The sequence below is a fragment of the Bidens hawaiensis genome, unplaced genomic scaffold (genome assembly GCF_021521415.1).
Source record: "Bidens hawaiensis isolate Kalapana, Puna unplaced genomic scaffold, B.hawaiensis_p1.1 tig00009951_1, whole genome shotgun sequence".
Lineage (NCBI taxonomy): Eukaryota > Viridiplantae > Streptophyta > Magnoliopsida > Asterales > Asteraceae > Bidens > Bidens hawaiensis.
Genome location: NW_027491753.1, coordinates 23,519 through 87,536, shown reverse-complemented (window position 1 = coordinate 87,536; position 64,018 = coordinate 23,519). Strand labels below are relative to the sequence as shown.

Here is a 64,018-nt window from a genome sequence, read left to right as displayed (position 1 = left end):
TACAAGAAAAAACTGGAAAAATATTACAATCAGCGCGTGAAAGAATGCCAATTCAAGAAGAATGATTTTGTCCTTCGAAACAATGAAGCTAGCCGCGCGATACCCCCGGGAAAGATGTCCCCCAATTGGGAAGGACCTTATCAAGTCTCGGAAGAATTGGGAAAAGGCGCATACGCTTTAAAAGATTTGAATGGAAAGAAGATCCCGCGCGCATGGAACGCAGCACAGCTTAGAAAATGTTTCATGTAAAAATTGTCAAGTTTGTAATCAAGGCTTTTTAAGCCATTATGAATAATGATACGCGCTATCTTCTCTTAATGTGTGTTCTATTACCTTTTGCATACATGTTTCACACTTCCCTTTATTAATTTTGAGCAATATGATAACATTGTATTGACATCAAAACAAAAAATAAAAAATAGTCAAACATACATGCGCGAGCTTCAAGCTCAAACGCGTTAACGAGTTTTAACTCTAAAACATCAGGGCCTTAGCCCAATAATATGAGCCTTCGCTCAGGGCCTTAGCCCAATAATGTGAGCCTTAGCTCAAATCACTCACAACATCCATCCTACATGCTGCGCAGCCTGACCATAAAAATACCTAAGCACAACTAAGGCAAAGCACATGCCAAAACATAGTTGTTAAGGTCTCAGGTCGAGGTCGCGCATGGAATTGTAATGGATATCAGAGTAACACATACTGACACGTAAAGGCTAAAAAACTCATAATTCCCTATAATAAATGCGCGATAACGTCGCGCAAAAGAGGAATAATGAAACGCCAAAGCACGTGTCAACATAGTCAGGATATTGCAAAATCACTTACAATATGACAATGATTAAGTAAAATAATTTCCTTACAACCTTGTTCTTATTTCAACGTGCAAGCATATCTTATATTCAACAAGCAAACATGCAATATAAAGAGATGAATGGGGAATGCGCAAGATGCAAATAAGGGAAAAACAAAATTTCATTCCAAAGCATTGAAGTTTACAAGTTTACAAGATGATGAGATACAAACTACAAATTAAAAAAAAAAAAAAAAAAACATGAAGGGCTTCTCAAGTCTCCACGTCGACGTCAGCCTCTTCATCGCCCTCCTCATCACCGCCCTCAGCATCTGGCGCAGCCCGCTCCTCGTCATCTCCAAACTGACCATAGTCAAGTTGTTCGACCTGAATGGAGTCGTCTTTTATCACAATAGTGTCAGGAGCGGGTCCTTTGGCCACGCCAGAGCCGCTAGCAGAGGCAGCATTCCCCGCGCCATCATCGCCGCCACCAGCCCCTTCGCACTCGTCAAGTAATTTCTTTAGCGCGCCGAGATCGGGCTGGTCAGCAAGCGCGGCTATCTGCAAATCATAAGGAAAAATATGAGTACAAAAAGACTAGGAAAATAAGTCAAGGTAAACTCATTAAGGTTAAAATACCTGCTCAAGGATGAGAATGGGAGTATTCAAATACTTCTCCCCCATCTCGGCCATGTCCGCGCAGACAACGTCGAGCTGATAAGGGTAGTCGGATGGGTTCTTCTTCAGCATGCTATATTCACAGCCATCCTTAAACCCTTCAGCTCGACCCACTAAGCGCGAGGCAGCGTTACAATCCATCACAAGGGTCTGAAACTCGTCTGAGTATTTCATCGCATAAGCGCAACGAGTCATACCCTGTGAGATTAGCCATTGGCGATCCTGCGCGAGGGAAGAAACAGACGTCTCAAGAGCAGGAATCTGAGAGTTTAACAACTCAACAGTTTCCTTGGTCTGTTTCAGCTCCTCTCTGTCGGACGCTGCTACCGCCAAGGCCTCTTCCCTTTCCGCTCGCGCAGCATCGAGCGCTTCTTGGCTAGACGCTGCCGTCGCCAGGGCTTCATCCTTCTCTGCCCGCGCGGCCTCTAGCTCCTTCTTCAGGCGCGCAACCTCACTCTCTAATGAAGATTTATCAGTGATAGACTGCACAAGAGCTTGGTCGCGCGCCTCTGCGTCCAGCTCCAAGTCGCGCACTCGCCGCGCGTACTTGGCCGCGTCCGCCTCGGCCGCCTGCAGCTTCTCCCGCGCAGCCTGTAGCTCATGCCCGCGCTTCACGAAGGCAGCGTTGGCACTTGCTCGGTTCTCGCTGAGCTCTGCTTGGAGTTTCTCAGCTCTCTCTCGAGCATCAGAAAGATTCCAAGCAGATACTTTAGCCTCTTGCTTGGCTTCCGCAAGAGCATCACGTACCTTTACGTAATCATAGCGAAGCTCTTGGGAGGCAGCAAAGAAAGCCGACCCAGCGAAAAGATGGTCATTGAGCAAGTCCACGCGAGCGCGGTCCTCCTGAAACCTCCTTTCAGCTGGAGGCACAGAATGAGCCCAGAAGTCTTCACACACACCCATGGACTGAAATGAGCTATCCTCAGTAATATTCCATCTTGGGCGATAAATGTGATCGGCTTCCTACAAACACAAAGTAATGTTCTAAGTCATCTAAACACTAATATGGAAGTCCGCGCAGCGGAGCAAAACGAACTTATACCTGCGGGGAGCAAGCAGAAAAGTCAGCGCCAGCCCCACGAGAAGACTGCGCCGCGAAATCTCGTGGCGCTACAGGGCTTGCGCGGCCGCCGTCGGTGTCTTCAAGTTGAACCTCCTCATCTTCCTCTGAAACAGGCCTTTTCTCCTGCGACCTGGAAGAATCAAAACCAGTCTCGCGAGGAGGGCTGCGCGCAGGAGGAGATGAGGGAGGTCTCGACGCCGCCAGATCAGCGCGTAAAACGGCCTCCTGCTCCTTAGTAATCCCGACGAGGGGAGATTCAGAGCTCGCAGGAGCAGGAACAGAACCAACGGCGCTGGCACCGGCGCCAGCAGTGCCGCCAGCAGCTTGTACGCCAGCTATGACTCCTATGAAAAAATCAACAAAGAGAAATGGTTCATGACTTGATCTAAAAGAAAAAAGTCAGAAAATAAAAGCGCAATACATACCTTGGCGCACCGCCGTTCGCGAGTTAAACATCGCCATGAAGTCCATTCTCCCCTTTTTTGAGGGTAAAACGGGGGACTTAGAAGCAACCTCCGGCGCAGCCTCGGTACCTGGTTGTGCCTGAGGTTGATCCACCAAGGTCGCCGGCTCTACAAACATTTGAGTGAGCAAAGATTCATTAATAATTCTATCCGAATCGCGCTCATAAAACCATAAAGTATAAACAAAGTATACCTGTTGAAGAGGAGACAGCAGGCGCAGCGCCGCTTCCCTTTTCCGCCGCGCGAAGAGAGGAGGTGGCGGCACCATACCTCGTGTGGACAGGAGGACTGCCCACATCTTGAGGCAAAGAAGACAAGGAAACCTTGGAGGTAAACCCCTTGGTTTTCTTAAGTCCCTTCGCCTGAGTAGGAGGATCCTGAGCAACAGGGGCATCATTTTTCTTCTGTTTTTTACTGGCCCCTGCGCCAGTTTGCCCTTTAGCTTTACGCTTGAGTTGTGGCAACTCAGCTTCCTCCTCCTCCTCTTCTTCCGCGAGCTCCAGCTCGTAGTTCTCGAGCGCATCTACAATACGTGCAACAGAAATGTTAACCAAATTTGGTATTCTAAAGGCATAAGCATAAGTACAAGGGCTTACCAGGCGCGTCGCTGTCAAAGCAAAATCCCAGATCAACAGGGATGAACATGTCATCGAAGCGATCGGGGAAGCCAACTTCCCCAGCGCCCAGCGCGACAGAGCCACCCTCCATATGCTCATCATAGGCGGCGTGGACATACTCCTTGCTTACTGCACAAAACAAGACAAATGATATCAGCAAAACGAATTATGTTCGCGCAGAAATAATGCAATGAGCTAATAACTCACATAATCCATCAACTTGGATAACGGGCTCAGTCGCGCTGTCGGCCCACCTCCTGCTCATGCCAACCCCCACCAGCGCCTCCTCGCAAATATTCTTGGCGGGGGATGGTTCAGCAGTCAACTTTTTAACCCATGCGCCAGTTGGGTTCTTAAAAACATTCACATCCGCGGGCGCAGAAGTGATCGCGCGCATGGTCATGCGGATGGGAATCACACCAGCCTTAATATAGAAAAATTTATCAGACCAGTCATGAAGGCTCTAGAAGGAAACAGTGCAGCACTTAACCTTCTGACTGCGAGAAACGAATGAGAACCAAGAATCTTGGATTTTCGGCTTATAAAAAAATTGAAAGTGCCGAGGGGTTGGCTCCTCGCGCTGAGCTTTGCACATGAACTCAAAATGAGTCATGCGCACAAGTCCAAACGGATGGACTTGGGATATGTGAATCCCATAAAATCGAAGCAGCGCACCCACAAACCTTGTCATCGGGAGACGAAGGTTGCAGTGGGTGAAAAAGTGGCAGTACAGGGAGATGTAGCCGGTGGGCGGATCCGCCGCCGTTTGCCCGGCCGCCGGGAGCATGCAGCCATACTCAGGGAGAAAACCCTGAGAGGCGATGAGACTGTCAAAATCGAACTGCCTCAATTTGCAGGGGATCTCATCCCACCTCTTCACTGCCTTGACCTTCCCCACCTCCTCCGATGAGGCCTCGGCAGCCCGTTTCCCCTTGCCGGTCTTCTTCAAAGTAGACATCACCAATGACTTTACACGGCGTTTGCTGGGGGAGATTGTGGTGTCTGGGCTATCAGACATACAACTGAGAATCAGACAGAGGTTACTTCAACAATGGAAATCTGGAAGCAGAAGACAGGCCCTAATCGGAATAAAAATGGAAGGAAAGAAAAGCTCTGAAATAACAAGGAATATGAAGAATAATAACTCAAATGGCTTGCTTTTATAGGCCCAGGAGAGAGAGAAACAGGTACTGATCAGAGTCCACGCGCCCCCACTCGCAGGTGTAGACCAACGCGAGCACGACACGTGTCCCTGACACTGTGTGAGGGGACATGAAAGGGAACGAAACAGGCACTGATCAGAGTTCACGCGCCCCCACTCGCAGGTGCAGGCCAACACGAGCGCGACACGTGTTCCTGACACTGTGTGAGGGGACATGAAAGGCAACTGTAGCACCTCGAGCACACGAAAAGTCTGACACATGCCTCCATCTCTGACGCATGTCAGCACCAACCAACCACGTACATGGACGATTCGTTTCAACCAAAAGGATAGAATTTCGCGCAACGATGAGAAATAAAAAGAAAAGACAAACCCTATTAAAAGAGCAAACTATTAAGTCTAATATATATCTTACCTCGCTCGCGCGAGACAAGACACACATTAGACTGGGGGGGCTTGAAGAGGTATGTACCCGCCTCAACATCGAGCGAGGCGGGTCAACCCACAAGATATAGACAAGAGGCTTGAAATCAAGATATTATGAAGGCACAAAGCCAAAACCTATGCGCATGGCGCATATCACATATGCTCACGCGTATCACATGCTCACGCACCATATATGCTCACGCATATCACATCTGCGCGTGGCGCATCCGCGCATGGCGCATATCACATGCTCACGCATCATACATGCTCACGCATATCACATCTGCGCGTGGCGCATCCGCGCGTGACGCATATTACATATGCTTGTGCATATCACATCTGCGCATGAAACATCTGCGCGTGAGAATAAAGAGAAGACCTCGCGCACCCTCAGGATAGGCGCATATCACACATGCACATAATCAACCTCGTCCTTATCCAAATCAGGATAAGGACAACCTTGATTGTGCACGTCAGACAACCTTCCAGAAGGTATCCTTTAAGGAATAAGAATATGCTGATGTTGACAGCTGCCAATGAAAGGTGGACAACTCAGCAAAACCCATGTGCTACCACGTGATTGCACATGGGTCAGGTAAAATGCCTGGGTCAGAGAATAATCAATGAAAAAGCACCAGGTGTCCTAAGGACACGTGGCGCAAAGCAACAGGAGGAGGCCAAAAAGGCCCTAATGGGATCTGAGCCCAATCATTGGAAACCCTAACACTATAAATACCACACCACCTCCACAAGGGGAACAGTAAGCAAGAAAATACATTCCAATTCATTACTCACTCTCAGATTATTATTATCTTCTCCTACAATCTCTTATTCTCACACCGGAGGGTTACCCCAAAGAGGACCCCTCTGTCCCTTTCTGAGGGGTAAGTTCACGGTGCTGCTCGTTTTGTAGGTGGAAGAACTCATACTCCGGAGAACCATCGGTGAAATAGCATACTCATACCCGAGGAAAGTTAATCGTCTACCAGTGAGCCGATCCACGTTTCTTCACATAACACATGCTGCATGTCTTCGTCCTCAACGACAGCCTTGCTTCTTCTGTTATTCATCACATACACTCCCTCCCAAACCATGACCCAACCCAACTCTCCAATAACCCCCACCTTTGCCGAATGTGGGCCCCGTATCATTCCCCTAGCAATGTGTGCACCATTTGTCCAAGGTGTAGCCACCGAGCCGTCTCAGTCGTGTTGTGATAGTTTGAGGCGTGTGAATGATCAGCAGCCCCGGTCCGGTGCTTGTGTCTTTTGCTTAATAACTCGGTTTTGAGCTCCGCTTTCCCTGCCAACACGACACTTTCTATGCGTCTACCATCTATATGCAGTGTCCATTTTGACATTGTCTCGTGTACAGGTTGGGTTCGTCTTCTTATCTTAATACTAGACTATTAGTGTCTAGGCAGGGTCGACGGACCCTGGCCCGACACCCGCTAGGTTCGAATTTTTTTTAAAATTTAAATATATTTTTATATAAAAAATATGCATTTTTTATGTTTAAATTCAATTACTCAACTCATTTGAGTCTACTTTAAAAAAATAAAATTTGCACAACCCAAATCATAACCAAGTAGGTCCATTAATTTAAAATTTTAATTGTTTAAACCCAACAAAAAACCTTTTTAATTAAGACCCAAAAAAGTTTTCGCCTTCGCCCCAGTTTTATTTTTTTTACAATTCTCAGAGACGACCTTGTGTCTAGGGGTGTGCGTTAATAGCTGTTGATTATAATCACCGACGTATTAACATTTTGGCTTCATGAAGGTGCGCCTTTACCATCGATATCGCCTACTCCGCAAATTTCTCTAGGCTCAACTACCAGTTCTACTGTTGCTTGTAAGTAACTTCAAGAAAATACAGTTTAGTGACTTCAATTCATAACTTAACGGTTGTTAATATGAGATAATATTACTCTTATGTGGCTTTGTACACAGCTTCTCCTATGACAAGGATCAGTCCGAAATCCGGGTTTATAGGATTTGGGATGAATCATAACCAGGCCATGAGGTTTAAGAGGTCATCAAGGTTGAGGATGTTGGGCATAGTGACTTGCATATTGACTGTTGTTGTGAACACTTTGTAGCTTTAAATCATAATATGTTACTTTCAATAAAATAACTATGGCAATTCTAGTTTAATCTTATAATTGTAGTTAATTGGATTATGATTTTTAGATTTATCTCATATTTTTGGCTTATTTGTTGAAGTTATTACATATTATTCAATTTATTTTATTATTCTATTATTTAGGAATAATTAGTATAAATATTGTGGAAGAAACATTCATCTTGTAATTAGATATATCGTTTTTATATGTTATAAGAGTACTAAATGGCTTTTGGTTCAATAATACAAGGTGCTGGAAAATATATTTATATAGTAGACGTTCATGTTTCTAGTAGACAAAAATATATACAAAGAGGCAGTCTTTATTTATCACCCACATTTTTGCATCAAAACGCTCAAACATCACTTCACTACGCGTGTGGCATTTTCACTTAAAAAGCCCTTACGCTTTTTTATGGCAATGGTGTTGGACGCTTGGAGGCGCATGTGTGGACTCCATCCGATTAACCAACAATAATAAATTCTTTTTTCACCCACTTTTTTTAACTAATTAAACTATTTATATAACTTAAAATTATTTTAATCATTACAAGAGGTCTTAAACAAGAAGGCATAAAACTGAAAAACGTCCCGCCGTCTACATGACGTTAACGCAGGGCTGACTATGAGGGGGCGGAGCGATCGACCAACCTGACCCAATCACCTCGACATGCACAAATTTTAAAAAAAGAAATTATATAATTTTTATTTAAAAAATATATGTATTTTTAATGTCTAAACATATTTTAACAAAAATATATATATACCAAAACAATAACCAATAAGCTAGCTCATTTAATTATTTCAGCCCAATAAAAAATTAAAGAAAAAAACTCTCTCGTAGGGTATGTTTGGCAAAACTAGCTGGTAGCTGTAGCTGGTGGCTGGAAGCTGTTAGCTGTAGCTTTTTAGATATATTTAGATGTTTGGCAGAGTAGCTGGAGCTTTTAATAAAACGTATAAAATTACTAAATTGGGCATAACTAAAAACAATAATAGTTAATTTATTTATTTTGGAAGGTTATTTAAGTAAATTATTATATTAAAAGCTTAGCTCTTTCTAAACGCTATTATCAGAAACTTTAAGCTTTTTTCCTAACCTAAAAGCTTCTAAAAGTTTTCAAAAAACGTCTAAAAGTTTCCTGTCAAACATACCTGTCCATTTTTTTTCTACCCTTCGGCCCAAGGCCTAAATCTTTTAATCTTTTAATGATGTTCAAAAACGGCCATGCAATATTAACGTGACATGACATGGGCTTTTTTACCCTACACGTTATCAAAATAGTTGTTTAAATATTATATCATCTTGTTTATTGTCCAAAAAAAAATGGAAACCCTAGTAGAATCGTCATCAGAGCAGAAATCATACCTTCCTGAAATCATTGAAGAGATCCTCTCCAGACTCCCCGTCCGATCCATTCTCCGGTTTCGATCCGTCTCCAAACAATTTCTCACGCTTATATCCAATCCTTCATTCACCAACTTCCACTCCACTTCTTCTCCGCTTACGATCCCTCCACTCGCAAACTCCACTTCCTCTCCGCCACGCGTGACACCGGATCCCTCACTCGTATCTCCACCCTCGACACCACCCGTCTTTTCAATGCCATTACCTGCATTGACTCTCAACATTTGAACGGCTTAGTATGTTTTACCTTAGGAGCTGCTAATAACAGATTTGGTGGTGAGAGTTACGCTGTCGTTCTAAACCCTAGCACACAGAGCGTCTTCAAAGTCCATGATTGTCCTCATGGACAGGAGTATGCGTTATATACGTATAATTGTTATCTATTTGGTTTTGATGAGTCTAGAAACGAACATAAGGTTTTGCATCTCTGTTGAGCAACCACCTATTACAGTTGATATTTGGATTTACTCGCTTTTGGATTATTCATGGAGAATGATTAGTTTGGATCTTCCTATCCCTCTTGGTAACGATAGTTATATCGTTAGTAGTGTTTGCGTGGATAGCGTAATATATATAATGCTATATCCGTTTGCTATTCTAGCGTTAGACTTGAGAACAGAGAGGTTTTCTAATATAACCACTCCTGCGGGTTTACTCTATCCGTGTCTTATGAAAATCAATGGTTGTGTAGGAGTTGTTGATCATGGTCGAACGGTTAAAGTTAACGAATTGTGTATATGGAGATTACAAGACTATGAAAGTTGTTTATGGGTTAAAGAAACCATTACATTCCCCATGTCTAGGGTCGGATTAAATGTTGGTTATCCGGTTGATTTCGTTAATACGAACAAGGTTATTTTTTACCCAAGGATGTTTTCTAGGAATGTGATACGTTTTCCTATCTACAACATGATGAGCGGATGTCATGAATCGCTGTACGTCGCTCTTGATCAGCCGTTTCTGTGCTCAGATAAGGTGTGTTTCCACCAAATCAAGGGTTATGTTGAAAGCATGGTTCCATTAGAGACGAACATAACAAGGATGTGATGATTCATAAGTGTTATCTTTAACTTGCAAGTTTATTTTTAGTATATTTTGGTTATTGGTTGCAACCTTATGATGTACTAGTTGTTAGTATGTGATCATAACTTTGATTATCATGCATGTAGGGTTATAAAAACATATATTTATCAATTGTTATGGAATATTGTAAGTTTTTGAACTTTTGTAAAATAGCACTTTGAAAGTTGAAAAATAATATTATACATGTATTATGCACTTATATATAGTTAAATGCACATAACCCATGTTGCATATCATACTCAACCCATTAGTAAATGCGACCACACCAAGTCCCCCCCCCCCCCCCCTCTTCCCCCTTGCGTTTTGGCAAAGCGTTTTGTACACAACGCTAGGAAGGCACGGATTTTGAGGGTCTTGTGAGAGAGGGAGGAGAGAGACGTTTTGGGGGCATTTTCTCACGACACCCACTTTTTGCAAAATGCCCAAAAGTTAACTAGACGCCACATGGCGTAAAATGCCCGGGTATGCCTAGTTTTGACTACACATGATCTTAATACAATTTCTTTTATTTTTTAATAATATTGGTTCTAATGTAATCTCATCCTATAAGTTTTCTTTTAATCGTACAAAATCACCTATTCCCTTATATATCCTTAATCAAGTAATCAACACAGGAAAATAATATGATACAATGTTACCTAGTTTTAAAAAGTCTCAAGTGAGTCTAACCCGAATAAAAAGAGATATTTTGAAAGCCTATACACAAGCCATGAAGCCAAACCACATTGACTTTCTGTACTGATCATCCTCGATTTTTCAACGGTTTAATTTTAACCTTTTGAGTCGTAAATTTTCTAACAACGCCAACACTAGTTGTGGGGTGTCACTTTGCCCCCTCACCATGATGCTTCCAACTAAACCCTTACACATACGTTAATATCCCCTTTTAGACACTATTGCATTAACAGAGCAAGGGGGTTAAAGGTATGGGATCACCAACTAACCAAATTCAATAGAGTAAGAGTTTAAAAGTATAGGACCACAAACAAATCCAACCAATCAAATTCAATTCACTCCCCATCATATATAATAATAATGATTAGATGCTAAATTGCACGTTTTCTATGAAAGAAATTAATGAGAGCTTGTGTCCACGTGACACTACGTGTTTCACTTTTCATTTAAACTAATGCACATAGCATAAGACCATACGTGGTCAAAACTCTGCATAACTAAGCATTTGCGTCATGTTGCATACAATCAACTTTTCAGAGTTTTTGAAAAAAAAGTGGCGTGGTCAAAACTTTACCCAAAACTTTACGGCAAGCATTTTTTTCTGTTTTTTAATTAGAACTAGACAAATAATATGTCGTTCAGTAAATAAAAAATAGATAAAAATGCATAGATTATAAATTTAAAAATATATAAATACTTGAATACATAAAAATATTATTCCCAATTTTGTTATGATTTCAAATGGGTCGTTATCGATAACGTTGATTTGTCTGACTAAATTTTGCTATTTCGAACACACTTGATCTTCTATACGATCACTTGCTCCTCCCTCTGAAACAAAACAGTTACAAACTCGTGACCAAAAATCTGACGTTCAGTTATCCATAGGGTCCAAGTCTTCAGAAACACATACCCAAACTTTTACCAACGCTACCTCTTCCTCAAGGGTCCATCTTCATGACTCAACCATAATTATCGATTGAGGATTTGATTGTTCTATATTAAGTGATGGGTATTTGTTTGGTAATTTGAAGAAAAAAAAAAGTGAAGTTAATGTTAAAGGATTAGAAGATTTTTTGTGTTGTGGTTTAAAAATGAAGACGGTGTTTATTAGTTTATAAAGATAAAATGTTTTTTTTGTTTTTTGTCTTTTGTTTTTTTAGTATAGCCCACAGCTATTTTTTAAAAAAAAAAATGTTATTCGAATGTTGTTGCCACAATGTTAACCACCAAAACTCTACCCAAAATGCCAGTGGCGGTATTCCCCCGCGTTTTGAACCCAAAACACTGCCCAAAATATTCCACTTCGCATGGTTTAAGATAATTTGACTTTTTAGAAAATCAAATCTCTTGGTAAAAATATTTACATCCTTTTAACTACAAGGGTAAACAATGTAAATTTAATATCATCTTATAATCTTATATAACTCCAATACTCCCCCTTTTGTTTATTATTCAAATTTCAAATTCAAAATCACAAACCATCAAATCAAATTAGGGTTTCAAGTTTCAACTTTCAAAATCAACCAAATTGTCATGGCTTCATCTGCAGATATGAAGGGGTTTTACAAACAGAAGAAGAAGAACGCAGGGATCAGTAAACCTTCGTCTTCTAAATCAATTTCTAACCAAAATATGTTTGTGTATGAATAAAACTGAAAATTACATATAAAAATGTGAGTGTATATATAAAACTGAAAAATATAAATTAAAATCTGATCCAATTAATCCCGATTAATCGCTAGTCCCCACCTCACCGCCCGACTACCGACTAGCGATTTTTACAACACTGTACGCCGGTGTCATGAGAAAGATGGAAACTCATTGAGATAAATATAATGCAAGGCAAAAACACAAAACTGTAGGAAATTGTATCAAGATCAATGGTACATTCATACATAAAATATCTCTATGAAATGTTACATGCACTAGGAACTAATGGGACATTATCTCATACTCTTTAGATAATATCTTTTGCAAGAAGTCTTTTGACTTCAGTTTTTTTTCTTTTCGGGTTCAGGTTTCATGCCCTCAGGGATACACGAAGACCAAAAAAGAGGCAAAACTGTGCACACCGCCTGGATTACAAGTCCTTTCTTAAAACGAAAAATCTGTTACCGTGACTCCAACATACGACGCGAGTGCAACACCAAAGTATCCACTTACAATAAACGCCAATGCGACGGTGGACATTAAAAATGCCATCAAAGATCCTTCACAACCCGGCGGGCATAGTTTTGCCATTAGAACATTAAACGGTAGAATCTTTAACATATATAAAACCTCAAGAAATCCAGAAACAAACACTACATATACCGAATCGTGTATACCCAACGATCGATAAAACCCCTTTACGAATAACGCATCCGACACCATCAACACCGCCATTGTTCCTTGAATCGTTGAAATTAGTTTCCGTGGTGGGATAGATTTCAAGTACCGGTTATACACAACACCCCATAACAACATTGTTACTTGACCAAACACCTTTGAAACACCGATAACCGACGATTCAATGCTTAAATATTGTGTTTGGTAGTAAAACATGCTTCCTGTTAACGCGGGAATCACAGCATAAGATGCTGCAAGCCATAAAATAGGCCGAAGAATCTCCGGTCTTCTTAATACCATAAACAAATTCGAAACTTGGGTTCTAATACCATGTATAGAATGCTTCTCTGGTAAGCCGAGTGAAATCTCGCTTATGGAAATTGTGATAAAGAACTAAGAGTCAGTATAAACCCGAAGACCAAAAACATGGTTTGTGAGTAAAGCCGATCAACGAAAAGACCACCAAGAAAGTTTCCAGAGATGCCACCGATTGATGCAGCCACCCACGCAAATGATTGGAGATCCGAATCATTCGTGGGTGGTTTTACACATTCGGTGACAACTGCATCGTTTGCAACTTCGACTATGGAAGCACCAAGGTTTCCAAGAAGGAGATATGTTGTGATTGTGAAGAATGAAATGGTTGAAGGTGGTGCAGATGCAATGGCAAACCATGATATAGCTTGTAACAAAGCTGCAAAACATGATCAAAAGAGTGTTCATCATATTACATATTATTGTCAAAACTTGTCAAATAAGATACGCGTCATTAAACTTAGTCAATTGTATGTAGGGGTGTGCCGTGTGCAAGAAACCGAAAAAACGATTCGAAACCAAAAAAACCGAAACAGTTTGTTTTATGTTTTGTAAAAACCGAACTAACGGTTTTGGTTTTGGTTTCGCATGTAATAAAACCGAATCGAATTCCTAAATTTTGTTTTTTTATATTTTATATTATATAATTTATAAAAATTTAATAAATATTTAACTCAAATATTTTTGTTCAAATGTATAATAGTCTATTATTTTACAATGAACAAAATTATTTATACCTAAAATCATTATTTTTTGCAAACTTTTTTTTCGGCATTAAATTTTCCAGCTAAAATGGCAAAAACTGAAAAAACTAAAACCGAACCAAAACCAAAACGAAAATCGAAAAACCGAAACCGAGAAAACCTAAACGGGACGGTTTCAAAAACTCCAAAAACCGAAGTTTTGATTTTCGTTTGGTTTTAGCCGAAAACCGCACTTAACCGCACCACGCACACCCCTAATTGTATGTATGGATGTCTTAACAACAATACGACACGACACGTGATATTTTTTGGGCTTTCTAGTTGGTTTGAAAAACGAATATGTGTTTCTAGACATTTTGAAAGTGTTTACAAGTAGTAACACTTATGCAAAAGCTGACATTCGAGTTTTGGAGTTTGGTGTTAGGAATCAAACCCAAAAATTATATCAGCTTTTGCTGAGTTATCTACTTGTAAATAATTAAAAAATAGCACTTAGTAATTCTTAAACCACATAGATATCCAAAACTTTGACGTGTGTTACCATATATATAAAAAGTGACATGATATTATAAATATTGAACAAAAATGTGTGCATGCTTAAGGGGATGTTTGGTAGCTCTTAATAGCTCATAACCTCTCAGTGGTTAAAAGATAGTTTCAACCATTTAGACTTAAGACTACCTTTTAACCATTAAGAGGCTGTCAAAGACAATATCACAAATAGTCAAACTTCATTACATAGAAATTATAATCTCATTCCGTTTCAAATAGTTGTCCTAATAGAAGTCAGGCAGTCATTTTGACCATAACTATCTAAAATCTAAGCGTCTATGGTCAAAACGGCCGTCCGTATATATTGACCAACATTTTTGACCAATAATTTTCAAAGTTTGACCCCTATGGTCAGAACGGTCATTCGAATATTGTTCAAACGGTTGTTCTAACCAATAATTTCAGACCTTGACTTTTTATGGTCAAAACAACCGTTCGAGTGTTTTTGGGCACGTTTCTGATGTGAAATCAAACGGCGGTGGTGTAGCTATAGCATGACCCAACAAACAAACAATCGATATATCATACCTCCACCAGCAATGTACGGAATCCGATGCTGCCCGAACAAATAAAACGAATCCGAAACAAGACCATAAAACGGCTTCGCAACCATCGGAAGACTCGCCGAATTCTGTAAAATCTGCAACGTGGCCGGATCCAACCGGAACCCATCTTTGAGGAAAAAATTCACGGTCATCCATGGAAAACACCGGAATCCTTGCACCCAAAACCCTAATCCTAACAACATATCACGACGTCGTTTGCCCGATTGTTTATTGTACTTGTTACATGAATCATTGCTTGTTTTGGAGATTGATTCGATTTTGATTCCGGTTTCCGTAGCCATTGTTGTTTAATTCTCCACCAGCGTCGACCACCGCTTCCGCCGGATAATAAAGGTTCAGAAGATGGTTAGATTAGTTGCTAAAATGGATCAAGAGAATTGGTTTTTGTTGAGATACAAGATGATGCGTGCATGGCGGAGACATGCATGAGTTTTATAAAAATGGTGATATTAATTTTATTTTAACATTTTGTAAAGCTATTAATTTATCTTTCTTTCTTTTTAACAAAAATTCGTGTGTAAACCTATCTTTTCAGGGTTATGTTTCGATCGCCGTGAGACCGTACCTCTTGATGCGCGGGAACCGGAAGGAATCAGTAAACCTTTCCCCATGTCAGGTTCGAACCTGGAATTAAAGCCCTGATTCGCCATTCACCCGGAAAATTTTCAAACCGGCCCAAGTGAGAATCGAACTTGCGTCTCCACTAAGGGAGGGCGGGCCTCTTACCACTATTAATAAATATATAACGATAAGTATGTAGGTGTGTGTATAGTTTTGTTTGGATAGGTTTTGAGCTAAATCTGAAATTTTGTTTTTTTATTTAGTATTAAATAACCGTTGGGTTTCGTTTTTGGGTTTCGATTATTTTAGTTTCATTTTTTTTCTATATTTGAGCTTGAAATTTTGGGCAGGAAAAAAAACATGAAATAATGATTTGAGCTAAAAAAAATTAGTGAGCAATTACTATATTTTTATAAGTTACTTAAAAATAAAAAAAAATTAAAATTATAATATATAAATTTGGTTCTCTTTTTTCGGTTTTTACTACATGTTAAACAAAAACTTAACCGAAAGTTTGTTTTTTATGGAAATATAAAACTAAACTGTTAGATTTTGTTTTGGTTTCGCCTTTTCAGTTTGAAAATGAAACTGCACCCATTAGTCACTTTTAAGACTAAATACCTCTATTGTGATTTCAGTGGTGTAGACGGTGACCGAAACTCTCGGATCACAATTGGTGGCCAAGTGGTTCTGCGTGCAACTAGTGTCAAGTATTATATAATTGTTTGTTTATCAGGATGGGAAGATGGATATTGACATGGCCCACCGCACTGTGGTTAGCCAGCGTAGGTGGAGAGCACCCTTTAGGATATGGTGCGCTAGAAGGTTCCCAATTAAATTAAAGAAGAAGTTTTATAGGGCAGATTGTCGGGTCATCAAGAAAACACATGGGCGCAAGATGGAGATAAAATATGTATGAATGCTAGAGTAGATGTGTGAGCACACAAGAATATACTAGAAGTACTCTTAAGAGCGGCTAGTATGTTAGATAATTAAGATAAAGGAGAGAAAAAAGGGTCAAAATAAGCTCAAGCAACCTATCTTACTAATATATCGATTATGGCCTGACTAAGCCCTGTGACTACAAAGATATAGCTCGAAAACCGTCTTCACATTCTATATCTTTAGTAAAGGCCTTTTCAATAAGGTCCATGCTAGCAGTTTACGTTTTTGGTTCGTTAACATAGCTTACATGTTTGTTGGTTAAGACAATCCCCGTGTTTAAGTTAGAATGAGTCCCAGAAGTCAGGACCACGAGACGTTGGCGAAACGAGACATTGGCTTCGCCAACGGTGAATTATTAAGGATCATATCTATACAGTTTAATGAGATGATTTAGAGCATGCTTTTTTTGAGTAAGCAACGACTCAACTCCGGGAACATTCTAAAAATATGTTACAACATAGAAAAAAGATGCAATCAGATTATAATGAAGTTGAAGGATTTTATTAGCAATTAGTTATTCTGTGCGAGTCGGCTATAATAATAATAGTCTAATACATGAAATAGTCATTGTCTGATTTATGTTGCAACAATATCTCACTAATCAATTTGACTAATCAAATAAAAATTACAAACATAAATTTGTGTAATACATTAGTGGAAAATACTGAAACCATTAGTGGAAAATACTGAACCGACTCGTATCAAAACCAAAACTTATTTAGTTAACCCGGTTTCATACTGGTCAACCGACCGTTAAAATGCTGATGATCTCAGCTTTAACCTTTACTAAAAGTCAAAGTGACAGTTTAACCATATTAATGGTGTATTATATTTAAATTTTATTAATTACTTTCTCAATCTTCAAAAGTAGAATAATAAATAGGTTGACCAAGGTATGAAACCAACAAAATGGTATTTGTAGATTCTCCGTGTAAGTGGGGGCGGTTGACTTGTAGTTTACAGATAAATAATCTTTTCTTTTTTCTGTAACTTTATTAAATAATTAATGTTCTTTACAATAATAATATTACAATCATCATAACTTTAGAAAAAAAAAACAATTAAAATACACGTTTTGACCCCTTTTGTTAATGAAATTATACAACAATGAAACATAATGATCTTACCCTTTTAAAAAGATAAAAAGATTTGATCATATTAAATTCACCATTAATCATATCAAATTAAATTCCATGTTTTCATGACTCCAAAATGCTTAAGATTGTAGTATTATGATTCTAACCATCTATATAAACCCATAAGCTATTCTTATCTTCAATCGCTTCTTCCTGATTTAAAACTCGTCTCTCTTTTCTTCTTCAATCGCAAATGGCTAACCTTTGGTTAATGCTTGCTTTATGCTTAACCGTCGGGGTTAGTGCCACACTCGACAAGATTGTCTTTGAACCCCGGGGGTATCATGGTGGCGACAAGGTTATCTTTAACCCCGGTGGGACTCATGTTCCACCTAAGGGAAGTCCTTCACCATCCACTGGAACTCCAGTTTCACCAACGAGGCCTCCTGCTAGCCCTACAAAAAAGCAACCTCCGGCATTTTTTGTGTTTGGAGACTCGTTAGTTGATAATGGTAACAATAATTTCTTGATCACGGGTGCTCGTGCAGACATGCCTCCTTACGGCATCGATTCTCCTGCTCATAAACCTACCGGTCGTTTCTCCAACGGCCTTAATATTCCAGATGTTATCAGTTCAGTATTTTTCTCCTCTCTTTTTTAGATTAAATAAATATATACTTAATTAACCATTAACTAACCAAATTTTTGTTAATATTTTTTTAGGTGAGTATATCGGATCTGAACCCCTTTTACCTTACCTGAGTCCTCAACTCATGGGTCAAAAACTTCTCGTTGGAGCAAATTTTGCTTCGGCTGGAGTTGGAATACTAAACGACACTGGATTCCAATTTGTAAGTCAAAGCTTTCATTTTGAACAACCAACAAATAAAGCCCATCTACCGGGCAACTCAATGGCAAAATGTGACTTATACACCGACGACCACAGACAACATTGAATAGCCAAGCCCATCATTTTAACACGGATTACATTTATTAACATATAATTTATATACTCTAGTTTTATATATTTCGTATATAAACATAAATTCCACTAAACATTTATTTGATTTAATTTATATTCAATTTTAGAAATATAATAATATATAGAGGTTAATTTCAATTTTTTTCATTTTTTATGAAAATTAATAATTACAAAGTTTAATTGCAAATATATTTTTTCTTTATATATATATATATATATATATATATATTAAATACTTAATTGATTGTTTGTTTTGTAGATGAATGTTATAAAAATGCCATTACAACTCGAGTACTTCAAAGAGTACCAGCAAAACTTAGTTTCTCTGATTGGTGAAGAGCAAGCTAATAAAGTTGTTAATAGCGCAGTGCTCCTCATTTCCTTAGGTGGCAACGATTTCGTGAACAACTATTTTTTGTTTCCCGGCTCGGCTAGATCTCTATCAAATCCTCTTTCTAGCTACATTCCCTATCTCATAGACGAGTATCGCAAGATCTTGGAGGTATGTTTATTTTGCTATTATACATATAACACCTTGTTAAGTATATTGATTGATGCCAAGATTTAATTGCATACAACGCTTTTATAGAAATAAAGATAGAGGAAAAAAATTGAACAATTTCTTTTGATGCGAGTCGTGTCCCCTAAAACGTCTCACTTTTGATAATGTCTTGAGTTACCAACAAGGGACACAGTGAGCCATGAAATATTGGTGGGACTTTAATTTGTAATTGTCGTCGTTCTTTTTTCCCTTTTTTTTTGACTCATTTGTAAATTTGTATTGAAAAATAGCATTTTAAAAAAATTCAACCCATGAAATGAGTTTTTTTTCCTTTTCGTGCTTCTTAGAGATTTTTTAATATTTGATTTAGTATTTAGTTATTTACCTGATACATAATCATTAATAAACCATACATTTGCATTAAATGTGATTAAAAAAAATAGTATTTAGTTATTTACCTAATACATAATCATTAATATGTGATTTAGTATATATCATTTTATTAACTACACTTAACTTTTAGTCTTTTTTAAGGTGTTTACTTTTTGGTCAAACTTTTTTTATTTTACTCGTTTTATCGTTGACTACATACTCATATTTGGTGTGGGTTGAAATTGTATCTCTAGACTTGTAGTTGTTTTGGGATAATGAAAGTTCGTTTTATTGATAACAAAAATAAATAAATTTGATTATGAGCATTTTGTGAATTGAAATATAGTAAAATTTCATCAAATTAATGTAGAAACTCTATGAATTGGGAGCAAGAAAGACAATTGTGATGGGCCCGGGACCGATTGGGTGCGCACCAGCAGAACGAATGCAACATAGTTTGACGGGTGAGTGTGCCGAGGATCTACAAGATGCGTCCGCTTCGTTCGAGCCTCTACTCAGCCAAATGGTTCTAGACCTTAATGCCAAGTATCAAGCCGAAAACTTTATCGCTTCGAATAACAAACTCGTGCATGAAGATTTAATCAACAATCCTACGGCGTTCGGTAAGAATTATTCTTTTTGACGGGTTGGATAACGGGTCAAATATCGAAATTAAATAAGAAATAAATCCAATCCATAGACCCTTATCAAATTTTATAAAGCAAATACAAAAAAAAAAGTTTCAAGATTTTAACCGTTTTGACATCATTTGTTTTAAATAGTGAGTAAAACATAAATATTATATTGTTACCTTTTTTTTTTGTAAATTATGGGTAAAAATTAAAACCTTTTACTTCTTTTCTCTTTTATAAAGGGTCATTAAAACCCCACATATAATAAAAAATGTCAAAAAAATAATCTAATTTATTTAAAATAAAGCTTTATGAAAATGTGGTGCATTTTAAAAACATGTTTCTAAGAAATTCCATTCTAGTTAATTTTACCATTTTTTTTCTTCATTTGGCATGCTAGAGAAACATATAACACACATCAACCAGTAAGATATCTATAATACTTTTTGTGTTACCTATAATATCTCATATAAACAAGAATTATATAGGTTTTAAAACATCAAAGGAAGCTTGTTGTGGACAAGGACCACTCAACGGGATGCCGGGTTTTTGCTCGGCGACTTCGAACTTGTGCAAGAACAGGGATGAGTATGTATTTTGGGACGCGTTTCATCCAACCGAACGGGCATGCAGATTAATTGTACAACAAATTATGAACGGTACACAGGAGTACATGAAACCAGTGAACCTTAATTTCATACTGTCAGCTGATCGAGTCTAACATGTGACCTTGTATCAAGTGCTCAGAAATGAGAAACATGTCTTGATCCCAATATGTTTTATGTATGAGACGTTATTATTGATTTGATACATGTGATTTATTATTATTTATTTATTATTATTCAAATAGATTTTCACATACTAAAAACTATTTTTTTTTAAATCAATGATTCATATCTTTATCGAAAGATGAATACAGATTTGTCAGTCGATAAAATTTCTATGGTTTGCAATTACTGTAATGTTATGATCGCAACCAGTTCGATTAACATAATATGGAATTTCATGATTATTATTGTGTTGGTAAGGATCTGATTTGCCAGTCGGTAAATGTCCCACAATTTACAATAAACTTATAGTTAGAATATTGCAATCCGTTTGGTTAACATAACATGGAGTTTCATTACTTTTTTAAGAACGTCAAACTAGCTAATTACTTCAAAATATTTCTATAAAATCTTGCAGGATTTTAACATTCCACCTCTAGTAGGAACTAGGATAGAGCGAATGCAACTTACCAGTTACCACCACACTCCATTGACCCTCACGGAACCACGAATTTGCATATCTATTTTTTAGTTTGTAACAATCTAATTAGTCATTCAATAAAAGTCTGTATTAATAAATTTAATATTAGAATAGAGCAATTGGTTCGGTTAACATAACATAGAGTTTCATACTTGTTTTTTTAGTGACAATTAACTTGTTTTAAAATATTCCTGTAAATTACTTATGTATGCACTCGTAGGATTTTAACCCTTCAACTCTTTACTAGAATAATCATTTTACGGTCACACCTTTGTCATGTGGGACCACGAAGCTTTGAATCTATTTTTGTGTGTTTTAAGGATTACTTTACATTTAAAGTGGGACCAAAAAGAAAGTTGGTGGGAGTGTGGGACTGAAGGAAGCACAGTTACTATGTCGGTGGAATTTATTACAAATGTTAAATGACAATATATGTCTTGTAGTTGAGAGTTCAAACTGCTAATGTAAAAATTAAATACCTTTGACTACTCGAAGTTATATGTACAAATAGAGTACATTGTATCTCTAATACACTTCTATGTTCCTAACTATAACATTTACTTTCATTGTTTTATTTCAAAAGTAAACGGGATGTGTTTGAACGAAAATATTTAACTCGTTAACATTATTATTTATTACATGTAAACTTTAAAATAGATTAAATTGTTATTTAAATTATATTTAGTTGCCATGATTATTCAGTTTTGTAATTACAAAATCGTATTTGATAATGTTTTCTTGTATTATCATTAATTGCTACCTTATACAACTATATCAACATTGATACAATTTACATTTGCGATGATTTTTTAAAAAACCTTAAATGATAGCACCTGCCTATACCATCATCGAAAGTCTAAACCATAGTTGTTCGTTGTCACCGTCTATCTGACCTTAATGCAGTGACATGTGTTGTTGCTACTATCAAAGGCGTTGTTGCCGCTAACACAAAGTCGGCCAATGCCTCTTAAACCTTCTTATTGTTATTAAGTTATAATGCAAAACCAAGTAAATACATTAAACCGCCTACACATGACGATTATTATTAAATACACGCCCTCCCCCAACTCACATATTGGCATGTCAACCCTATTAAATAGGTTGACATGTTTAATCTGTTTACTATAATAACTCACCAACCCGTTGACACATTTACAAATAGTCGGCCAATTTGACTTTTTAAATAAACGAGTTAAATGATGTGTGTTCCGATTACATAGTTTTAAGTGTATTCCAATTATTATATACGCCTTTAATTCGTATGAATTTACAAGTAATGTTCATTTCAACAATTCAAGCCACATTTGTGACCTCATGAGGATATGTCAATATTAAATGTGATCTTATCAAGGTATGAAATGTGGTAGTTCTCATATTGAAACAAGTGTTTTTCTATAAGTAGTAACTGACCTCACCCTTTGAATACTTTGTGTATATATAGACTCACTTGGTTCATTTTCTAAGTGTACATAATATTGCTACACAATAATGTCTACAATTACTCTTGTTATCATTTTCACATTTCTTATTACTTTAGGTGTAGGGGCCGAAAACAACCCGCCTCCTAAGCCGAAAGTCGATACCACCCGCCGCTTGTTTTTGGTGTTTGGCGACTCGTTAGTGGACAATGGAAATAATAATTTTCTTGCGACATCTGCACGAGCAGATTCACCTCCTTATGGAATTGACTCTCCCAGCCATCGTCCCACTGGTCGTTTCTCTAACGGCCTCAACCTGCCTGATGCCATTGGTTAACATCCCAACTTCATTTTATATATTTTTTTACTTTATTACCAACATACTAAAATTCTAGTCATTTAAAAGGAAAGAAAAAAAAAGAAGAAGATATGTTTATGACAACTCAAAAAATAACTATTTTCGGGCTATGACTTTTCTATTGAGATGACGTGTATATGGTGTTGTAAATGAACCGAACCGAACAAGATCTTGTTCATGTTCGTCCGTTGAGTTTTTTAACTGATAAACGAACGGTTCATGAACGATTAACCGAACAAAATTTCTTGTTCGTTCATTGAGGAAATGAACTTGTTCGTAAACGGTTCATGAGCACAACCGAACGAACGCTCATGAATGGTTCGGTCCGGTTACCAATTTTGTGTTGGTGTTTACTAACATGAATATTCATATGTTAATTATATATACTAATTAACCACGTAATACTCATGTATATTTTGCTTTATAATTCATAATTTTTATTTAAATCAATATGTTAAGATTAGAAATTTCATTAAAATGTATCAGAAGCCTTTAATAAACAAACATTAACGAAAATAAATGCGCGTAAACGAACACAATTGAACGAGCATGGCCTATATTCGTGTTCATTTCATTTAGTTAATCGAACGAAATTCCTTGTTCATGTTTGCTCATATATTGATCGAACAAACATAAAGGAACTTTCAACTAAACAGTTCGCTGAATGTTCAGTTTGTTTATATGTTTTTAGGAGAATTAATTGGTGCGGGTCCGGTATTGCCATTTTTGGATCCGGCTCTATCGGGTCAAAATTTGTTAAACGGGGCAAACTTTGCTTCTGCCGGGATTGGGATCCTCAACGACACTGGAGTTCAATTTGTAAGTCAATTATTAATCGTTACAAAATTAGTTTAATAGCTGTTTGGGATTGAGTTTGAAAAATGTTTATTAGCTTATTGGTTTGTTCAAAAAGCCATTTTAAAAAGTCGAGATTTGGGTTTTTGAAAAACTGTTTTTTAGCCCTTTATAAAAAACTAAAATAAAAAATAAAAATTTGTGATTGCCAAACACATTTTAACTTGTTGACTTTTTGAAAACACCAATAAACCAATAAACATTTTTCAAACACAATCCCATTAGTTTAGCTTTTTATATGAGTCTTTTTATCATTTATTTTTGTAGGTAAATATTATTCGGATGCCGTACCAGTTGGATGACTTTGAGACGTACAAACTTCGTTTGGCAGAGCTAGTCGGCACCGAGAAATCGAAAAAACTCATCAACGATGCTTTGGTTCTAATCACGTGTGGAGGCAACGATTTTGTGAACAACTATTTTTTGATCCCAAACTCGATCAGGTAATTTCAGTACAAAATTCCAGACCATGTCCCATATCTCATATCCGAGTATGAGAAGTTATCAACGGTAATGAATTATCTTATCATCTTTCTTAAAAATGCACAAGTTATTAATAATTAACTAAAAACAACACGCTAGTTATTTACTTGTTTATAAAATAAATAAATTGTGTAGAGACTTTATAACATTGGAGCTCGTAAAGTATTGGTGTCAGGAACGGGGCCACTAGGGTGTGTCCCCGCAAGCCTAGCACAACATAGTAGGCAAGGCGAATGTGCGGCCGATCTCCAAGAAGCCGCAAATTTGTTTAACCCGCAACTCGTCAAGATGGTTAGTTCACTTAACAAGAAGATTGGAGCCAATGTCTTCATAACCGTTGAAACAAATCTTGTGAACTTGAATTTCATCTCCAATCCAAAAGCTTTCGGTAATTCCTACCTCTATACATATACCCTTAACATTTACTTATTGCTAAGAATAGGATGTGAATATATGGTTAGACACGAACCACGAAATTCACGGGCTTAGGTTTAATTTGTGTATGCTTAGGGTGGAACCCGTGGATACATGTAACTCAACATGACGTGTCTAGGTCATCTTGGCAGGTTTATGGGTTCACATGTTTATTTTTTTAATACAATTATATAAAAAAATATGTTAATGTTATAACTATTGTCAAATTTAAAAGTTGAGAATCATGGCTTATAGTTTAAACATAATTGTTTTACATAAAATTGAATTTTGGTTGTATATTTAAAATTTTAGTGTATTAATATGAACAACGAATAATAAAAAAGTTGGTTGAAGGTCGTGTTTGCGTCAATCCACACACACATGCATATTCGCTTATTCGGGTTCATTTATTTATTATTTTTTGCTTTGTGTCGTGTTTGGGTTTATGTCAAATTTTTAGCTTTGTGTCAGGTTCGACCCGCCAACATGACTAATTTAACGCCCCTTATCAACTGTAATATTTGACTTGCTCGTTATGCAGGATTTAAGACATCACAAGAAGCATGTTGTGGACAAGGACCCTATAACGGGCTAGGACTTTGCACGCCATTTTCGAGCATATGCACAAATAGAGACGAGTACGTGTTTTGGGATGCGCATCACCCGTCAGAAAGGGCAACTCGACTTATCGCACGAGAGATATACAATGGTACGAAGTATATGCACCCGATGAATCTTAGCACCCTCATGGTTATGGATTCTAATGTTGTTTGATTACTATATTTTAAGCCGTATATGTGGGTACGATGCTAGTGTGTTTTTGTTTTCAACTTTTCATGTCAATAAGTTTGTTTTCTTACGTTGTTTGTGTAACTAGACCATATTGTCTTGAATCAAAGCAATAAGTTGTATGCCATCTTTCACGTTACAGTTAAAACAATACATGTAAAAAATCGTACATCTGCCGATAACTATGGGTCTGACACTCTGACCAAGCCGATCTTAGAACTTGTCTAAGCTCGAACTCGACTCCTAAATTTATGAGAGTTCAAGACATTGGCGGATCCGATCCAATGCATTAATTAGGGGGGGGGGGGGGTCTGGAAAGCCCATAAATATCTTAAATTAATATTTAAGCCCATAAATAAGAGCTTAATAGGTGGTTTCGGTTTTATGAGAGCCCACCATTTGGCATTGGGCCTATAGTTGTTCATAATAAACGAAAACCGAAGAACCGTGGCCGTAACCAAAAAACCAATCCAAATTGTGATTTCGGATATTAAATTCGGTTTTTGGATCTCGAAAATTTTGAATTCAGGTTATTCGGATAAACCGAATCTAGGCAATGTGTTGGTTTTTTTGTTTTTTGTTTTTATATAATTCTGTAAGTTTTATATTTACTAGTTCAAGTCTAATCCTCTGTTTTTTTGTTCTTGTTTGAACTTTGTATTTTGTATTTTAAGACTATTGTTGTCTTAAGACTTATGCATGTCGCATTATGTTTGATAATTATTTTCTGGTAATTAGTCATTGCACATGATATAATATACAAACCGATCCATACAACCCGAATAACCAATGTTCAATCTGACGAACGCCCCTAATTGGTCCAGTCCTTAAACTACAACACTTTTTATCATAACTACTTTATGTTCAAACTTATATATTTTTTTTGTGTATAAAGTTATTCGTTTCATTTATTGAAATAACTTGTATGCTTATTCTAAATTCTAATTGTTTAGCTATTATTCTTTTATGAATAGCTTCGAGCCCGTCTGGTTTCATGGTTGTGCTTATTGAATTTTTATAAAAAAACTTAAATTAAGAAACATTAATAACTATCAGAGAATGCATAACAAGGTGTATTATATTGTTACGAGATAGGAGAAAACATTAGGACGAACTATTCTACTATTCTTTGTGTTTGGACCAAAAAACACTAGCAGGTCTTCCCTATAAGAAAGCTTTCGGAATTTTTAAAGTTTTGTTAAATATTATAACTTGTCTTTGTTGTCTACATTAAGTTCTTTATAAAGTTGTTTTTCACTTGTTATATACCTTATGCAGTATACTTATTTTGAGATATTTATTTTCATATAACATAATCATATACAATCAGCTGTGGAGCTATTTTGCCGAGTTCAACCGGCCACGCATAATAATGTTATTAATCAAGGATCTATCAATGTACTTTTTAAAAGATTGAGTTTTGCAATTCAAAAAGGGTTTGCGGCTACTTGTTGTCCGTTTGCATTATGTGTAGATGTAAATATTATATTTTATTAAAAATTAAAAAAAGATAGGTTGTAAGGTTGTATCTATTAGCTTTAAAATAGTTTGGACCATTGTGTAAGTTTTATGAGCTTAAAGTGTACTAAACAAATCTTACACCTAACTTTGCGATTTCAAAGTTTCAATTCATCACTCGACGGTCAACACCTAAGGTTAATTTGAATATACTCTCTAGTCTTTAGTGCCCCGCACACACTCTATGACCTTTACATAATTATATTTACTACTGTAAATTGAGACATTTCAAAATAATTAGAATATATGTTCACATATATGATATAACTAGAAGTGTAAGTAAGCCGAGCCAAGTATGAGCTCGACTCATTCAGAATTACAAGAATTTGTTTTTATTTTTAAAGTTCGAGCTCGGCTCGTGAATTGTTTTAAGGCCTGGACTCAGCTCGTTTGTTATTTATTAATTAATTGCAATTTTTATGTACAATATAATATATATTATTCAGTTACTTTTGTTTTAACCTGGGCTCGACAGGTAAAGCTCAAACTCATTTATTATACAATTTTATTTAAGGTTTGAGTTCGTTTAAGCCTAACTCAATTCAAACTTTTATAACAAGCCAATCTCAAACATTCACAGACCAGCCCGACTAATTTGCACATGTAACTTTACCATTTTCTCCTTTTGCCCCCCAATACCAATCACATTACTAAAAAAGAGCGGGAAAACACACACACACACACTCCAATCTCCCCGCCTCCATTTCCATCTTTTCCTACTTCAACCTCTAACCAATCAATCCAGATCTCATTCAATTCAATTCAGTTCAACCACAATCAACAATGAAAGATGATAATAATAATAATCGAAGAAGAGGAGGAGGCGATCGCAGCAGAGACACGAAGATCTCTAAGAAGCAGAAGCTCATTCTCTCAGCGGATGAGAAGCTCGAGTCCAAGTTCGGCTTTGATGTGTTCTCCGAAGGCGGTAAGCGTCTCGGATGGCTACTCTCTTTCACCGCTGTAAGTGTTTACGGTTAATTTAATTATATTTGATGTTTCGTTAATACTCGTTGAATTCATTTCGATTCTATTGTCCGGATACCTAATTTCAGCTAGAACTCGTTCAATTGATTTCGGTTATGTGTAGTCGTATGTGTGTACAGTTGCTATATTGCTCTAGAACCTAATTTCAGTTGATGTTTAGTTAGAACTCGTTCAATTTATTTCGGTTATGTGTAGTCGTATGTGTGTACAGTTATATTGCTCTAAAACCTAATTTCAGTTGATGTTTAGTTAGAACTCGTTCAATTTATTTCGGTTATGTGTAGTCGTATGTGTGTACAGTTATATTGCTCTAAAACCTAATTTCAGTTGATGTTTAGTTAGAACTCGTTGAATTGCTTTTGATTTTGTGTAGTACAGTTCTACTGATGTTTCGTCAGAACTTGTTGACTTGAATTCGATCGTGTACAGTTCTATTGCTTTAAAACCTAATTTCATTTGATGTTTTGTTAGAACTTATTGAGTTGATTTTGATTTTATGTAGTGGTAAGTGTGTACAGTTTTATTGCTCTAGAACCTAATTTCATTTGACATAGTTGCAGTTGATGTTTAGTTAGAACTCGTTGAATCGATTTTGGTTATGTGTAGTAGTAAGTCTGTACAGTTCTATTGCGCTAAAACCTAATTTAAATTGTTGTCTGGTAGAACTTGTTGACTTGATTTCGATTATTTGTATAGTAGTAAGTGTTTACAGTTCTATTGCTCGAAAACCTATTAGAACTTAGTTTATTGAATTTGATTATGTGTAGTCGACTGGTCGTAAGTGTGTACAGTTTTATTGTTTTAGAATCTAATTTCATTTGACCTAATTTTAATTGATGTTTTGCTAGAACTCTTTTAATTGATTTTGGTTATTTGTAGTCGTAAGTGTGTACAGTTGTTATATTGCTCTAAAACCTAATTTCAGTTGATGTTTTGTTAGAACTTATTTACTTGATTTTGATTTTACGTAGGCGTAATTGTGTACTTAAAACTTAATTTCATTAAACATAATTACATTTGATGTTTCATTGGAACTCGTTATTGATTTTGATTTTGTGTAGTACAGTCCTATTGCTCTAAAACCTAATTTCAGTTGATGTTTCGTTAGAACTCGTTATTCATTTCGATTTTATGTACAGTTATATTGCTTTAAAACCTAATTCAGTTGATGTTTAGTTAGAACTCGTTAGAAATGATTTCGGTTATTTGTAGTACAGTTCTGTTGATCTAAAGCCTAATTTGAATTGAAGTTTTGTTTGAACTTATTGACTTGATTTTGGTTTTATGTAGTTGTAAGTGTGTAAACTTCTATTGCTTTAAAACCTAATTTCCTTTGAAGCTTCAATATAACTCTTTGATTTCTTTTTTATGTAGTCGTCGTTGGAGGATCAGGATACACAGAATGTGTATAGTTGTGTTGATTTGTATTTCGTCTGTCAGGTGATTTTTTTTTTGTATAATTTGGGCTAGAAATCCAGAATTGATATTGTACGACGTTTAAAGTCAAGCGTCTTATGACTGTATTTGATTTGATTATAGGATGGTTCGACGTTTAAAGTCAAGCATAAGTTCAGACCTTACTTTTATGCTGCTACAAAGGTATGCTCATGTGGAGATTGGATCTTTGTGTATTATTTTATGTGTTTATAGCAGTGTTGTAGAACTCTCTAGGCGCTAGTCGGTTGGTGGGGTACCGACTAGTGATTAATCGGATTGGAATTTTTTATGTAATTTTCAGTTACACACACACATTTTTGTGTGTAAAATTTTGTAGCAGATAGGTTTTCACACATCCTTGATCCATTCATGACTGAAATCGCCGGAAATGGTCGGAATTACGGTCGATTAGGACCGATTAGCGATAAATGTTGTCGACTAATCACTGACGTTTTTTTAAGAACATTTTTTAACACTTATGGGTTATAGGTTAATTTAGGTCTTTCTGTTGAATCTTTTAGGATAATATGGAAATGGATGTTGATGCATATTTAAGAAGACGATACCAAGGGCAAATTGTAGACATTCAAATAGTGGAAAAAGAAGACCTTGATCTAGTAAGTCAGCATGTTATGATTCATACTTTTTATAATATCAAATTGTCAAACTGGAACTTAACTTTTTTGATTACAATGACAGAAAAACCATCTTTCTGGACTACAAAAAACTTACTTAAAGGTATCGTTTGACACGGTACAACAACTTTTTCAAGTAAAGAATGAACTGATGCATGTGGTTGAAAGAAATAAAGAGAAGTCAAATGCTGCAGAGGCGTATGAGTCCATAAATGCAACAGGAAAAAGGTATGTTGTATTTGTTACAATATCTCTATTTTTCTGATTAAATAAGTAACCACTCCAGTTGTGACATAATTTTGATTATTGGGTTTACAGCAAAGTGCGATTTCAAGATTGTGTAGATTGCATTACCGATCTAAGGGAGTATGACGTGCCTTACCATGTCCGTTTTGCCATTGACAATGGTGAGATATATGCATAGATACATATATACATACACGCATACACACATGCTTGCATTCTATAATTAATTATGAATATTGTATATCTCACTTTCTTTCACTCTGAAATTCTACCTGTCAGATATAAGATCCGGGCTGTGGTATGATGTAAATGTGTCAAGTGATGGAGTTACTTTAGAAAGGAGAAATGATCTTCTCCAACGTGCTGAAGTTCATGTTTGTGCATTTGATATAGAGACCACAAAGCTTCCTTTGAAATTTCCAGACGCTGAGTATGATTTAGTTATGATGATCTCATACATGGTTGATGGTCGAGGATATCTGATTATTAATAGAGAGGTGAATGCATTATTTCTTTGATTTCGTGTGACACTTGTAAGTTCATTATTTGATTTTGTTATTTTGCAATTGCTTTTAGTGCGTTGGTGAAGATATAGAGGATCTGGAATATACTCCAAAACCTGAATTTGAAGGACACTTTAAAGTCACAAATGTGAAGAACGAGGTGTGATTTCTCAGCATTCTTTCACTTTTAAATTTCATGCTTTTGAGCTTAAAGGTTTATGCTTTTATGCAGGAAGAACTGATCAAATTGTGGTTTTCTCATATGAGAGAGGTGAAGCCTGGTATTTATGTAACATACAACGGAGACTTCTTTGATTGGCCATTCTTGGAAAGCAGGGCAGCTCATCATGGGTTGAGAATGAATGAAGTATGCTACACACTTTTGTTAATATAATTGAAGATGGTGTTTTATGTACATACTATTAACAGCAATTAATCTTTTCCGCCTACAGGAGCTTGGCTTTCTGTGTGACAAAGTTCAAGGTGAATGTCGTGCTAAATTTGCATGCCATTTGGATTGTTTTGCATGGGTCAAACGTGATAGTTATCTACCTCAAGGAAGCCATGGTTTGAAGGTTCTTATATTTACTGTTTTCTTTTACTATCATATGTCTTCTCTTCATTTACAGATATTTGAATTCAATGCCCAAACATGCTACCAATGCAATGCAAGTTTACAAATACCTAATTAAAAACATTGGAAAACTTTAAGTAAGATTGAAAAAAGTAACAGAACTCATCAAATTGATAAAACTTAGGGAAACTTTAATACAAAAGGATCAAGTCATACATGCTAATGGAAAGTTAGGTATTTTAATGTCCATAGTCAGTTATTGTTTATTAGGACAGCACAAGACTTGTATGGCTTACGTACATAGGATACTCTTTATATATGTGTGTATGCATGTTTTTTTTTTCTCACACACTAAATACACACCCACACATATCTATTTCGTTTGGAGATATGTTGTTAGGTGTTAATAAACCTTTTCTTATTATGATATCAGGCTGTCACGAAAGCCAAACTGGGTTATGACCCCTTGGAGGTAAATCCTGAAGATATGGTTCGTTACGCAATGGAAAAGCCTCAGGTACACGATTTGTAGAAATGATCTTGTTATCATCTGTATGATTACTGATTTTTGTGAAGAATTTTAAAGTTAATCAGAAGTTCAGAACGATTCTTACATGTTTATATTTGGAAAACTCTGTTATTACAGATGATGGCATCCTATTCAGTATCCGATGCTGTGTCAACATACTACTTGTATATGACTTATGTTCATCCCTTTATATTCTCCCTTGCAACTATAATACCAATGACTCCTGATGAAGTGTTGCGTAAAGGAAGTGGGACCCTCTGTGAAATGCTTCTCATAGTCCAGGTGTGGTTTGGTTTTTCATATTTTTTAATACACTTGTTTTATAACTTATAACCTAATGTTTTGCTCTTTAATATACTTGTAGGCATACACGGCAAATGTTATATGTCCTAATAAGCACCAAGCTGAATCTGAAAAGTTCCATAATAATCATCTTCTTGAGAGTGAGACATACATTGGTGGCCATGTGGAGTGTTTGGAAACTGGTGTTTTCAGATCTGACCTTCCAACTAGTTTTAAACTTGATCCATCTGCTTTCAAGGTATTTCTAATCATCAATACCATTTTTTTTGGGGGGGGGGGGGGCACATGCTTGTTTGGATTTCTATTTCCAATAATGATTCAGTTACAACAGTCTTCTTGCTTCATTGTTGCACTGTCTTTTCTTCATCTTATTGATGCTCTCAAATATTAGCATCATTTGGAACTTAGAATATATAAAGCTATGTGACTAGATTATGGCAGGAACTATTATTCTTATTATTCTATCCATCAAATATAAACAAGTTTTAGTAAGATATTTAAGGTTGTGCAAGAATTTTGATTTATGTCTCTCTTTCCAGCAACTTATTGAGAATCTTGATCGTGATCTTCATTATGCTATTGAAGTAGAGGGTAAGATGGACGTTAAAGAAGTTTCAAACTATGATGAGGTGAAAAACGCTATTTTGGACAAGGTATTATCAGAACCTGTTTTCTTTCCTCTTTATTGACAAGGCTGGGAAATAACATAAAGCTTCATGGAACATTGAGTGTTAATAGTTGCCAATCTTGTAGTATACTGGTCAATTGAAGTCTACGAAATGTTTACCCTTGTAATTATTTGGGAAAATTTCAACAATTTGCATCTTGTGCAGCTTATAGCATTACGAGATGAACCTACACGAGAAGAATGTCCCCTTATATACCATCTAGATGTTGCTGCAATGTATCCCAACATTATTTTGACAAACAGACTTCAGGTTTGCACATGAATAATTATTTAGAAGTTAAATTGCATATTAAGATAAAACTTTTTTTTACTGAAAACTGTACTTTTGTGCAATGTCAGCCACCATCAATAGTTACAGATGAGGTTTGCACGGCATGTGATTTCAATCGTCCTGGTAAAACTTGTCTTAGGAATCTTGAATGGGTTTGGCGTGGAGAAACATACACAGCCAAGAGAAGGTACCTTACCCTTGCATGCTACTTGACTCTAATGGAAATCTACTAATTTCAAAATTGCTTATCAGTGATTACTATCATATCAAGAGGCAAATTGAATCTGAGTTTGTGGATGGACCCCAATCAAAACCATTTCTTGATCTGTCTAAAGTGGACCAACAGTTGAAGCTGAAGGATCGTCTAAAGAAATACTGTCAAAAGGTATCTCGAAACTTATCTTTTTTAGTGTGATGTCTAATTTCAATTTGACTCATTTTCTTACAAATGTGTTGGTTCTGATTGTGTTTAATCTTTAATGGGGTCAAAACTTAAACGTGTAAAATATAAATAGAGTGGGCTAAAAAGGTAATAGATCAAAAGTCTCAAGATGATTTTTTATGTATAAAATATTCTATAAACTATTAGATTAAAATTTTATATCAAAAATATGTTTTTTTATAATCATATTTGACATACAAATTGTTATCAGACAACATCTTAAAGTTCTAGGCGAAAAAGTGTTGTAGGTCTACCCTACTTTTTCATGCATTAATATAATCCTTTTTCCCAAACCCGTTTAACCTGTTACCCAACTCCCTGACCTGCTTGGTTTAAAAAAATACGCTTCTTGCACATGTGGGTCAAAGTTGGTCAAATTAGGATGAAGATATTATGACTGATTTGATATGTTAACAGTAAAGAGTTGAGAGAGATGCGGCTTTTGGTTGTACATATAGCAATGCTTCACGAATGAGGAGCTGCTTTTTCAAACTGAGTTGACGGCTTATTTTCTGCTTCTAATGAGAACATTTTCTGCTCCTACTACAGGCATATAAGCGGGTGCTTGAGAAGCCCACCACTGAAATTCGAAAAGCAGGGATTTGCATGCGTGAAAATCCGTTTTATGTTGATACTGTACGAAGGTAAGCATTTAATCAAGACACAAGATTACTGTATTAATATGCTTTTTTGTTTAAATTTATACATGTCTATTTATTTAGAGATCATAACATGTTATTTTGTTTTTCAAAGCTTCCGTGATAGACGATATGAGTACAAAGGGCTCAATAAAGTATGGAAAGGGAAGCTGTCAGAAGCAAAAGCTAGTGGAAATCCTATAAAGATTCAAGAAGCACAAGTAATTCTACCTTTACCGTATCTGTTTTTGTTGATTCCAATTTTCTGTATTGCGTGATGGTATTAATTAGTTAGTTACTACAATATTGTAGGATATGGTGGTTCTATATGATTCACTACAACTCGCTCACAAATGTATTCTGAATTCTTTCTATGGATATGTCATGCGCAAGTATGTTCTTTTCACTTAATCTCATCTTTTGTTTCTATTTAATTTTCTATCTAATTTTTATACAAGATGATTTTGTTGCAGAGGTGCACGTTGGTATTCAATGGAAATGGCAGGAGTCGTTACATATACCGGAGCAAAAATAATCCAGAATGCTCATTCACTTGTTAAAAAGATTGGAAGACCTTTGGAATTAGATACAGATGGTATATGGTGTGCTTTGCCAGGGTCATTCCCTGAAAATTTTACTTTCAGGTAAGCGTTTTTTTCGCATCTCATTATTGTGATTTGCTGACGTGGCATAACATTTTCAGGTAGTTTTTAACCTTCTGAAATAATTTCATTACAGAGACTCAAAGAAGAAGCTGACAATCTCATATCCATGTGTTATGCTCAATGTTGATGTGGCTGTAAACAACACAAATGATCAATATCAGGTTTTTTGGATCCTATATATTTCCTTTTCTTTTCATATTTATAGTTCCTCCACTATTTAAGGGGTTTATACTTTTTTTATTTTGTGTATGGCTCTCATTTTTTTGTTTTCATCAGACTCTCAAAGATCCTATCAACAGAACATACACAACACACAGTGAATGTTCAATTGAATTTGAAGTGGATGGACCATACAAGGTAAATAAGTGAAATCTTGAGAGTAGAGGTGGCGTTTTTAACCCATATATTTGTAATTGGATTGATTTGAGTTATAATTTATTTCTATTAGGTCAAACAGGTAAAATAGTATTTTTTTAGCCAAGTAGGAGACCTGTCAAAAGGTTGAAAGTCACTCAAAATGGATTTCTGTTATACATAGTCTCCTAAAATAGTTTATTATAGAATTCGATTATTATTGAAAGAGTTTAAATTTCTTAAGCACATGACAATAACTGTTTAAAAAAAAGTTATTTTCTTGGACAAAATGTAATTCGAAACAGTCAAAATGCTCAATCTTTTGCTTCCTTTACTAAAAATGACACCCTTTTTGTCAGTTAGTTGGATTAGTCATGATTTTACATTTTGTTTTTTTGTACTGTTTATGAATGTAGGCTATGATTCTTCCTGCTTCCAAAGAAGAAGGAATATTATTAAAGAAGCGGTATGCTGTGTTTAATGAAGATGGTACCCTTGCGGAGCTTAAAGGTTTTGAGATTAAGAGGAGGGGTGAATTAAAGCTCATTAAAGTCTTCCAAGTAATATCTTTATCTAATAACCTTGTTTTTAACTTGATTGTTTTCTTAATTATTTCTTTTTTGCATCGACACATTCACTTAACTCTATATCTTTTTGTGCTTCGACACATTTACATAACTCTATATCTTTTCAGGCCGAGCTCTTCGAAAAATTTCTTCACGGGTCTACCTTAGAGGAATGCTATTCTGTAGTTGCTTCTGTTGCCAACCGCTGGCTTGATCTTCTTGATGTATGTAAATCATATTTCTTTTAAGTTTTATGTTTATGTTATATATATGTGTGTGTGTGTGTGTGAGTGTGTTATATGTATGTATGTGTGTTTATGTATATATAATATCACTGATGAGTATACATTTTAGAATCAAGGGAAGGATATTGCAGACAGTGAATTGCTTGATTACATTTCGGAATCGAGCACTATGAGCAAGTCTTTAGTGGATTATGGTGAGCAGAAATCATGTGCAGTAACCACAGCTAGACGTCTTGCTGATTTTCTTGGTGATGCTATGGTTAAAGATAAAGGCCTACGTTGCCAATATGTTGTTGCATGTGAACCACGGGTAAGCATCTCATTTGGCTAATAGAAAAATGTTTGAATTGAAGTAATCTTTTGGCATGCATTTGGTAAAGTTGATTTTTTAAATAATGTGAGGAAAGTATTTTGATTGAAAGCTTTAAAGATGAGATAATATAAGCTAAATAATTGCAATCTTTTTCAGTATACTGTTAATGGAGTCTGCATGCTTTGCTTGATTTTGTTTCTTTTGTTTATATTTTATTTTGACTCTTAAAAAACCTAATATCTGTCTTGTCTTTCTTTTTAATATTTTTTGATTTAAAAGCTTACTACTGTGCAAATGTCAATCTTAATGAGAACAGGGGAACCCAGTGAGCGAACGTGCTGTTCCTGTTGCTATATTTGAAACTGATGCAGGTAAACTCTATACCATTACACTTGATTTTTTTTACCTTAAAAGTATGCTAATCTTTCATGTTTCATTTGCAGAACTTATGAAGTTCTATTTGAAAAAGTGGTGCAAAATCTCATCAGATTTTGGTATTCGTTCCATTATTGACTGGTCATATTACAAACAGCGGCTTAGCTCTGCTATTCAGAAAATTATCACTATTCCTGCAGCAATGCAGAAGGTACAGTGTTTATTATAAACATTTGATGAAGTATTGCATCTCTTTGGCATGTAACCGTTAGTTTTTTTTCTTCTCTTTTTTAGGTTTCAAACCCTGTTCCAAGAGTAGTTCATCCTGATTGGTTGTACAAGAAGGTTCGTGAAAAAGAGGACAAATTGAGGCAAAGAAAAATGGTTGATATTTTTAGTGCAGTGAACAAGGAAAATAAAGATGATATGAAAAATGATGCAAACGGAGAAAATCATGAACCGAATGAACAGAACGTTGTGGATTTGGAGGATTTTGGGACCAATGGAAAATCTTCTGGTGTTGGACCTAGACCTATTGTTCGTTCTTATGAAACTAACCATAAGACAAGTGGTCAACAGGCTGATAATGGTCAAAGTGGGAATCTGTCAGCATCATCACCACAACCTATTGATGTTGATATTGAAGATATAGACAAAAATCTGGATTATCAAGGATGGCTTAATTCGAAAAAACGAAAGTGGAAACAAGTTCGTGAAAGAAGAAAGAGACAAAGGTACCTTATTAGCACATGCAGATCGGTAATGGGTCTAAATGGGAAGAAACGGGTCGAGTTGGGCTGAGTCAACCAACACGTTTTTTTGTCTGTTTTATAGAGCGAGTTTAAATTAACCAGTCATTAATTACAACAAAAGAATTATATAACAACCACAATCTAAATCTTTGAATAGAAGCGATTGCGGAGGTTGGCCACTATCGGCAAATTTAATCACCTTGCTTTATGTGACTCATTTGACCAATAGAGATAAAAGACAACCCACATTGATCCATTGCAGGTTGGAGACTTGGGATGGATCTAGTCAAAGAAATGGAGCTACTGGTATTCCTAGTGGTGTGCCAAATAGGAGACAAGCTGGATCCGGGGTCGGTTCGTTATTCAAAAGGCAGGAACAAGCCCTTATAAACAGTCACTGGCAGGTAGTTAAACTTTTTTAACTTTTTTTTTTTTTTTGCTATTTGCACTTTCATTTTTACCCATTATGCACCTTAAACCTTGTTTTTTTACCAGATAATTCAACTTGTTCCAAGTTCACAAAATGGCCAATTTTTGGCGTGGGTTGTTTGTAGTGGAACCATGCATAAGATTCTTATTAATGTTCCCAGAGTATTTTACCTAAATTCTAAAGCTCCAGTGACTGAAGAGTTTCCTGGAAAACTTGTGAACAAGAGTCTTCCTCACGCTCACCATCGCCATAACTTGATTGAGGTATATTGTTTGTAATTGAAAGAGAAAATATGACTAATTTAGTAACTTACGAAGCTTATTGATCGGTACCATTTGTAGGTCATAACTGATGAAGATCAGTTTAGAAAAGAAAGCAGGAAACTTGCTGCTCACCTTGCAGATCCTGAAGTGGAGGTCCGTAAAAATTAAATAAAAATAGTTTAGAAACTCTTACCAAACTTGCTTGCTATATGGTCTGTCCAACTACATTTCAGGGTATATACGAAACAAAAGTAGAGCTTGATTTCAACTTCATTCTTCAAACCGGATGTGTTTGTAAAGTGAATAAATCAGCTAAGAAACGGAATGCAAAAGATGGATATAGTTTAAGTGAATTGCAAATGAAAACCACTACGGAATGCTCTTACCTAGAGTCATCAATTTCTTTCTTTTACTTGTATCATGGGTAAGTTGCTGTTTTTTATTGTCTTGTTTGTTTGTCAATTGACATATATAACAAAAAAAAATTATTTTGTAATTTCTCCTTTTTTTGCAGCATATCCGAACCGCGGGGTATATATCTATTATATTTTCCGTCAAGGTCAACCATTCATGTGGTAATGCTCAGTCCCGTTCAGCGTAAAGAGTTGACACCACATCTATTAGAGAAACTCTTCCGTGAAGCTTGCCAAGCTTTATCAGTCGAACCTCCCATGCATAGAGATGCTTTCACTTTTAAGGTCTTGGTTTCGCTTTGCTGTGTCAAATGCTTGTTTTTTTTAATTCTTAAATAAGTTTTATTGTGTGGAAATATTCAGGTGGACTATGTTGCAAACCCTAAGGATGCTCAGAAAATCTTACAAAGAGAAATTACTGAATTCAGGTATTACGTCTTTTATATATTATCACTAGAGGTGGTAAGATAGGCGGGCTGGGTAATAGGTGAAAACAGCTTCCGATACGAGTCGGGTTGGGCTGGGCTTACTCGTAAACATTGTTTTCTTCTTTTTAGTTAGATCATCATTGAGTTACTTTTGATTACAAAGACAAAGTTCTTGAATTAATAATCCAAAATTTTGAAAACGATTTAGGCAGTTGCATTCTTTAAAAATAAACTTGCAGATACTTTTGGCCGACTGACCTGTTTCTTATTAATGGGTCAAAAGTACCATCATTAGATTTTTAAACATAATACAAAAAGAAAAAATATGCAAAAACTGTGCTTTTTAAAAAAAACTTTTTAACTGTTCACAGATCTGAACTTTATGGGCCTGCAATTGCTATACTTGAGTGCCCAAATGTTGGCTTAATGAAGTACGCTGTGGAGGCTCTTGACGATTTCCCGTGTGTGAACATTCCTTCAAATGCACGCGATAGTCAATATCAGGTAATCGACTAGTGGTACAAGCTGCTTTCAGTGATGAGCTGGCTTTTTGTTTGATCCAGGTTAGTTAATTTTACTTTCTTTTTATATGTAGGCTCTTGGCTGGCAGAATGTAGCTGCAAAAATTGGAATGCGTCGTTGTGCCACATCGTCCCGTTGGTTAAATGAAAAAATCTCTCTTTCCAGATATTCCCATGTAATCTTTAATTCATAAGTATATCTAATTTGCATTTCGGTTATTTTGTTCATGAGTTTATGATTATTCAATTTTAACAGGTTCCATTAGGCAATATTGAAATAGATTGGCGTATACAAACCACAGATATCTTTTTTGCAAGAGAATTACGTGACCAGAAACAGGTTGTCTATGGTTCATATATTTACATTTTCATGATTAGTAGCTTTTTTGTATGTGCTTTGAAGTTTGAACCGTTTTGACGGTTTATATAATTAAGAGCTATTCAAATTTGCAGATGCTTTGGGTATCAGATAATGGAATTCCAGATCTTGGAGGAGATGATGAAGAAGAAACTTGTTACTTTGATGAGGTGTGTGTCAGAATTACATAAATTATTAAGCTAATATTTATGACTTTTTGATAATCTAAATTGTTTTTATTTGGGGAACAGGTCAATCAACCTGTTCTTATTTGTGAGGGTGCTTACCGAAAAGTGACAGTTGAGCTAAAGGTCTGCAATTTGTTGATGTAAACTTTAATCCACATAAATAAATTCAAGATTTGTAAGCAATAGTTTTCTGATGTGCGCAGATTCACAATCTGGCTGTTAATGCTTTGCTATTAGAGTTAGACCATGATTTGACTTCTGCTTCACACGAACTGTCGGATTTGGATGAGGCCACACCATGTGTACTCGCGTTTCGTGCCCTCCGAACATTGATTCAGAGATGCCTTACTGATGCTGTTTCATTAGGCAATATATTTGCTGATGAATTGTTGCAACATTTATACAGATGGCTCTGCAGGTACCATCACTTTGCTTGTTGATGGTGGCAATAGTGACCCATATTTTAAAGAATGGGTTGATTTGGGCAAGACTAAATTGTATAAGGGTTCATTTGGGCCATATCCAGTCAGTCAATGGTCTAGTTTGGGTCTACTTAAATTAGTCAACAGGTCAAACTGGGTAGCTATTATAAAACTTAAAAGGGCTCAAATGGGTTAGCATGTGAACCTATGTTGATACTTTTTTCTAAAGCGACTCATTTCAACCCGACTTCATTTTGGCCAGAACCTGTTTTGACCTGAAGAATATTGATGCTTTATAAAAGACTTGGACCAAATTGATGTTTTCTAAAACGACCTTCTTTAACCTGAACCATCCTGACCTGTCCAGTTTGCTGGGCAAGTGGGCATACTGCTTATGGACTTCACTAACTACTTATATCTGTTTTGACTTTCTTTTGTCTTGTGATTCAGTCCACGGTCAAAACTTCATGATCCAGCTCTTCTTAGAATGCTTCAGAAAGTCATGCAAAAGGTGCTTGCACTTCTGCTATCTGAAATTAGAAAATTGGGCGCCTCGATAATATTTGCCAATTATTCGAAAGTGATAATCGACACCGGAAAGCCAGACTTATCTGCTGCGCAAGCTTACTGTGATACTTTACTGGAAATTCTACAAAAAAAGTTAGTACTTAGCATTTTTTTTAACTTTAAAGCAATATTAAGTTGATTTATATTTATTTATTTATTTATTGTGTTTTAGCAACTTGTTTAAGTGCATGGTGCTTGAACCCACACAATTCTGGCATTCACTGCTATTTATGGATCAGGTTAGCTAAATTACATTTATTACAGCAACTTTTGGAGCTCCGTTTATTTGAGTGGAGTGAGAAATTACCATTTTACTTTTGTCTACAGTATAACTATGGTGGAGTTCAACCTAAATCAGATCAAACGGACGATGACTCAGAAGTGGCGATAGCCTCACGATGGAATATTGCAGAAAACCTGCCTAATGAGACTCAGGTAATATACATATTTCTTATCATTAACATGCAAAAATTATACAATTATATGATTATCAGTTGATACCGTCTTACCAATTGATCTATTTTTTCCATAGGATCACTTTAATTTAGTAGTATCGGAGTTTTTGTACCACCCGTGGGAATTTGCACAAGATCAAGCCAATAAAAGAGCAAATGTAATAGATGCTGACTCGTGCACTCCATCAATTACTGCAGCAGCTGCTGAAAGTATCCAGTCATGCATGACTAAACACATCCAGAAGGAGGTCAAATAAAAAATATTAATTTTAGTATTGGTGGAATTCATGTATATTTTGGCTTTTTTAATCATAAACTTGTGTTTTTCAATTTATTTTACAGATTATACCTGACTTCACAAAAAGACTAATGAAAATAGTTGCTGCTCTTTATAAGGGAGAAAAAGGCAAATCTCATGCACTTGAATTCATTAGACACGTGTGTGCTGTGCTTGCACTAGACCAGAATGTGCAGGATGATATTCGGGTATGCTTTGTTCAATTTTGTTTTTTTTAATGTATTGGTCACCTGATTATTTTTTATTTGCAAATGTTATTATTTCATTAATGTTTAAAACAAACTGCAGATCATGAAGAGGAATCTGTTAACATTAGTGCATGTAAGGGAGTTTGCTCCAGAGGCACAGTTTCAAAAGTGTTCGATTTCGTTTACTCTACCAGATGTGATATGCAGGTAACATGATAAAAGAGTTTGTTTGATATTTCTTGCACTGTATCATAATTGGACTGCTCATTGAAGACTGATTTAAAAACTAATAATATAATTAAATTAAAATAACAATTAACTTAAAAAATACGTATTTTGTTTGTATAACTAATTTTAAAACAAAATATGAAACAATTTTATCTTTTGGCATGGATTTGCATGTTTATTATAAATAAAACAATTTTATCTTGTTTTTAGTAAATTCATAAGTTTTGGATATTTTTATATGTAACATAATATATATCATTTAGTTATTTTTATCATAATATGTATATGGGTTTGGATCAAATACAAATTAAATTAACATGCTAAACGTGCTAATCAAGTAGTGTAATTATAGTGCAGTGTAATTACACTACGATGTAATCACATAATTACACGATTTGTTTATATAATTACACTAATTGATTCACACAATTAGCACGTTAATTTAATTTGCACGTTAACTTTCCCCTATATATATAATAAATATTATATAAATGTATATTTAATACATAAATAAAAAATTATACAATAATAGGCTTTTTCAGGCTCGCAAACCAGCTTGATCTTGATAAGTGAAGCTTGGGCTTGAGCTTGTTTATTAAACAAGCTTATTTTAAGGCTCGAACTCGAACTCATTTAAGCTTGTCTCAATTTTGAGATTTTAACGAGCCTGTTTTCGAGTAGCTCATGAGTCATCTTGGCCCTTTGACAGCCCTATTGTCATTGTTTGTGTGCACCGTCAGTCTGTCAGCGTATCTAATTTAAACTCACCATTTTGGCAGCTACTGCAATGATTGTAGAGACATAGACTTGCGCGAGGACAAGGCTTTACTAACTCAAGAATGGAGATGCAGTATCCCACAATGTGGTCAACCTTACGACCGCGAGAAGATGGAATACGATCTTCTTCAAATAGCGCGCCAACGAGAGAGGGTTTACTATCTACAAGACTTGGTTTGTCTAAAATGCAAGCAGATTAAAGCTGCACATTTGGCAGAGCATTGTGCGTGTGCTGGAACGTTTGCTCTTAAGGAAAACACTACCGAATTTAGAGGCAAAATGGAAGTATTGTTGAATATTGCCGTGCATCAAAAGTTTGAGTTACTTAAAGAATGTGTTGCTTGGATTCTAGAAGTAAATTTAAATACAGATAACTGAATCTATATTACCTTCTCAACTGGGTTCGCGCTAAGAATGTAAGTAACTCGAGTTCAGGTTTATGTAGTTTTAACTCCTTAAGAGTAAGAGAGTTAACTGTAAATCACATTACTATAATTTTTTTTTGCAGGAAGATAATTTTGTTGTATACTTATTTTAGTCAAATTAGCCGTGTTATCTGTTATGTGTGAATGTTTTAGCCATGTCAATTTGTAGTAAGATTTGTGTTCTAACTTATGTTTAACAGCTAACAGTTTGCTAAGGCCCTGTTTGTTTTCGCCTCTTTTCTCTGAATAGAGGAGTCAGATGTAATCAGACGTGGAGCTGTTCGTTTTTTTTCTGGCATTAAGAGGTTCAGCGTCTTAATAGCATCTGAACCAATAAGAGCTTTTAGTGGGTCTGAAAACCTCTTAACCCAAAAAAAACATACGTTTGTCTCCGGCCTCCATTAACTTCTAACCCGGAGACTAGGCTTCATCTCCGACGACTTGAGGTTCGTCTCTAGCCTCCATCTCTTAATGATTCAGATTTCAGACATTTGAATCACCTCTTAACATTCAGATGTGGTATTCAAATTTAGACTTAAATCTCTAAAAAAAACAAACGAGGCCTAAGTTTGTGTTAAGTTTTAAGCTTGCCCTATCACATAACTTATTAAAAAGTACGTTAAATCTGCAATTAGAAGAACTATTTATGTAATGTACTAAAACTTTTGATGCACGACTGTATTCAACAATACTTCCATTTTGCCTCTAAATTCGGTCGGCTATATTCAACAATACTTCCATCCATTGCTGCCCGGATGGATTGGTTGGGTCCAAGGGGATCCAAAGGTTAGTGGCACATATAAAGCAGCTACACTTATGGACAGATGAGAAAAAATGCGCGATGCGGGATGCGATATCCGGGGATTGTGATCTTTTTGTTGTGTTGGCAGATGCTCTAAAGGTTGCCAAACAATGGTTGTGTGGTGAGTGCATGTCTTTGCAGGCTCTCAATCGGCACTGTCACCATGAAGACAAGGTTATCAAGTTCAAAGGTGATACGGGAGGGGTGGAAGACTTTCTTGTGGGGATCCCTAAGCCACAACTTGCAATAGATGTAGTTGCCTTGGGCGGAGTCGCTTTGGATGCGACCCTACTGGACCGTATTTTCGCACTTCCGTTAAAGACAGTAAAAAGCATTCCTCCTAGCTGTCGCATGGCATTTGCCCATGCCTTAACTGGTTCACTGTGCAAGGTGGTGTCTAGGCCTGAGTCCATTGAAGCGTGGGTTAAACTTTTGATTTTACCCCGTTGCACATTATAAGTTGTCAAGCCTTCCAACCGACAAGAGCGTAGGTCGGGGAATAGGAAATCCTTACAATGCTATTCTATTCGGCAGGCCCTGACAAGGTGGGGTGATGGAAGCGGATGTGTTGATATTATCCAATCACTCTTTAACCAATCGATGGATATGGGCTCAAGAGCCGATGAGGCCTCATTCGGGGGTGATCATTCGAGGGAGGGCCTCAATGCTAAGCAATGTATTCGAAAAGTTGCCGATGGGCACTTCACGGCCGCAGTTAAAGTTTTGTCCTCTTCGGGTGTTGCTCCTCTTGGTGACGCCACTATGAAAGTGTTGCTTGATAAGCATCCCATCTTGCCCCCGCCCGCCTTGCCTGAGGCCTTACTCTCGGTGGCCACTTTGGTTGTGGACGTTGATAGTGTTCTTGGGTGTATTAAATCATTTCCTAAAGGAACTTCTTGTGGTAGAGATGGGCTTAGGGCCCAACATATTTTGGATGCCCTATGTGGGGAAGGATCCGCGATTGCCGTGGGGTTGCTTAAGGCTATCACTGAGGTGGTTAACTTGTGGTTAGGAGGAGATGCCCTGTTGCTTTGGCGGAGTTTGTGGCTTCGGCCCCCCTAACGCCACTGCTTAAGGTCGACAATGGGGTTAGGCCTATTGTCGTTGGGGCGATTTGGAGAAGGCTTGTATCCAAAATGGCTATGAGGAGTGTCGGGAAAGAGATGACAAAATACCTTGGTGATTTTCAATTCGGGGTGGGGATCCCGAGTGGAGCGGAGGCGGTGCTTCATAGCGCGAATAGATTTCTTAATATGTTCCACTCGGATGGGTTGTTGGCTTTGCTTACAGTAGATTTTTCTAATGCCTTCAACCTGGTGGATAGAACCACACTCCTGCATGAAGTTCGTGTCAGATGCCCATCTATTTCCCTATGGGTTAATTTTCTTTACGGGCAACCGGCTAGGCTATATGTAGGGAATGATTGTATCCAGTCAACGACTGGGGTTCAACAAGGCGATCCTTTAGGACCCCTTCTCTTTGCATTAGCTTTACACCCCCTCATTCATCAAGTACGAGATGGTTGCAAGTTACTTTTCCATGCATGGTACTTAGATGATGCTACGATTATAGGAGACGCCATTGAAGTGGCTAAAGCCCTGGATATTGTTAGATCCAAGAGGCCAAGTCTGGGGCTTGAGCTTAATATTAAAAAGACTGAAGTATATTGGCCGTCGTGCAATGGGATAAAGGCAAAAGTAGGTTTATTTCCTATCGGGATTGGAAGACCGGAGTTAGGGGTAAAACTCCTTGGAGGTGCGGTTAGCCGAGACGCAGGGTTTATCAGTAGTTTGGCCAGTACTAGAGCTTCAAGCGCTGTGGAACTAATGAGATGTCTTACTCGCCTGCGTGACCCTCAATGTGAGCTTCTCTTGCTTCGCTCATGTATGGGGGTGGCTAAGTTGTTGTTCGGACTCCGAATATGTCAGCCTATGTTTGTTAAGGAAGCTGTCTCTGTTTTTGACAAAGGGCTTCGAGCGGCGATTGAGGATATTGTGGTATGTGGGGGTTCGTTTTTTGTGGATTTTCAATGGAGACTGGCCTCTCTCCCTATCCATTTCGGTGGTTTAGGGTTATATTCAGCTGAGGATGTTTCCACCTATGCTTTCGACCTTTCGTAGCCTCGAGAGCACAATCTTGGAAGTTACAGGACCACATTTTGCGTGATTGTGGTGTTGATGGGTTAGATTCCGATTTTGGGTGTGCAATGGATTATTTGCATAACTCTATTCCCGATTTTGATCTTGGCGGGTTCGCTAATAAGGACACCGCCCCCCTAAAGCCCAAAATGCTTTGGCGAGTGCCCTTTATAGTAAAACCGTCCAAAGTTTGGGAGAAAAGTTTGGCATGTCCTCTCGTCAGAGAGCGGTATTAGAATGTCTTCAGGCTCCTCATGCTTAGGACTTTTTGACTGTCACCCCCATCGAATGGTTAGGCCAGCACATGTCAGCAGTGGAGTACCGAGCCATTTTTAAATATCGGTTAATGATCCCCCTGTTCCCAGTTGATGAGCCCTGCCCGGTTTGTCGTAAGGCGTATTTAGACAATTTTGGTGAACATGCGGTTCATTGCAAAGAACTCCCGAGATTTAAATATAGACATGATTTGGTCAGGGATGTCCTTTTTGATGTGTTAAAACGAGCGGGAATCTCAGCAAGAAAAGTGGCTCCTGTGAATTTCTTGTCGGATCCGCGTGAAGGAAGGTCTACTCTCCGACCAGCAGACATTCTTGTATTTGGATGGGCTGGGGGGAAGCATGCTTATGTGGACCTTACTGGGGTGTCTCCTCTTGTCGGGCTTAGGGACACCGGGTTTGTTGCTAGGCTGGCCGTGTTAAAGGCAGAAGCAGGAAAAATTGCTAAACACGAGAAAGCGTGTGTGGAGAATCAACACGCCTTTATTCCTTTTGCTTTTGATACATTTGGGTCTCTTGCTCCCGATGCTGCTACGTTTCTAAAAAGAGTTCAGCGGGTCATGCACAGTAACTCAACGACGCCAAAGAACGATAATTTTATTTTCAGTAGGATCGGTTTTGTCATTCAAAAGGGGGTGGCGGTGCAACTTGTTGCCCGCTTATCTGCCTCTTTATTGTAATTAGATCCTTTTATTTGAAATGAAAAATCACTCTTGAAATTTTATGTACTGAAAACAAATCTATTAATTTTTAGAGTTATATTATCATGATATCATCCCATTAAATCTTGAACATTCATCTCTTGTATTAATTGTTTGTAGAAAAATTTAATTGTTGACATGAGATTTACACCATTTTTAACCTTTATTATTGTGGCCAAGCACAACATCATTCTAAATTTCTAATGAGTAAAATGTAAATGTGTTTGCCCGTAATGAATAACTAACTAATTCCTATTTTAATCAAGTTGAAAATTGTTTTAAAAACGATATAAATAAAAGTTAGGATCAAAGATGAAGTTTCTTTATGTCGGTGTGTGATTGTTGCTGGCAATTAGTAAAATTACATACCAAACATTAGTAGTCCGTTATCAACATGAATTACTATCAATTATGGTTGTAAAAGTCAAATTACTTCCCGATTAATCGATAGTTCATATCCCCACCAACTAATTGTCGATCAATCGCTATTTGGTATAAGTCAATCAAAATTGAAAATTTAAATGTATAAAATAATAAATAATATCAAATATGTCATATTGGTAAATAGCAGTCTCAACTTCAAACTTGGCTGGTGGCGGTCCCAACTAAAGATATTTGTTTTTAACGGACCGCGACATAACGGATGTTAACACCGTTAGTCTAATGCTTATGTGGCATGCCTAGTTGGCAAAAATTATATCAAGTGGCAGATTACGTGGCATCTGATGCCGAGTAGGCAACTTTGTTGGACCCATCACTAAATCCATCATCGTCATCATATGATCTTCTTCAACCTAACAAAAAATAACTCCACTCTTTGCAACCCACAACCACCACAACACCACCAGTCCACCACCCCTGCAACCATCACAGGAACCCCAACCACCACCATGCCCATCCCCTGCAACCACCACTTGAACCCACAACCCCCATCACTATCACTCATTATCACTGGTGGTGGAGATCCAAACAGATTTTGTCGGTCGACCTCTATACCTACAACTTCCGGCCATTTTCTCCGACCACCACCTGCAACTGTCCATCTTATCGGACCACCCCTACGAATGCCATCTTCTCCAGCCACCACCTGCAATTATTTTTTGTTGAGTAGTTGCTTTCGCGGATTCTCAACGGAAAATTATCCCCCACTTATGAGCTATTCGGAACCTCAATCCCCAACTCCAGTGACCTGCAACTCACAAACCCACCTCAAATCATTATTCCGATCTGTATAAGAACCAAATCCGCTCTAAACCCTGCCGGAGTTCTTCCCTATTCAAAAAGCTTAACCATCCTCGCTAGAATCCGCCTACACTTGATATTCCGATTGCTTGCATTTAGGGTTTGAGACAATGGTCCTTTAGTGAGCAGGGTAGCGGCAGTGGTGGCCCACGTGAATAGAGTGGCGGTGGTCAGTGGGTTCAAATCATGTTGAATGAAGTTGAAAGGTGTGTGGGTTTGAAGATCTGGTTTTGGTTTGAAGATCTGGGTTTTTGGTTTTGGTTTGAAGATATGAAATTATAATTGCCATGTAAGCTACCACATAAGACATAATGTGACAACAAAGCGTGCCACGTAATCAAGTTTTTGCCAACTATGCGTGCCACATAAGCATAAGACTAACGGAGTTAAAATCTGTTAGTCACGGCTCGTTAAAAACAAATACCCGTGTAGTTGGGACTGCCACCGGCCAAGTTTGAAGTTGGGACTACTATTTACCAATATGGTATAGTTGGGATTATTTAAAACTAATATTCCAAAATACTATATATATATATATATATATATGCATATTAAATTAAAAAAATTATATATAAGTTTAAATTCGATTAATCCCATATAATTATAACTGAATCGTTAGACCTATCTCACCATCCAACCACCGCCTAACGATTTCTATAACACTGCTATTAATCAATAACTTTACACTTAGAATGATTCTTGAGTAGTCTACTTCCTTTCGAATGATAAATCCCGTAATTCTTAATTAAAGTACCTTGAAATTCAGGTCGTACTCTATGGTTACGATTCTACCATATATGTCTTTTTCATTCCGTCGAAAATCTATTTCCATTCTATCATTGTTCTCATTACTTCTCGCGGGAAAAGGATCCCCGGAAAAGAATTCTACATTGCGAAATAACATAAAAACATATTCATTCTCATGAAAAAAAAGAAAATCAATCGGCCAAAATAACCATGAGCGGCTACGATATTATAAGTTTCTTCTTCTTGACCGAATCTGTAACCTTCATTAGCAGATTCATTTTCTGTGGTTTCCCTGATCAAATAGAAATCGAGTTTGTCATATACTAAATATTCTTTAAATAAATGAAACTCGTATTTTTTCTATTATTTTTTAGTATCACTTTTAGGTAAGAGTTTTTTTTCATATACCATCATTATGATTTGCTAATGCAGCATAACATTTTCAGATGTAATTTTAACCTGTTGAAATAATATCATTACAGAGACTCAAAGAAGAAGCTGACAATCTCATATCCATGTGTTATGCTCAATAATGCTGATGTGGCGGTAAACAACAAAATACACAGTGAATGCTCAACTGAATTTGAAGTGGATGGACCATACAAGGTAAATATGTAAAATCTTGAAAGTAGAGGTGGCGTTTTTTAGTCCATATATTTGTAATTGGATTGATTTGGGTTATAATCTGATTCTATTAGGTTAAACAGGTAAAATAGTCTTTTTAAGCAAGGTAGGAAACCTGGCAAAAGGTTGAAAGTCATTCAAAATGGATATCTATTAAATATCTTAAATTCCATAAGCACATGATAATAACTGTTTAAAAAAGGCATAGGATCTTTCTACACCACCATGGATCCTCACACACCACTTTTCGTCTATACGGCTCATGTAGGGTTATACACAAACGATTGAAGACCCATACGGCTCGTATAGGCTGAAAAAACTGTTTTTTTGTTCCCTTCGTCAGTCATGTGTGGCCTATACGGCCCGTAAAAGCCTATACGAGCCGTATAGGCCTGTACAGTCAGCATGGGAGTGGTGTATGAGGATCAAATCCCTTTAAAAAAGTTAATTTCTTGGACACATCGTAATTGAGAACAGTCCAACCTGTTCAAAATGCTCACCTTTTTGCTACCTCTACTAAAAATGACACCTTTTTTTGCCAGTTAGTTGAATTAGTCATGATATCACATTTTGACTTTTTTTTACTGTTTGAGTGTAGGCTATGATTCTTCCTGCTTCCAAAGAAGAAGGGAAATTATTAAAGAAGCGGTATGTTGTTTTTAATGAAGATGGTACCCTTGCAGAGCTTAAAGGTTTTGAGATAAAGAGGAGGGGTGAACTGAAGCTCATTAAAGTCTTCCAAGTAATATTTTAATCTAACAACCTTATTTTTGACTTAATGGTTTTGTTAATTATTTCTTTTGTGCGTTGACACATTCACTTAACTTTTTATCGTTTCAGGCCGAGCTCTTTGGAAAATTTCTTCATGGATCTACCTTAGAGGAATGCTATTCTGTAGTTGCTTCTATTGCCAACTGCTGGCTTGATCTTCTTGATGTATGTAAATCATATTTCTTTTATGTTTTTGTTATATATCTTTATGTATAGTAAAAGAAAACAGGTATTCATTTGGGACACGTGTCGGTTTCATTTACTAACGTGTTTATCAATAAGCCTATCCACGCCTCTCTTTCTCTTTCATCAAATCTTCTCAAGGAAGTTTCAGAAAAGCACGCGTGTTTACCCAGGGCTCTTCACCTTTTATTCAAAATTCAAACGGCTCCCACTGTCAATCCAATAAAACTCTAATCTTCTACCCCAATAACTCTAATCTTCTGCCCCAATCTTCCTCACCTCAGTTTCCTATCTTCCACGTTTTCTTTCATATTTCTTTCTATCATTTATTAGATTTGTGGCTGGAATCGTCAGTTGGTGATGGGTTTCTACCTTCGATTGTTTTATGGTAAGATCCAGATTAGTAAATTACTTGTAACATTTAACCTATTTTCGTTCTCAGATCTACGCTTTGCGGTTATCTAACCATTATTCTGCAGTTTGTTTCAAATGTCTAGGGTTAGAAAGCTTCAAATCGTTCGTATGATGTTTGTAATCTGCAGGTGCGTGAAGCTTGAGATTTGCCTCTTAACTGGACTTTTTGTAAGTTATTCATCAAATTAGGGTTATGTTTTAGATTGGGTTCTTTTTTGTTTTATTTTTTTTCCTTTAATTTTTACTACTGATTTGCAGGCGTGGTTATGTAGCTGAACATCGTTCATCCTCAGGTAATGCTATAATATATTTCTTTGTCTATTCAATAATGTTTGCATGTATCCTCTGCGATTGGGCATGAATTGTGTGTTCTGATCTTATGTTAATTTGACTTTCTAATTGAGGTAAAACTTCCCTTTTGCAATTGGCCATGGGAGTTTTTTAGTTGTTTTCGAATTTCACCTAAATCAGATCAAACAAACGATGACTCAAAAATGCCGATAGCGTCACATTGGAATATTGCAGAAAACCTGCCTAATGAGACTCAAGTAATTGAATTATTGGCATTTTTTTCTTATCAGTAACATGCAAAAATTATACAATTATATAATTGTCAGTTGATACCATCATACCAGTTGATCTCTTTTTTTCATAGGATCACTTTAATTTAATAGTCTATGATTTTTTGTACCACCCGTGGGAATTTGCACAAGATCAAGCCAACAAAAGAGCAAACGTAAGAGATGCTGACTCATGCACTCCATTAATTACTGCAGCAGCTGCTGAAAGTATCCAGTCATGCATGACTAAACACATTCAGAAGCAGGTCAAAGTTAAAATAATAATTTTAGTCGGTGGAATTCACATGTATTTTGGCTTTTTTTAATCATAAACTCGTGTTTTTTTATTTTTTTTACAGATTATACCTGACTTCACAAAAAGACTAATGAAAATAGTTAGTGCTCTTTACAACAGAGAAAAAGGCAAATCTCATGCACTTGAATTTATTAAACACGTGTGTGCTGTGCTTGCACTCGACCAGAATGTGCAGGATGATATTCGGGTATGCTTTGTTCAAAATTTTTTATATATATATTGGCCACCTGAATGTTTTTTTTTATTTGCAAATGTTATTATTTTGTTAATGTTTCCAACAAACTGCAGATCATGAAGAGGAATCTGTTAACATTAGTGCATGTCAGGGAGTTTGCTCAAGAGGCACAGTTCCAAAAGTGTCTGATTTTGTTTACTCTACCAGATGTGATTTGCAGGTAATATAATTAACGCGTATTTATATTTATATTTATATGAAGACTGATTTTGTTTTTATATGTATAACTAATTTAAAAACAAAAATATGAAACAATTTGATTTTGTTTTTAATTAATTCCTATCAGTTTTAGTTATTTTTTTTTATCATAGTTTTATATATGATAATAGGCTTGTTCAGGCTCGGAAAACAACTCAATCTTGATAACTGAATCTCGGGCTTGTGCTCGTTTATTAAACAAGCTTATTTTAAGGCTCGAACTCGTTTAAGCTCATCTCAGTTTGAGATTTTAAAAAGCTGGCTCGGCTCTTTTACACTCCTATTTGCCTCACTTCTTTTTAGAAAGTTTATAAACACCTAATATAGTTGGTTGCTATTAGGTGAAGTTTTCTCTGTGTGTGTATTGTCATTGTTTGTGTGCATTGTCGGCATATCTAATTTAAAGTCACCATTTTGGCAGCTACTGCAATGACTGTAGAGACATAGACTTGCGCGAGGACAAGGCTTTACTAACTCAAGAATGGAGATGTAGTATTCCGCGATGTCGTCAACCTTACGACCGCGAGAAGATGGAATACGATCTTCTTCAAACGGCGCGCCAACGAGAGAAGATTTATCATCTTCAAGACTTGGTTTGCTTAAAATGCAAGCACGTTAAAGCTGCACATTTGGCAGAGCATTGTGCGTGTGCTGGAACGTTTGCTCTCAAGGAAAACGCTACCGAATTTAGAGGCAAAATGGAAGTATTGCTAAATGTAGCCGTGCATCAGAAGTTTGAGTTACTTAAAGAATGTGTCGCTTGGATTCTGGAAATAAATTTGAGTACAAATAACTGAATCTATATGACCTCCTCAACTGGGTTCGCATTAAGAATGTAAGTAACTCGAGTTCAGGTTTTTTAACTTCTTAAGAGTAAGAGAGTTAACTGTAAATCACATTACCATAATTCTTTTTTCACGAAATTAATTTTGATGTATATTGATTTTACTCAAATTAGCCGTGCTATGTGCGGGTATTTTAGTCATTTTGCATTCTATATATTAACAATTTGTTAAGTTTGTGAAAAGTTTTAAGTTTATCACATCACAAAACATAATAAACAAAATATGTTAAACTTGTAATCTAGAGGAGCTATTTATATATTAGTTTTCTTTAATTGTTTGTAGAAAAAGTTGTCCATGTGTCAATTTTAATTACTTAAAATTATTAAAACTGTGTCTATCGCATAAATTGTACACTTGTCAACTTTTTATTGGTTTCTTTTTAATAACACATAAAATTAAGCTAGGAACGGTTCAAACGATTTTTTTAGTTTGTTAAATAAGAGCATGATGAACAAAACATATAGAACAATAATGGAAAACTATAAAACAAAAGTAAAGCAATTATCACTATAATATACAAAACATATAGAACAATAATGGAAAACTATAAAACAAAAGTAAAGCAATTATAAAAATGAAAGTGAACACATTATCACTATAATATACACTGCTCAAACATTTTAAGTCAAAAACAACAAATTTGAATATTTAGCACGCAAAATAGCGAAATTAAAAGTGTACATAACACATATTAGTTAAAGATGAGAAGATTATCAGGAACAGTCTCACTTCTTTCCAGATTTAAGTTCTCTTGAAAGTAAGACTAGCCCAATAGTAGCAAAAACAGACAAAACCGTTGATCCATAAAAGAGAACGAGTAAGGTTCCTCGTAAAGACTGCAACATGCATACAAGATGGTTAATACAGGTTATGCTTTATCTCTAACGGGTCAAATGGATCACATGGGTCAAAAGCGTAATTTTAGTAAAAAAAAAATTGTGAATCATTTATTAGAAATATTAGATCAATACTAAAATAAGCTCATTTTTATAACCATATTATAATGTTGGATAAAAAGTGTTTTACCAACCCATTTGACCCGTTTGACATTTTTAGTGTCAACTTATTTATTTAATTTAAGCACCTGGCCGATCAACGAAGCATTGTCATTTGCATACTGGAATGTGCTCTCTGGTATGTTTTGAATGCCTTGACTTAATTCCCATGAAATAATCCTACATAGTTTTGACAGTTTAAGATCTTTTAACAGCTACAACTATTTCTTGTTACAAGTATGTAATAAAATATTGATTAAATGGTAGATAATTACCCATAAACAAAGCCTATCACTGCACCGATGTAAGCTTTCTCTCGTGTTAGCTCAACTTGAAGTTCACCAAACTGCAGAATAAATATAGTTAATTCAAAATCACCACTCTTAATATTAGTGCTAATGATTTCGACCCGTTTAGTTAACTCTAATGGGTCAAAGGTCACCCATAACATACTTCAAATGCTTAAAATATCGTATATTTTATGCAAAAAGTTGAACTATTATTGAAATAACATAATTTATTTAAGAATACTTGACACGCTAATTATTTAACGGAAAAGTAAAAAATATGTGTAGGGGCAAAAATGTAAAATAAAAAGAATACGGGCCAAAAATAACCGAAGTGTATTTTTGGTGCGTAAAACCTCCTAACGTTATTATATTCTAAAAAGTTAAATTACTAGTATAAAAACATAAATCTTGTAAGTATACTTGACACAGTAACTGTTAGTTTTATATTAAAAATTCTGGACAAAATTTGCTGGGGTGTCAAACCCAACCCGGGCTGACCCATCTTGCATCAACTATATACGACCTGACCCATTTCAACTTGTACAAAAGTTACCCATTTTTACCCGATACTCAAACTTTAATCTAAAAAGGAAATGGGTCAAAAGTCACTAATTTTTACTTTTGTTGTGTTAAATTATTGTAGATTAACATAACTTTGTAATTTCAAATGCAAACTGTATTTTCTATTAAAAAGGAGAAAACTTTAGACCCGCCTCCGGTCAACCCAAGCTGACTTGTATAAAAGAAATTACCCATTAACAAAAGGTTTCGTGTGTCGACCATACCTGACCAACCGACTTCGACTTACAAAAAATTACTCATTTTGACCCATCAGTCAACCCCCTTTTTTGACTTGTATATTTTGCCACCTCAAACTTTTATGGCCAGAAGACTCTAACTTGTCAGTTTTCCATTTGGTTTAAAATCATATAATAGTATAATACCTTGAACATGCGAGTTTCGGCTTTTGACTCTTCATTGACTTCTTCAGTTACAGGAGTTGAAGACAGAAGCTTCCCAGTTGAAATCATAGCTTTGGAAATCTACACATAAAAATAGCAAGTTATTTAACAGGTTGTATGCTATTATATGCTTTGGGCGTCTTTTGACTTGTTTCCCTTTCAACTAACACATTTTTGCTCAAATTTAAATATTTCTTTCTAAATAATTAATGTGTTATATGATTAATAAAACTAAAATATGACAACAAAAAATTAATTAATTTAACAAAGTGATTTAACAATACAGGAGGTAGCATGCACTAAACATAAACCATGGACGGTTTTCGACCATATGTACCAAAAATAATAAATTAATTTTTTTTCAATAAACAATTTAGGAGGTAGTATGCAATAAACATACACTTTGAACGGTTTTCTACCGTATGTACTGAGAATAATAAATTAAACCTTTCAATAAACATATTAGGAAGTAGTCGGCAGTAAAGATATATTTGAACGGTTTTAAACGCGTATGTCCGGTTCCTCTTATTGCTTTTAAATAAAAAAAAGTCAGCCCAAATGGCCAAATCAACCCATTTATTAGTAAAACGGATCAAAGTTGCCAGATGTACTTGTAAAGAGCAAATAGCTAAAGTTTTAACCGGTTACCCTTTGTAGTTCACCTTGACCATATTGACCCATTGACTGAAACCGCCTTCCAGCAGAAATCAAACGTTTTCCGAGTGCTAATTAGCAACAAATAAAATATAAATCATCTTAGAGGGAAGTCCTTGTGCTAATGGACTTATATGCAAAGCTTTTGCTTTTACTCTTGCCTGATTTCTTGTTGCTGGACAACGAGTTGACCAACGAAGGGAGATTGTTGACCAAAGCTGTTGAAGTCGATGTATCCGCCGACTCCCAAGCCCGAGATATGTTTAGCAATATCGTTCCCAATTCTTGTCCACACTGATGAAATTTCAAGAAAGTGAGTTCACATAATCTTGTGATATTCGTTTCATACAACTTTGAACTTTTGAAGTCAACTCTTTGCATTAGGGGTGGCAAATGTGACCCATTGGGTTGAATGAGTTGTATTAAAATGTATATAATGGGTCAGAATGTGTCAAACTAAAAAAAGAAAATGATTAAAACGGGTTGACATTTCTTGGAAGGTTTTTTTAATGGAACGAGAAAACGGAGGAAACTTTTTAGTACTTTTACTTTTTAGTTTTTGATATATATTTCGAGTTATGATTTTTTAGTTAATTTTTTTTTTTTTGAATTTTTTAATGAGGGGTTTTTGAAATGGGTCAAAATGGGTTGAGACTTCAAAAACCCTCATTAAAAAAATTCAAAAAATTATAACTTGAAATATAAATCAAAAACTAAAAAAGTAAAAATACTAAAAAGTTTTCTCCGTTTTTCTCGTTCTATAAAAAGTAAAAAATTTTAGAAGTCATAATTGTGTAATATCTGTCATATGCAAAGTTTGCATATGATAGATATTACACAATTTTGACTTCTAATAAAAATTTCATTTTTTGGTCTGAGAATATGAAGTAACGCACAAGTGTAAGGTTGATCATCAATTTCATTTTCTTATTTTAATTTTGTAAAAAAGATCATTAAAATACACTTCAAAACAAATCATAGGTTTACAAAAACATAAACGACATAAAGGTCGGTTTTAATATCGGTTCGGTTCAGTTAATCCAGTCATTTATACACATTTAACCTCAACTCAACCATAAAAACTGGTTATCATAAAAATCATAACTGACCCACCGTTTTCAGCCTTTACAGCCCGGTTAATCGGTTATAATAATTCTTAAAAGTAAATGAAAGATAAGAAACCGCTGACCTGCTCCAATACTGGTCCATTCGAGAGATCGAAAGCAGCATCATTCAGCTACACAATTAAAACTCATACCAGTATGAACTTCATACTGACTACTGAGTCGAGCCGCTCGCGAGCTACTTAAGCTCGGATCAATAAGAAGCTCGAAAAGATTATCAAGCCTGAGCTCGAGCCTTGTAAGGGAAGCTCGTTTAGGCACGTCGAGCCTTGTGCAGGGTTGTTCAAAAAGCTCGAATTAAACTAGCTAAAAAACTTGATTTGAAACGACCTGAGCCGAGCTGGCTCATTTTTGCAACCGGGCTGATCTCGGCCCACGCTCGGCTCGATCTTAGGCTTGTTTAACTTCAAGCTCGATCCGAGCCGAGCTGCCTCATTTAATATCGAGCTAGATCCCACCCTGGCTCGACTCGTGAACAACCCTAGCCTTTGTGCATTTTAAGTCTGACCTCTTTTGGACTTCTATTAGTTAATTTTACAATGCACAATTGAGCTCAGCTTGGGCTCGTTTAAGGTACTACACGAGCTCGATCTAAACTTAGGCTTGTTTAAGGTTTTTCCTCAAAACATATAATAATAATTTTTAAAAAAAAGTATATAAATTAGTTAATATATAATAAACGAGCCTAGCTCGAGCTTGTAAGTTAAAATGAGCCGAGCGAGCGAGCATAACATAATAATCAAGAGTCTCACTAACGTCTAGACGAAGATCACGTGGGAGCTGTGAAAAGTAATCAGATGGAAGCTTAAAACTATCCTGCAAAACCACCATATAAGTAATAAGGATAATAAGCATTTGGTACTGACAACCGGTACCGATTAATTCGGCACGGTATTCGCCATTCGGCACTCACTTTTTCAGAAATTCAGTAATGGTATTTTCGGTACACGTAAGCTACCGATACCATATTAAGATGAGCATTTTGTAACGAGTATTGGCACCGTACCGATAGTTTTGGTAAGGGTATTTTCGGTACAGAGTAGCGGTACAATTACAGAATGTTGTACCAAAACTGTCGGTATGGTACCAATACTCTTTATAAAATGTTCATCTTAATATGGTATCGGTGGCTTACGTGTACCGAAAAGACTGGTACTGAATTTCTGAAAAAGTGTGTGCCAAATGGCAAATATTGTACGGAATTTATCGGTAGATAAAAAAGGGTTAAATAAGTAATTACGTACGGCGACGTCTTGAAGAAGGAGTTGGGGGTCGGGTGGGTCAAGGGATTTGGGGGAGTCGGATGATTCGGTAAGGGCTTTTGTGGCGACTGAAGATGAATATAATAATAATAATAAGGGTGGTTTAATAGTGAGAATTTGAGTGTTGGGTTTACAACTATAATAATAATAATTATTATTGTGAGGAGTGAAAGAGGAAGAGAGTGGTGGTGGAGGTGACCGGAGAAGGAGAGAAGAAACCATTTTCTGGTGGTGGAGTGTGTGTTGTTAGCCACTCAAAATGTGACTGTTTTCTATGTTATGAATCTTTTGATAATTATGTGTTTTTGTTAAACCAATATATAAGAAGACAAAATTGCCCCTCTTTTAACGGTAAAAATATTGACGGGTAAATAATTTGGATGGAAATGGTAAGACTTTGTAAAAACTTTTGGATAAAAGTTGCAGTTGTGAGTCTTGTGACTATACCTTAGAGCATCTACAACAACAAACTAACATAAACTGTCACATCATAGTCACGTTACATTCCGAACTTTTCTTAAAAATTCAACTTTCTTTCACAACAACAAACATCCACAAACCCCGTTAAATAATATTAAACGTGTATACATATAATATATATGTATGTGTGTATGTGAGAGATGTTGCCACATCATCTGTTTGTTAACAAACTTCTCAAGATAAACTTGGCTCCACAATGGTGGAGTTTGTGATGTTGTTTGTTGCAGTGACACCTCATTCGGACCTCGAGAAATGGTGCCTGATGTGGATGCTCTTAGAGACGATTTTAAGTTTTTAACATATTACTCATTTTCTTATTAGTGTATTTATAGTTTAGATGGAAAAGAGAAGTGCTACTAACAACGGTAATCAAAATGATGGTTGTAAATGAGTCGAGCCAGAAGTTAAACAGGTCAAAGAGCGAGCCAACGAGCCAAGTTTCGGCTGACTCATGTCGTCTTTTGAAATCAAGTTTTTTTAGCTAGCTTTTATCGAGCGAGCTACGAGTCACAGACTTTTTGAACTGCCGTTTCAAAATGTATATTTAAGTATTATTCTTTTTGAGGTCGAGAAATGGTATCTTATAGTAAACGGTGATACGAATTTAGGAGTAGGATTAATGGTTGTGTAAGTTCGTCATTTTAAAAAGATTTGTAAATGTCTATAGATATAGATGATGAATATTAGTCATGGAGAGAGAGAAGTCACACTTTGTGGTTATGACTTCGTGTATATCAAGAATACGGATTTTATGATAGAAGATGAGAGAGAAAGGACATGTTGTCAATGGAGTGGAGATAAAAGGCTGATGATCTATGGAGAATCGAGAAGAAAAGAGAATGAGATGGTTTGTGAGGCGAACGTTTGAGCAAACCAAAAAGTAAGTGATTCGTGAGTATTGATATTGTTTGATGGTGTTATCATTTTCAAGTTCATCAAACATTAAGAAGCTTTACTTTGTAAACTTATAAATGATAATGTTTTGTTGATCATAAAAATTACTTTTCAATATCCAATTTAATTCACAAATTAAATGGATGATCCAACCCACTTTAATAATATATGCCATATTGAAAAGCTTGCATGGTGCCTTCTACCCACCTAACTACAACTATTAATGTATGTTCTACATCACAAGTGAACATATACATGTTTTGATCATTTGGATAATTGGGTTGTATAATTGAAGACGTTACTACTTTTTGTAATTGCAATAGTTTGAAAGCACGTGTCTACTTTCAGGGCCGTCTTTGAGGCATGACAGGGTAGTTGACAGCTACAGGCCCGACACCCCGCTAGGCCCGAAATTTATTTTTTTTTCAAAAGAAAATTATATGTATTTTTATTAAAAACATGTGTATAATCAATGTTTCAACACAATTACATAACCATTAGCTTGGTCTAATGGTAAAGGGGTATGACATCTAACCAAAATGTTGTAGGTTCTAGTCTTATTTGAGACAATTTTAAGCTTACTTTATACAAAAGTTTTTTACATAACTTAAATCATAATCAAATAAGTCCATTTATAATTAGATTGTTTAAACCCAAAAAAATGTTTCTTTTATTTAAGGCCCAAAAAAAAGTTCGCCTTTAGCCCAAAAAAATTTTCGTCTTTTCGGAGCCGTCCCTGTCTACAGTCTACTTTCCTTCATGCACGTCTACATACATATATAGATATTAATTTGTGAAGACGTTAGTCAGAAATTTCGGTCAAGAACAAAAAAACAATAAAACAAAAAAAAAAAAAGCTTTGAATATTGTTAAACTCGATACAAAATATTGATTACAAAGCCTCATATTTTTTGCTAACAAACTTAATCACCAAACCATTCTAACCTGTATTGGAAACGATAACCTAATTTGAACTAACCTTTACCAAATAAAATAATTAATAATGAAAAAAGAAAACCAATAAAAACTAAAAATAGACTAAAAACTCCTTACTCCCCAACGTTTTTATTTTATATAAATTTAGCCTGTCTTGACCCGAATTAAAATATTATCAATAATCACCTCTCTAATGTGGATTCAAATCATGATAACTGATTGTGTTGTTTCAGTACCCTAGCTCGATTCATCGACCATTTATAATATATCAAATATAAAAATTATTAAAAAGTTAACTTAAAAGTGATTTCGTTCTTTCTAGTATGATAGAATGCCTAAGTTTTTTTAATTTTAATAAAATATCAGTTCATTTTTTACAGGCAACACATTAGAAAGGTTTCAAAGGCATAGTTGGCTAAATTTGAAATAATCAAATGTGGAGTTAAATTGCCAATCGACATAGAAAGTGACAAAATGTCGAATATCAAGCTTACAATTCCAAATTAAAAAATATTTAATAATTGTGGTACTCAATCATCAAGAAATTATATCCAATCGGGATTATAGGGAATAACGAAAGCATATTCCAGGTCAAACTTGATGTCTTTAAATAACAGCATCCATTTAAATACTTAAAATGAAATACTTATTTAGAAAGTCAATTAATTTCTCAAATAACATTATTTAACTTCAAAAAAAAACTTAATCGAAAATGAAATCACTTTTAAGTGAACTTTATAGTTAGAAAAAAGTTGGAGTAAAAAACCTCAACTAATAATAAAGGAAAGAAAATTAGACTTAATAATCAAAGCTATATATAACTCATTTTTTAAGACAAAAAAATACATACCTTTAACATAACCAGTAATTTAAATTATACATACCTTTAACATAACCAATAATTTAAATTGTGACTCACTAGATGATAATAACTTATACTTTTAATATGAATAATAACATTTTTAATCTTTATTATTGTTGTCAAGCACAATCTCCGTCCAATAAGTAACTAAATGTGTTTGCCTTTTAATAAATAACTAACTAATTCCTATTTTAATCAAGTGGTAAATTGCTTAAAAACTAAATAAATAAAAGTCAATATCAGAGATGAAGTTTCTTTTACGTCGGTGTGTGATTGTTGCTGATAAGTAGTAAAATTACATACCACACATTAGCAGTTCGTTATCAACATGAATTACTATCAATCATGGTTGTAAAAGTTAGATTACTTCTCGACTAAACGATAGTTTTTATCCCCACCAACTAATCATCGATCAATCGCTATTTGGTCAAAATCAATCAAAATTGAAAATTGTAATGTATAAAGTAGGTGCGTGTGTCTATATATATATATATATTAAAAGTTACATATAAGTTTTAATCCGATTGAATCATTAGATCATACCTCACCGTTCAACCACCGCCTAAAAATTTCTACATCATTGCTATCAATCAATGACTTTAAAAAAAGTTGCAACTAAAATATATATCACGTTTAAAAACCTATATATAAATATAAAATAAAAGAAGAGATAAAATACAATAATCATTAACGTACCTTAACGTACAAAAATATCTATATTCACGAAATTGTTCCATGAAATCACATCCCAACATCTCGGAATTTACATACCCAATTAATCATCGATTTATCGAAAAAATACAGATTTGGATCGTTAATCGATCAATTTTTTACTTTTCTTCACGAAACCCGTTCTGAGTGTTTTAGTATTTTTGGCTGAGCGTTTTGTTATTTGCATTTTTTCGCCTTTAAGCGTTTTGTTTTTTTCTTTGAGCGTGATTCACGTACATTAAAGTAAGGATTATTGTATGTTAACTTAGAGGTGCACAAATCGGGTTTTTTCTAATACCCGGGTTCGGGTATGATCGGGTATTGGAAAATCGGGTATTAAGATAAATCGGGTAGGGTATTGAGGAGAAAAACTCAACCCTATGTACCCGGGTAGGGTATGATCGGGTTCGGGTATTGGAACCGGGTACGACCGGGTATTAATACCCGGTTTTTAATTTGTAATTTTTTTATACATTTGTTAATTTGTTTAAAATTTAAATTTGCTTTGTAATGTATAAGATAATTAAACTATATTACAAAAACCATAAATTCACTTAATTACTAATTATTTACTTAGTAATATGCTTTTTACAAAAACTTAAACATAAAAGTTGTGAAGTAAACATAAAAATATACTATAAAAACTCATGTATTATTTCGGGTATTAGAAAATTGGTATCGGGTATCGGGTATAGGGTATGACCGGGTCCGGGTATTTACGGTATAAATTGGGTACGGTTTCGGGTACGGGTACTGACCTCAAAATGCATACCATATCCATACCCTATGGGTAGGGTCGGTTCCGGTTTCGGGTATAGAATACTCGGGTATAAAAAACCCGGTTCCGGATACTTTTTTTGGGTCCGGTTCCAGGTACCGTTTTTTTTTGCACCTCTATTAACTGTCTTATAAAATAAAAACGAAAAATATATAAAAGGGAGGAAGACACGTCATGTTGATGAAACACAGAAACAGATGATAAACTTAAGTTGCACACGCCATTATTTAATTACTTTCTATCTCTTGAAGTTGCTGTCGTCTCACTCAAACAAACAAACACCCCTTTGTTGTTATTTAATCCACCATCAAATCAATAAAACTTAAGTCTTTCTGGTGGTGATTAAGGATGCTTGGATTCGAGTCTTCTTGTTATTGTTGGTGCAGTGACCCAGATGTTGTTGTTGAATTAGACAATCTCTT

At 35.9% G+C, this 64,018-nt stretch overlaps 5 protein-coding genes and 1 pseudogene across 5 annotated transcripts in view; 4 read left to right on the top strand and 2 right to left on the bottom strand.

The window, feature by feature from the left end:
- Positions 1–12,399: 12,399 nt before the first annotated feature.
- Positions 12,400–15,441, bottom strand: LOC143533878 (putative folate-biopterin transporter 7; annotated as a pseudogene).
- Positions 15,442–22,308: 6,867 nt separating this feature from the next.
- On the top strand, positions 22,309–25,711 carry LOC143533877 (GDSL esterase/lipase LTL1-like). Its single transcript, XM_077028514.1, has 5 exons — positions 22,309–23,028; positions 23,746–23,873; positions 24,177–24,419; positions 24,528–24,780; positions 25,348–25,711. Exons 1-3 carry the CDS (start codon positions 22,767–22,769, stop codon positions 24,354–24,356), a joined length of 570 nt encoding a protein of 189 aa, XP_076884629.1. The 5' UTR covers positions 22,309–22,766; the 3' UTR covers positions 24,357–24,419; positions 24,528–24,780; positions 25,348–25,711.
- Positions 25,712–27,896: 2,185 nt separating this feature from the next.
- On the top strand, positions 27,897–43,582 carry LOC143533897 (DNA polymerase epsilon catalytic subunit A-like). The gene is made up of 48 exons (XM_077028527.1): positions 27,897–28,076; positions 29,475–29,540; positions 29,640–29,699; positions 30,059–30,154; positions 30,237–30,400; positions 30,491–30,579; positions 30,698–30,915; positions 30,995–31,081; positions 31,154–31,288; positions 31,374–31,496; positions 31,929–32,012; positions 32,142–32,306; positions 32,389–32,565; positions 32,867–32,980; positions 33,161–33,265; positions 33,355–33,473; positions 33,539–33,671; positions 34,278–34,372; positions 34,482–34,587; positions 34,679–34,758; positions 34,840–35,010; positions 35,105–35,192; positions 35,308–35,388; positions 35,802–35,945; positions 36,080–36,175; positions 36,306–36,506; positions 36,826–36,880; positions 36,953–37,095; positions 37,179–37,618; positions 37,899–38,040; positions 38,132–38,329; positions 38,408–38,482; positions 38,563–38,753; positions 38,844–39,027; positions 39,106–39,170; positions 39,542–39,674; positions 39,766–39,867; positions 39,948–40,031; positions 40,145–40,219; positions 40,301–40,360; positions 40,441–40,655; positions 41,110–41,319; positions 41,399–41,465; positions 41,554–41,661; positions 41,759–41,929; positions 42,024–42,167; positions 42,268–42,374; positions 43,175–43,582. The coding sequence occupies exons 1-48, from the start codon at positions 27,897–27,899 to the stop codon at positions 43,548–43,550; spliced, it is 6,522 nt and encodes a 2,173-aa protein (XP_076884642.1). The 3' UTR covers positions 43,551–43,582.
- Positions 43,583–51,962: 8,380 nt separating this feature from the next.
- LOC143533896 (DNA polymerase epsilon catalytic subunit A-like) lies at positions 51,963–53,632 on the top strand. The gene is made up of 5 exons (XM_077028526.1): positions 51,963–52,042; positions 52,150–52,320; positions 52,414–52,557; positions 52,659–52,765; positions 53,225–53,632. Exons 1-5 carry the CDS (start codon positions 51,989–51,991, stop codon positions 53,598–53,600), a joined length of 852 nt encoding a protein of 283 aa, XP_076884641.1. The 5' UTR covers positions 51,963–51,988; the 3' UTR covers positions 53,601–53,632.
- A 556-nt stretch (positions 53,633–54,188) lies between these two features.
- LOC143533923 (uncharacterized) lies at positions 54,189–59,157 on the bottom strand. Its single transcript, XM_077028548.1, has 9 exons — positions 58,918–59,157; positions 58,430–58,489; positions 57,739–57,786; positions 56,711–56,843; positions 56,544–56,620; positions 55,878–55,976; positions 54,919–54,989; positions 54,733–54,823; positions 54,189–54,484 (listed from the first exon to the last, which is right to left on the bottom strand). Exons 1-9 carry the CDS (start codon positions 59,155–59,157, stop codon positions 54,374–54,376), a joined length of 930 nt encoding a protein of 309 aa, XP_076884663.1. The 3' UTR covers positions 54,189–54,373.
- A 4,735-nt stretch (positions 59,158–63,892) lies between these two features.
- LOC143533895 (hypothetical protein At1g04090-like) overlaps positions 63,893–64,018 on the top strand; it is a 3,031-nt gene continuing 2,905 nt past the window's right edge. Inside the window, exon 1 of the mRNA XM_077028525.1 lies at positions 63,893–64,018. This exon is cut by the window's right edge and continues 56 nt beyond it. Within this exon, the coding sequence (XP_076884640.1) occupies positions 63,945–64,018 (74 nt within the window). The 5' untranslated portion in view covers positions 63,893–63,944.

What these genes read in the sequence shown, in the direction of transcription:
- LOC143533877 (XM_077028514.1), top strand. Translation starts at nt 22,767, where the DNA reads ATGTCTACAATTACTCTTGTTATCATTTTCACATTTCTTATTACTTTA. An exon ending in CAACCTGCCTGATGCCATTG is followed by an intron (nt 23,029 to 23,745) that starts GTTAACATCCCA and finishes ATATGTTTTTAG; the next exon opens with GAGAATTAATTGGTGCGGGT. An exon ending in ACGACACTGGAGTTCAATTT is followed by an intron (nt 23,874 to 24,176) that starts GTAAGTCAATTA and finishes TTATTTTTGTAG; the next exon opens with GTAAATATTATTCGGATGCC.
- LOC143533897 (XM_077028527.1), top strand. Translation starts at nt 27,897, where the DNA reads ATGAAAGATGATAATAATAATAATCGAAGAAGAGGAGGAGGCGATCGC. An exon ending in ACATACACAGCCAAGAGAAG is followed by an intron (nt 33,474 to 33,538) that starts GTACCTTACCCT and finishes ATTGCTTATCAG; the next exon opens with TGATTACTATCATATCAAGA. An exon ending in GAGATGCTTTCACTTTTAAG is followed by an intron (nt 39,028 to 39,105) that starts GTCTTGGTTTCG and finishes GGAAATATTCAG; the next exon opens with GTGGACTATGTTGCAAACCC.
- LOC143533896 (XM_077028526.1), top strand. Translation starts at nt 51,989, where the DNA reads ATGCCGATAGCGTCACATTGGAATATTGCAGAAAACCTGCCTAATGAG. An exon ending in CTAAACACATTCAGAAGCAG is followed by an intron (nt 52,321 to 52,413) that starts GTCAAAGTTAAA and finishes TTTTTTTTACAG; the next exon opens with ATTATACCTGACTTCACAAA. An exon ending in ATGTGCAGGATGATATTCGG is followed by an intron (nt 52,558 to 52,658) that starts GTATGCTTTGTT and finishes AACAAACTGCAG; the next exon opens with ATCATGAAGAGGAATCTGTT.
- LOC143533923 (XM_077028548.1), bottom strand. Translation starts at nt 59,157, where the DNA reads ATGGTTTCTTCTCTCCTTCTCCGGTCACCTCCACCACCACTCTCTTCC. An exon ending in GTCAAGGTGAACTACAAAGG is followed by an intron (nt 55,977 to 56,543) that starts GTAACCGGTTAA and finishes TTTTATGTGTAG; the next exon opens with ATTTCCAAAGCTATGATTTC. An exon ending in CCGAAACTCGCATGTTCAAG is followed by an intron (nt 54,990 to 55,877) that starts GTATTATACTAT and finishes TTTATTCTGCAG; the next exon opens with TTTGGTGAACTTCAAGTTGA.